The 72,089-nt window shown below is 31.5% G+C and overlaps 2 protein-coding genes across 2 annotated transcripts; one reads left to right on the top strand and one right to left on the bottom strand.

Moving 5' to 3' along the window:
* Positions 1–12,770: 12,770 nt before the first annotated feature.
* On the top strand, positions 12,771–57,455 carry LOC111710205 (uncharacterized). Its single transcript, XM_023484267.1, has 13 exons — positions 12,771–12,910; positions 25,465–25,533; positions 26,887–26,974; positions 28,868–28,963; positions 31,810–31,971; positions 32,235–32,287; positions 32,937–33,139; positions 34,191–34,297; positions 38,982–39,085; positions 39,441–39,516; positions 46,638–46,690; positions 51,687–51,785; positions 56,392–57,455. Exons 2-13 carry the CDS (start codon positions 25,493–25,495, stop codon positions 57,182–57,184), a joined length of 1,875 nt encoding a protein of 624 aa, XP_023340035.1. The 5' UTR covers positions 12,771–12,910; positions 25,465–25,492; the 3' UTR covers positions 57,185–57,455.
* A 2,137-nt stretch (positions 57,456–59,592) lies between these two features.
* On the bottom strand, positions 59,593–70,281 carry LOC111710206 (uncharacterized). Its single transcript, XM_023484268.1, has 11 exons — positions 70,106–70,281; positions 69,196–69,295; positions 66,675–66,762; positions 66,016–66,051; positions 64,906–65,018; positions 63,734–63,865; positions 62,763–62,800; positions 61,810–62,325; positions 61,436–61,554; positions 61,049–61,164; positions 59,593–60,237 (listed from the first exon to the last, which is right to left on the bottom strand). The coding sequence occupies exons 1-11, from the start codon at positions 70,253–70,255 to the stop codon at positions 60,053–60,055; spliced, it is 1,593 nt and encodes a 530-aa protein (XP_023340036.1). The 5' UTR covers positions 70,256–70,281; the 3' UTR covers positions 59,593–60,052.
* Positions 70,282–72,089: the final 1,808 nt, after the last annotated feature.

Raw genomic sequence — 72,089 nt, 5'->3', positions numbered from 1 at the left:
ATGGAGGAGAGGGAGGAGAAGTGGATCAAGAAATAATGGAGGTAGGAGAAGTGGATCAAGGAATAATGGAGGGGAGGGAGGAGAAGTGGATCAAGGAATAATGGAAAGGAGGGGGAAAAAGTGGATCAAGAAATAATGGAGGAGAGGGAGGAGAAGTGGATCAAGGAATAATGGAAAGGAGGGGGAAAAAGTGGATCAAGAAATAATGGAGGAGAGGGAGGAGAAGTGGATCAAGGAATAATGGAGGAGAGGGAGGAGAAGTGGATCAAGGAATAATGGAGGGGAGGGAGGAGAAGTGGATCAATGAATAATGGAGTGGACCGGAGTAAAAGGAAGTGGATCAAGGAAAAATGGAGGGGAAGGAGGAAAAGTGGATCAATGAATAATGGAGGGGAAGGAGAAAAAGCGGATCAAGGAATAATGGAGGGGAAGGAAAAGTGGATCAAGGAATAATGGAGGGGAAGGAAAATTGGATCAAGGAATAATGGAGGGGAAGGAGGAAAAGTGGATCAATGAATAATGGAGGGGAAGGAGAAAAAGCGGATCAAGGAATAATGGAGGGAAAGGAGGAGAAGTGGATCAAGGAATAATGGAGGGAAAGGAGGGGAAGTTGATCAAGGAATAATGGTTGGAAAGGAGGAAAAGTGGATCAAGGTTCAAATATTTCAGAGAGTCATAAATGTTTTGATTATATAATAGGGAACTAGGTATTCAAAGAATATTGCCAAGAGATCAAGGTCATAATGGTATCAATGGTATAGGGTTCAAGGGATCAAGGGTTGTATGGGATAGAGAAACATATTGTCGAAGTATCAAGGAATAAAGTGTTAGGGTCAAGGGATCAATATTGCCGAATGTTTAAGGATATTGTCGAGGAATCAAAGTATCAAATTGGACAAGGTATCAAGGTTATAAGGTCTCGGGATAAATATGGTCGAAGTATCAAGAGATCAAGGGTTTGGGTTAAGAAATCAATATTGCTTAATTATCCAGGTTAAAAAAGCAAGGGATCAATATTGTCAAGGATCAAGGGATCAAAATTGCCAAGAAATGAAAGTGCCAAGGGATTAATGTTGCCGAAGAATCAAGGGTTTAAGATTAATGAAAATTATGACACTTACATAGTAATATTATCGCAACTATTATTGCATAACGGTAAGATTAGAAAATTTTGTCATGTTGCTATTTTTATCCGATTCTATTACAAATATCTAGATCAGTAAATGAGTGATGGATGATAAGAATGTAGAAAATGTGTGATGAAAAAGAAATGAAAAAGGAGTCATTCATCATAGTTATGCAGACAGACTTAACAAATAGATTGTAATAAGGAAAATATATGGTGTACTAAGAATTCTCTATGCTCCTTAACCAGTAGGATTTTGTGGTGAATTGTTTGACAATAAATCACGCAACCTCTAAACTAATTTAACAATTCGATCCTTGTCCCAACTTGTGATTTTTGATCACAGTTTAAATTCCGTAAGTTTAAAGATATTTGAATGTAAAGACCATCTCTCCCTGGTTGGTCCATGGTGAGCTCTAAAGTAAAATTTGCAAATACTTAAATTTATAAATTTGACAAGTTTTCTCATATACTTAAGTGCAGGGTGACCCAAAAAACAGGGATTAGGATTTTTTTAGCCCCGTTAATCTTTTAAAATTACGCAAAATCTGTGCCCTATCAAAAAGTTTTTAATTTTACAAGGGGTCATAGAAGTAAGTTTTTGTCCTTCCATTTTAGTGTAAAAGTATGTCGAATATTTGAAAATCTCTCTGTTAGATCTTTAGCTAACCAATACTGATTAAGAAACAAAAAATGCATTTACATCTATATAAACCACTTTAGATTTTTCTTCTTGAAATCCAAGGTGTACAGTGTACACGTAGTCCTATACCCAGAACTATATAAAGAGAAACATTAAAAAGATTGGTTGCAGAAATCCCGTTCCGTTTGAATAGAATAATAAAAAATATTAATTGTTTAAAGTTGACGGATAAGTTTTCAAAAATTAGACACAGTTATAATTATCATGTACATTTTTTCCAGAAAACGCAGTATTTATATGTTAAAACTAGAAAACTCAATTTAAAATTTCATCATATTTCTGTGAAATAAAACATTAAAAATTGTATTCACGTTTATCTGATAGAGATATGTTTCCCAGCTATCAATGCTTGAAATTAGATGTGTTTGTTTGTATTTAAAACAAATTTATGATGAATATACCTTTGTCTGAGATTCTATAAATGCAGATTATCTATCTGTAATTTTCACAATAGTCTGTGGTATAGGAAGACGATATTTGATATGTATTTGCAGCTGTTCTGACCCCTGTAAACCTGTGGTATAGGAAGACAATATTTGATATGTATTTGCAGGTGTTCTGACCCCTGTAAACCTGTGGTATAGGAAGACGATATTTGATATGTATTTGCAGCTGTTTTGACCCCTGTAAAACTGTGGTATAGGAAGACGATATTTGATCAATATTTTGTCTATTACATTGTCTTGACAGTCGTATCTTCATTTTCTGACTTTACTTTACTTATCTAACTGGAGATAGTTTGTAACTTGTCGTTTAGTGATATATGTTTGGGTTTACAACATGAATAAACTGTGTGGGGGGGGGGGGGGAGGCTTAATTTCAGGTTGTATTTAATAAACCTGCATAAAAAATTGTTGTATTGAAATATGCATAAAAAATTTCCTTTTTTGTTCTTGCCTCATTTAATACAAGTTGTGACATTTATGGAATTTTTAAAAAAAGCAAGGACGATTTATAATATTACATACTGTAATTGGTTTATTTTTTATAATAATAGTTAAATTGAATTGATTGTGATATTTAAGATGCAACGGAAAGCTTTACAAGATTGAATTATTTTTAAAAAATTTGAAATAAAGGTTTCTTCAATCTTTGTGTTTTCTGGGATGAAAAAAGCTTAAAGATAATCAAATTAACATAAAACGCTCTGTTATAATTATTTAGGGTTGAGGTGGCTCCGTTAAGCCTTTTTCTAAATAAAGCTTATCAACAGAACCATGAACCCAACATATTAATCTTCAGATGAACAGAACCATGAACCCAACATATTAATCTTCAGAGACTGAAACTGGAGTGTTACTCTGAAGTGCTTAATCTCGAAATTCAATTTAGACACTTTGAAATTGGAAGATAAATGCCTGATCACCAAATTAAAGTTTATCCCTACGTAGGAATTAATTGTCATAAAACTCAGATTCAGTAGCGAACATTTTTAACAAAAACGATCGTTTCGTTGTTTTGTCTTTCGTGTTTTAAAAGTTCAAAACAAGTGGTTCGTTAGTTGTGACCCATCGTTTTTTCCAACGATAAACGATCGTTGAACGGTCCCTTTAACAACCCTATTTACAGGCTACAGGATATGATCTCCACGGGATATCGTAGAGTAATTAAATTAATCTGAAAGTTTGTGAAAAATGTAGATCAATGCTGATCCCGAGAATCAGGACACAAAAGTTCTGACTCCAGGATTAATTATATAATGGAAGACAAACAACAAATAACATTAATCTTTGATCGCAATATTTTCTGCTTAGTCTTACATGGCAATCTTGTAATCTTGTAATATTGTAATCTTATAATCTTGTAATCTTGTTATCTTGTTATCTTGTTATCTTGTAATCTTGTAATCTTGTAATCTTGTACCTTCTTAATGTTACATTTAAGAACTAAAAGAAACTCAATTAATAAAATCTCCATTCTAGGAGACTTAAACGGAGAAGTGAGACTAGTGCAAGAAGCTTTCCTGGCGATAAACTTTGTGATTACATTATCTGCAAAATATTGAAGTTCTTAAAAATTCCCTCTTTCTTTAAATCTGAATATTTTCAGATGGTTTCTCACCATTAAGTATAAACTATGAGCAAGCGGGGGTCAGCATTAATAGCCTAAGGTGAAAATCTATTTATAAACTGTTTAATGAACAAAATTAAAACATTGGTTATTTTTAAGGGTTACCCTGTCCTCTACTGTCAACTACGGGAGTAGACCAAAGCTACAGGAGTAGCTAACAGGAGCAGGAGTACTTTCTACAAACTTAGCTACAGGAGTAGCTAATAGGAGTATCCTCTACAACAGCTACAGGAGTAGCTATCAGGAGGAGTTAGTATTTCTTACAATACAGCTACAGGAGTAGTTCTACAACCACAGCTACAGGAGTAGTTCTACAACCACAGCTACAGGAGTAGTTCTACAACCACAGCTACAGGAGTAGTTCTACAACCACAGCTACAGGAGTAGCTACCAGGAGGAGTTAAACTAATGGAAAAATCAAGACGACCTGGAAAATGTAAGAAATGTTTTAAACTTCTTGTAACTCTTATAATTGTAAAAACTCCTAAATCTATGCCAGAACAAATTCTGATTTTAATCTACTATAAACATTTTATTCAGGAATTTTATACAGGAGATATTTAAAGGAAAGTAAAAAATATTGTAATGTCAATGATCTAATACTTTCATAATTTAGGTTTTTTGACCTTGCTCTGTAATACAAAAATTTCAGACTAGTGTCATGCATTTTCATGATCATAAAATAATCCGGTCTTAAAGCAAAAATTATCAAGATTTGATCTCAACCTACTATCAGAGGTGAGATTCAAACACTTAATTCTTATTATCTTCCTAATCTTGTAATCTTGTTATCTTGTAATCTTGTAATCTTGTAATCTTGTAATCTTGTAATCTTGTAATCTTGTAATCTTGTAATCTTGTAATCTTGTAATCAATCTTGTAATCTTGTAATCTTGTAATCTTGCAATCTTGTAATTTGTAATTTTGTAACCATGTAATCATGTAATCATGTAATCTTGTAATCTTTTAATCTTGTAATCTTGCAATCTTCTAATCTTGTAATCTTGTAATCTTGTTATCTTGTAATCTTGTAATCTTGTAATCTTGTAATCTTGTAATCTTGTAATCTTGTAATCTTGTAATCTTGTAATCTTGTAATCTTGTAATGTTGTAATCTTGTAATTTTTTAATCTTGTATTTTTCAAAATTCCAGAAATTTTTTAGAAAATCTATATTTTATATCTTTTATTTTCTTTTGTGTTTTTTATGTATGTTTGTTTAGAGCAAACGAATATGCATAGAATAAGTTGCCCGTAGCTGATTCTTAATTTTTCTTCATTTATAACAATATAAGCTCAGTCAGACCCATAGATTTATGAATGTATTGTATACAAATACAATTTACATAATCTTTGTAGAGAATAAATAAACAACAGAGATCCAAGGAATTAATCAATGAGTATTCTAAAAAGGGATTTTAGGAATGATTTTGAGGTCTCCTAGTCCACAAATGTAAAAAATGTACTTTTCTGTTTAATTACTTCAATTTTTTAGGTTAGTGCTTTTGCAGCAAAGTTATATTCAACGACACATTTTCTTAAACATTTTATTTAAAATGTTAATTTTAAGATTATAAGCAATGTTTATTTCAGTAAAATGAGAATAGAAAATAAATTCTTTTAAATATAAAAACAAATTTTTTAAATGAAGAACAAATTTTTAAAGATTTAAAAATAAATTTTAAAAAATTTTAAAACAAATATTTAAAATCTAAGTACTTGTATATTTATTATTGTGTAAGCGCAAAAAAATTTTAAATTTATTTGATGGTTTTTCAAGTTTTGTTTTTTGAGTGTAAATTATTTCGCTCACTTTGTATTTTACACAAAGGCTTTTTTTATCAAATAATTGAATAAAAGCTTAAAGTTTAAAAGTACTTATTCAAGAGATTTTTATTTTATTTATTTTATAATCTTCTCAAATGTGCAAACAGTAAACAATCATTCTTGTATTTTCACAACTTTTTATGCGTATAAATATTTTTCATTTCTTAGTATAAACATTTAAAATAATTTATGGAATTAAAATCCCTCTTCGTCCCACATTCTTTATCAGTCTTGAGGGTTCCATTTTTAAAACTAAACAACTTCATATTCATAAAAAAATCAATCTGCAGGGCAGAAAAATCAAAAACTGAATTCTAGAAATCTTGAAAGAAAAACTCCTAAAAGAGAAAGCGCGAAATACAAAAGCATTTTCATAGCTTTGTGTAACACAGAAATGCATTTTGGATTATCTTAGCAGATTTTAAAAATTCGGGGAAATACGACTCGGGTCTAAGCTGTCGTTGGACCTTATTTACGGCTTGAGCTTTCGGATTAAAGCTGCATCTTATTTTCCACAGAGTTGAATTCAAAAAACCGGTTTAATATTCTATTTGTAGGATTTTCATGGTAGGAATATGGCGCATTCCCAGTTTTTATGAGAACAAGACGCAACATTGAGCCTTATTCTCCACTAAAACAAATCAAGGGCGGTTTTATTTTCATTGGGCTTAACTCCTTAAGTCGAGCCGAATATCTTGCAGCTGTCAATCACGTGACACAAGCTGTCGTTAGAGTTGGGTCGAAGATTGGGTCTTAGAGTTGGGTTTAAGGGGTTACGACTCGAGCCGCAGTTTTTAAATCGCGGGATCCTATGGATCAAGCAGAAATCCTCAGATTTGATAGCGCCCACATTGGATATCAAGATCAAGCGTTCAAAATTATCAATATATACATTCAAAAGTTTCGATCTATGAATTAATTTAGATATCTGTCTTCAATTTATTTTCGATCTTTAGAAAATATCTATTTTTGTATAACTAGAGGTAGGAACTTTTTTCTGGAGTATAATTAACCTTAAACACTTGAGCTCGATATCCAATAAAATATTTAAAATATATTTTGTGAACATATATTTTACTAGGTCAAAGTAAAAAAGATTTAAATTACTATCTCTCAATTGTATGCATCCAACTGTATAATATTTCTGAACTTTAATTAATTTTATTAAACTTATTTAGATTTACCACTGCTGCTCTGCTTTATTAGTTTTAACAGCTGCAGATTTATATGCTGCGTAATTATGCGTAACATAGAAATCCATTCCGATACACACCGATCCGTGCCATGCTGCTTTGTACGCAAATTATTTTACGCACAATGCTATTTGCTGGCGCCAAAAAAAAGATTAATAACCAGGGACATAAAATATTTGTATATCTAACTATTTTGTATGTTTCCATTTACAAGTGATATATGATCATGTATGTACCATCAAGGTACATATTATACAGTACGATCCGTTACAAGAAAAGAAAAGCATATTTAAACATCTTCATATTTTATCAAATAAATTTTAGTTTGCATTTTTTTAGCGACCATGTTGTATTTTTAATAGTTCCTCGTAGGAAATTTTGAAAAGATATTTATTAGTTATACTTGAGGATAAATCAATTATATTTCCGGTTATATTTTTCATGTTTTTAGATTTATCTTCAGCTTCTCTAACAGATTTTTAAAACTATTAATATGATCTTGTTATGGTCCAAAATAGTATTTCCCTACCTCATTGTCTGGGACTGGACAGCATGGACACATTCGGACTTTTTTTCAAGCCGTTCGTTAACGGTAAGTTAAAACCGTAAAAGTTTTTTTTTCAGGTAGCCGTTCGTGTTTTAGCTAAAAACGGAACGTTCGTTTCGTAAACGGTATTTTCCGGTATTTTTAAAGATATCGTTCGTTAACGATCTCATTATTATTAGCGGCGTTAACGATGCGAGCCATTAACAATTGGTTATAAATTATTATATGTAAAATGTAGTATAAAAATTGAGTACATTGAAGACATTATCTGCTTCCTGTTTCTGTTCCTGTTTCTTTCCTGTTTCTGTTCCTGTTCCTGTTCGTGTTCCGGTTCCTGTTCCTGTTCCTGATCCTGTTACTGTTCCTGTTCCTGTTCCTGTTCCTGTTCCTGTTCCTGTTCCTGTTCTTGTTCCTATCCTGTTTCTGTTCCTGTTCCTGTTCCTGTTCCTGTTCCTGTTCCTGTTCCTTTTAAAATGAATACAAGTACAAACTTACTATATTTGTTTAATATTGGATCTGGGGATACAGAACATTTTATGATATATCTGATTAAATTCAGAAAGGTATGAATTACATTATGTATCATCCGGAAATCATGAGTAACACATTTCAGAATAAAATTGATGCGGAAACCTATTTGGGAAGAAATGTTTTTACAACGAAAAATTTGTATGTGAGCATTGTGAGTTTACCCCATAAAATTGAGAGATGAGAGGGGGGGAGGGATATTAGGGCTCAGGGACGTTTCAGGGAAAATTATAAGTTTTAGGGTTATTCATTGTTAAGCATCTATACCTAACACTAAAATGCTGCAATACTAAAAAATTTCCTAACTTAATTTTTAATTAAGTAATTAATAATACCATGGATGATCCCTGAAAATATTTATGTTTCCTAATATTGATTTTTCTACAATTAAATGTCTAAAGGTTGGCAGACACATATTTAAACATAATATATGGTTCTATACACGCGCTATCTCCCTATTTCTCTTTCACTCTTTTCTGTGAAAATGACAATTTTTCATGTGCAACGAAATTTTATCACATGAAAAATTTGATCTTACTGTTTTGCATATCGTTTGTCTAACAAATGATAAAATAATAATAAATTGAATTAGCTACTAATATAATGAATTATTCAGTCCTAAATTCTCTGACGGAAACTTAAGCCAGTATTAGAAGGGAAACCAGATTTGAAAATCAGATTTATTAGGGGTTTGGATAAGCTTTGATTTTATAGATCTATTACAAGCTGGTAATGTTTAAAATCACGTGTTCGAAACTTGGTTTGTTTTCCCAGCCCGTCAAAAGTTTCCTTGTCAAAGATCCAGATTTTCCTGTCTAAATGCTTCTCCTGTGTGTGCACAGTATGTGGTCAGCCCACGAATTTATCTAATTAATTCACGACGCTCTAGAATCTTAACAATTTCAAGATTGGGGGGATAAACTGTCACCAAAATACAAACAAATCCAATTTAAAACAAACGGGAGGAGGGGGGGGGGTATGGACGGTGTAGATTCGGCTGTTATTTTTGTACTTCAAGCTTTTAACAATTCAATTCCATTTCTTCTTTAAAACAATCATCCTCCTTAATTTAATCAATTTTTTTCCAATAATAAGAAAATGAAAATATTGTTTGAAAAATAATATGATAAATATAAACTAGTATATAAACATGAATATACGTTTAATTTGTTTATTTTATCTGATGATTAAACTATAAGAAGAGATATCTATCCAACGCCTTCAGTTAAATCTTGTGTAATCCGTCAATACCCCAGACAGCTGGGTTTCCTTACATGCTTTCAAGTTATTATCATGGATTTTCATTTACCTAGCGATTCAACGATTAGGTAGACACTAGACAAGTAGGTAGACATATAGGTAGAATTGTATAGGTGGACAAGTAGGTAGACATATAGGTAGACTTGTATAGGTAGTCTTGTATTGGTAGACAAGTAGGTAGACATCTAGGTAGACAAGTAGGTAGACAAGTATGTAGACTAGTAGGTTGACAAGTAGGTAGACAAGTAGGTAGACAAGTAAGTAGAAAAGTCAGTAGACAAGTAGGTAGACAAGTATGTAGAAAAGTAGGTAGACATGTAGGTAGACATGAAGGTGGACAAGTAAGTAGACAAGTAAGTAGACAAGTAAGTAGACAAATAGGTAGACAAGTAGGTAGACAAGTAGGTAGACAAGTAGGTAGACAAGTAAGTAGACAAGTAGGTAGACAAGAAGGTTGACAAGTAAGTAGACAAGTAGGTAGACAAAGAGGTAGACAAGTAAGTAGACAAGTAAGTAGATACGTAAGTAGACAAGTATAGGTATAGAAGTAGGTAGACAAGTAGGTAGAAAAGTAGGTAGACAAGTAGGTAGACAAGTAGGTAGACAATTAGGTAGACAAGTAGGTAGACAAGTAGGTAGACAAGTAGGTAGACAAATAGGTAGAAAAGTAGGTAGACAAGTAGGTAAACAGAAAAAACCAACTACACCTCTAATAATGATGAATATACTTGGTGACGCAAGATAAATATAAATTACAATGTACTCTGGGTTTTTACTCTCACAATTCTCCTGAAGAATGAAAACTTGAAAGGGAAAGAGCACGTTTCCACGTCCCAACACAACCCATGTGCATTCACGACATCATGGAGAAACTTGCTCAAGAATATAATCTTGAACCGTCTCAAACCTTCTTCTCTTTTACCATATCAAGAAAAGATAACAACTCCCTTTTCCTCCTTTTTCTGAAAAAAAAACTCCTGCCAAAATATTCCCCAGGCTCCTGGGACAGGTGCCTCTTTTCATACCTCCATCATTAGGAGACACGGAGTCACTTTTTCCTTGAACTGCAGTTCGTTTTCTGTAACACCCCCGACAATCTTTCATCACTTTACAGATTCTTTTTTTCTGTCTGTTCCCCCCCCCCCCCCATCCCCAGTGCTCCCCTTATTATTCCCACCTTACCCCCCCCCTTTCCCCGTTTCCTGGTAAGCACCTAAAATTATATGTTATTTTTCTCATGAATAAAGATTTTTAAAGCATGCATAATGAAAATTGTATCCATCCATGAAACACGATGGAAATACATGTTAATGAAAAAAATTACTCATCTTTTTAACATACCAATGCTTTACAGCTCTCTTACTCGTCTTTTTTCTAATGCCCATTTAGGGTTGTTGCCTGCGTTATATAATAGCCTTTTTTAATAGTTTAAACTTTCATATTTCTGTTAATAGTTCTTCATATCAACTTCATATCAACTACGAATAAAATTTGTTGTTGTAAATGAGTAAATATTGGAAGTGTAGGTTTTTTTTTCTGTTTTTTTTCGCCATTGGAATTTTTAAACTTTAAATATGTTTGAATAATCTGTAGGCTGTTATATATACCACCAGTATCATGTTTGAGTATATACCACATATATGACTCTTTTTATGACTAATGGCACCCCTGTATCACTAAACTCCTATAAATGACTATTGGTCGCCCTTAGCAACTGGTCTTTCTTGTATGACTAAAGACCCCCCTCCCCATCAGTTTTTATTGTTGTACGTACACATAATCATGAAATATCAAATGCCTAACTGCACATACCTTTCGATCTGCTGTAAGGAAACTATTCTTGTTTTATCGCAATAATCTTTATATGTTTAATTATTCCATAGGGTGTCCTAAATTAAGCTCTTTTACGGGCAAACAGGGTGCCCAAAACTGGATCAGACAAACTGGGTGTCCAAAACTAGAAAAGCATATTCTTTCTACATTCAACAAATATTTGCTTCTATTTTCTTAGCTTCCACCTAACCAAAAGATATACATTTTTCTTTCAAAACTGTTTTAATACGGATTTACAAAATAGATCAATGTTATGCAGGAGTTAACTTGATGTATGTATGCAACATGAATTTATATACATTGTTTTTAGAACTAAGATAAAACGAAAAACACAGAAAACGAAACATTTAATTTTTATCAGAACTAGATGCATGGCGAGCATGGCAATATCTTAGCATTAAAGAATATTAAACGTCGTCTTTAAATATTGGAATTTTTTCCCTGCAGAATATTTAATAATTTCCCCCCTAACACTAGCAGAGAGCTAAGTGTTAGTTTAACAAATATAACAAAAAACCTCCTTCCTGTCATTATTAACATAAATCTGGGGGGTACTTTACCAAAGAAAACTATAGCCAAGCAAGGAAAGAAAGCGCGATGAAATATATTTAAAACATTACAGAGGCCAGAGGGAATAATTTTTAAAAAGTAATTTGGCTCCATTTTGTGTTCTCTTTATAACATTATCATTTTTTATAATGGTTTCGGATAATAATATACAAGTGCGATATTGAGATCAAGCTCCATAAATAGATATCTTGATAGGGAGCTTAAACGCTCGATCTCAATATCTAATGTGGGCACTTGTAAAATAGAGGGATTCCTCAATTAAAGTAATCCCTGCAAGGTATGACTCCCATCTGAGAGGAATTTAATTAATCCGAGGGTCTGCAATCTGCATTAGATCTGGATATTTTATGCTTAATCCCAAGATTCAACCTCAGGACATTTTGATAGATTTTTAACAAATACAAAGAGTTGAGTTTTGCAATTTTAAATGTTGAATACCTTAGAAATTTCAAATTCTGAATTCTTTTAAATAAGATAATTTTTATATCAAACATCAGGTTGCAAAGGTATAGGGATTAGAAAATTGAAAATTTTAGTTTGTGGCAAACATTCGTTCCTTTCCAATTCGCTGGGGACTTTCACAACATGTTAATTAACGATGAAAGTCAAAAATAATTTTTTCGTTTTCAAAATATAGGGAAAAGCTTAACAAATCACGTTATTGCCTCGACTGAATTGTATATTTGGTTGTTATATTGCTTGTGGTTTATTATAGCTTTATTTTTGAATTTAAATTAATTTAACTTAATTTCTACTCTATATGCTCCTGTTTACGTTGAATATCTATCTGACAGAATTAATGTTCTGTTTTATATAATAAACTGAAATTTTCTATTTCCTGTTTACATGACATTGAAGATCTATGTTTAGACAGTTTGCGTAATCATATACATTGAAGATTTTTAACAAAACGTGTTGAGCCCGTACTGGGATTGAGATTTAATTCTGTGGTAGACATCTGAAAAAATGTTGTGTACCGACGCGACTAAGTGCTCCTGGCCTACTCCGCCTAAAATGATTGTGCCGGCCCGCCTGGTATGAATTATTTAGTACTGGCACAGAAGTCCAAATATTATGCGTGAAAGCACTATTCTGCGTTAGTAACAAAAAGTGAACAAGGGAGGAAAGAGCTTAAAAGCTAAAAAGTTTTAGCTAATATATATCTGTTCCTAAAGATATTCGTGTGTTTTGCAATAATGAGTGCTTGAAAAAGTTTCTGCAAATCTACTTGGTGTTTGGTCCTGCTAAAAATTGGTAAGCTTTAATCGTCAAAATATTTTACGTAGGTTTACCATTTAAGATTGTAATTGTCGCTTATTATATAAAATAAAAACCTAAATTTGATGTTTAACAGAAAAATGTTATCCTAAAAATGTTTCTTTTCCAATTAATAATTAAAACTGAAATCGTGATAACAAAAATTTCATGATGTTCCTTTGACATCAAATATTCTATTTTAAATTTTAAATTTTAAACTTTTGTCGAATCAATCATTGATTTGGACAGCTTTGTCTGGAAGGTCAAGTATTGTCTGGAAAAGAATTCCTGTTTTTAAAATCTTGTTTTCTTTAAATTTATGGAGTAAATATTTGTTAAAACTGTAAAAACTCTTATTCTTATAGAACATATATATATTATACATGGTAAAACTAATTCGAAATTAGTTTAACAATACAATTTAATTTCTAAAATATAATTTTGAATCACGATTTATTTTTAAGATGTAAGCAAAGAAGAAAAACGCCCACGTAACGTTTTCCTTGTAAATTATTTTTTTATCAATTCAAAATTGATTAATCGGATTTGAAAGAAATGAAATGTAAGAATTGATGCCAAATTAAAATCAGTTTAAGAAAAACTCTAAATTATTTAATCTTAGAGTTCTGCGAAATCTTTAAAAAAAAAGATTTTGAAAGATTAGTGCACATTTTTGTTCGTATGAATGTAATGTACGTCGAAGAAAACAAATGATACACTTATAAGCTGCAATACCGTGTATTCTTATCAAATCTTTTTATTACATATAAAAATTTATTTGGCATTTCGGAGTAACGCTTGGATGGGAAATGACAAAATCATAGAATTTTTTATCTGAAAGATCTTGAGCTCTTCTTCATGCAAGAAATATAGAACATCGTTTTTAATCGTTTTTAATCGTTTTTAATCGTTTTTAATCGTTTTTAATCGTCTTTAATCGTTTTTTTAAACATCAAGACGCTTTTCAGCATTTTTATCTCATACAAAAATATTTGTAAAGTTTGCTTTTATTTAGTTTTCAAATTTTTTGCTCTGACCAATCTTTTTGTTTTTCCCTTCTGTAATCTTATAGAAAGATAACTAAACTGTAATATTTACAAGATCCTTATTATCTTTGCCACATCAATTAGTAGAATTTACAAGATTTTATCATCTTTGCCACATCAATTAGTAGAATTTACAAGATTTTATCATCTTTGCCACATCAATTAATGTAGATTAAGTTTATTACTTCATCCTTCGGTTTTATTTGATACAAAACTCTTAAGGATACTTTAATTGTTCTAAATCTTTTATTTTTGAAACCTAATGGTTTGATTCTTTGATAAATTTTAACTATTGATATAACAGAATCATAGTTTGAAATAACAAAATTAATTTTCATAAGAATCTTAAAAGTTATTTTTACAAATTCGTATATTTCCATTACAGTGATATATGTACTTTTGTTGAACTTTAAATTTGCCACTTAGCAATATAATTAACAATATAATTAACAATACATCCCCATTAACTTTAGAAATTTCCTATATTTGATATATTTTCAAATATTTACAACTCTAAGTTTGAAAGAGAAGTAATGAGAAGCTTAAAGAGACTGTCGACGTTATTTCTCAATTTTAAGAGTTCATTCACATAGGAACCCTTCTTGTTTTTTTGTTGTTCTTTAAAAACTGATAATATGTGGGTTCTCTTCAAATGTGACTTGCGGATTTAAGTGACATAAAGAAGGAATGAAATCGACAGAATTCAACACGTTTTAAGAAAAACGACAATAACTTGCAGAGAGATGAAGTTGAAAACGGTACCGTTGTGAACCACTTGGAATTAAGTTTACAGTACCTTTAACATTTTCGTATTTAACATATTCCTATCTTTAATCGTTTTTAATCGTTTTTAATCGTTTTTAATCGTCTTTAATCGTTTTTTTAAACATCAAGACGCTTTTCAGCATTTTTATCTCATACAAAAATATTTGTAAAGTTTGCTTTTATTTAGTTTTCAAATTTTTTGCTCTGACCAATCTTTTTGTTTTTCCCTTCTGTAATCTTATAGAAAGATAACTAAACTGTAAACACTTGTCTGAAACTCTATTTTTCTATTCACTATATCTTTTTAACCTGATGGTGTGAACGTATTCATACATAGAATGGATCAGAAAGTTAGAATACTAGGCAAGTTCCAGTTCGTCAGCAGAATGTAAGCAAAGAAAACTGAAAGAACATTCAAATGAAGAAAAAAACGAGAAACATCTCGGATCTTTGTCGATATCGAGCCTCATAAAATCTCAAACACGCGAAATAGAGGCAGTATAAGGGGGGGGGCAAAGGTTTTCCTTGGCAAGCAAGAAAATGGCCTAATTTGTTTCTTTTTCCGGTTGAAACCGTCTAGTGTTGCTGATCGAATCAACCATAAAAGAGTCAAGTTGTAAAAGTTTATTGCACTCTTAAATTAAATTAAAACCGCGTAAACTTTCAGCGAAAATAATATTTAGTTTCTCATTTCAACATATTTTTCAAAAAACTAATTTCCTTAATTTACATGAATTAATTAGGACTCTATAACATAACATGACACTTATCACGCTCTTTATTTAACATGAACTGAGCTGAAAACTCTTGTATTGGATACCCTTAATTCTGATATCTAAATCTCTGTATCCACTGTCGATATGGATATCCATCCTGTCTACGATTTACGCACCATAAAAGTTCTCTGATCACACATCTCCAACTCTTATTTCCTATATCTTTGACTATTAAATATAACAGAATTCAATATCTCAGGTCTATAACATCAGGTTATTAATTGATATGAGGATTAGAAATTATAGTTTGAGGTAAGTAATCATTTTCCTTGGCGTTGATGTGAGATGCAGGAAAGAAATCCCCGGATGTTCCAAACCAAATATTCTTGTGGTTTTAACTTCAATGAAGTCTCATCCTTTGTGGGTAACCCTGTATGGAGCTATAGTATTGAATAGGTTGGTTTTAGGCTGAAATCTGAAAACATAAAAGAGTGTTCTGAAAGCTGTATTGCTGGGTAGCTGGGTGTGGGTGATGTAAGCTCATAAACCAGCTTTTGGAGTACAGTCCATTTAACATTTTCGTATTTAACATATTCCTATCTTCATAAGGGGGGAGTACAGCCCCTTTAATATTTTCGTATTTAACATATTCCTATCTTAATAAGGGGGGAGTACAACCCTTTAATATTTTCGTATTTTACATATTCCTATCTTAATAAGGGGGGAGTACAGCCCCTTTAACATTTTCGTATTTTACATATTCCTATCTTAATAAGGGGGGGAGTACACAGTCCCTGAAACATTTTAGCATTTTACATATCATATCTTAATAAGGGGGGGGGGTACAATCCCTTTAATATTTTCGTATTTTACATATTCCTATCTTCATAAGGGGGGAGTACAGCCCCTTTAATATTTTCGTATTTAACATATTTCTATCTTAGTAAGGAGGGAGTACAACCCTTTAATATTTTCGTATTTTACATATTCCTATCTTAATAAGGGGGGGAGTATAGTCCCTTTAACATTTTCGTATTTTACATATTCCTATCTTAATAAGGGGGGGAGTACAGTCCCTTTAATATTTTCGTATTTTACCTATTCCTATCTTAATAAGGGGAGTACAGCCCCTTTAACATTTTCGTATTTTACATATTCATATCTAAATAAGGGGGGGAGTACAGTCCCTTTAATATTTTCGTATTTTACATATTCCTATCTTAAAAAGCGGGGTAGAGAGTAACGTTGAAATAGATAAATATATACTTTCAACGATAGACATAAGATAATTAAATACATAAGGGGGGATAGACACACTTTAGGGGTTTAAAAGGGGCTGTCAAAGATGTCAAGAGCAACTCTCCATTTATAGAGGGCATGCTCGATCTCTACAGTACCATAAATAAACCTTTATCGGATCCATTATGTGGAAATTGGAATCTTTAAAAGATATTTGTAATAATTGTGTTATTACATAAGTTTTTTATTGATAGTTGGTGTATTCTTTTAGATAAATAGATTAATGATATTTATGATTAATGAAGATTTGAACATAGCATACATAGATAGATAGATAGATAGATAGATAGATAGATAGATAGATAGATAGATAGATAGATAGATAGATAGATAGATAGATAGATAGATAGATAGATAGATAGATAGATAGATAGATAGATAGATAGATAGATAGATAGATAGATAGATAGATAGATAGTAGATAGATAGATAGATATATAGATAGATAGATATTAGATTATGATCCTGAATTAATAGGAGTACGTCTAGACATATATAATCTATATAAATACATCAAATGAGTTAAAAAATCATTTATATGTATACTAAAGTAGGGTTAAAGTAAGCTTCTAAATATTAGACATTTCATGTTCAAAATAAATTATACTTCAAAATCTAAGATTTTTTTTCCAAAACCAAAATACATAAAAAAACATATTTTTTTGAGTTAAAGATTTTTCAACAAATTGTTGTATACTCTGATTTTGATTTAATTGCTTCACAAAGCAAATCAACCAAAAATCAGGAAGTGGGAGTGAAAAGGGTGGGGTGTAAAAAATAACAACCCCCCCCGCTCTTTCATTAAGTTTCGCGCTGTTTCTAAGTCTCTAAAAATCCCTATTACTCAAAATGTTAAGAATAAAAAGTAAATATTTCTACTATACTTTAATCTTGAAGCTTATCTAATAAACATTTTAAATTCAATATATGCGTCGAGGCGTTTAAAGATTCCAGAGGTCAATATTTTTGTATATTTTTAAAATCTGTTTATAAGATGTTTATTCCATGATGCGCTTTCAGAAAGAGCTGCTTTTTCAATTTTGCAAAATTAGAGTTCTTAATTTAAAATAAAATTCTGTTTTATTGATAACTAACTAAAAGTGTCCAGTTAACTAGTTAATAATGCGCTTAAAATTTGTTTTAATTTATTATTTTGAAATATTAGAATTTTTAAATAAAAAATCCTGCTTTGTAATTTAATATGTAACATTCGATTACATAAAGCAATACAATCTCGATGGTTTCTTTTATGTATAATATGAGAATATAATTTTGAGACATCCTAAAAGAAAGGATGGCTAGATGATAGTAAATTAAAGCATGTATCTTATATAACACAGTGTAGAACATTAAAACAATATAGAACAATATAGAACGATGTTGAACGTTAGAACATCCTTTTTATATCATCATTAATAGCAAACTATATCACGAACATAGAACCGTAAATGGTGAAAACATCCAAATCTAAAATTTATGTTCATTCATTACAATCTGATTTTTCACAATTGGAGACGAAATAGGTTTACAGGGTTACCCACAAAGGATGAGACAATGTAGACATTTTACAAGATTTTATCATCTTTGCTACACCTGTATCAGTCGAATTTACAAGATCCTTATTATCTTTGCCACATCAATTAGTAGAATTTACAAGATTTTATCATCTTTGCTACACCTGCATCAGTCGAATTTACAAGATCCTTATTATCTTTGCCACATCAATTAGTAGAATTTAAAAGATTATTATCATCTTTGCCACATTAAACATAAGAATATATTTATAAGATTACGTTATCTTTGCCACGTGTATCAGTAGAATTTACAAAATTATTATTATCTTTTCCACATTAAACATAAGAATATATTTTGAGAATTACATTATCTTTGCCACGTGTATCAGTAGAATTTACAAAATTATTATTATCTTTTCCACATTAAACATAAGAATATATTTAGAGAATTACAGTATCTTTGCCACATCAATTAGTAGAACTTACAAGATTATATTATCTTTGTCACATTTTCATAAAATATATTTAGATGATTACATTATCTTTGCAACATGAGTTAGTAGAATTTACAAGATTACATTATCTTTGCCACATTTTCATAAAATATATTTAGAGAATTACATTATCTTTTCCACATTAAACATAAGAATATATTTAGAGAATTACAGTATCTTTGCCACATCAATTGGTAGCATTTACAAGATTGTGTTAGTTTTGCAGCATTAGTTATTACAATAAACAATATGTTGTTATCTTGGCTACAATATTTATAAACAATATGTTGTTATCTTGGCTACAATATTTATAAACAATATGTTGTTATCTTGGCTACAATATTTATAAAAATCTAAAAGAGCATTCATTCTTTGCAGCGTCGCCAATTATTAATGTCTACAAGATAGTTTAGCGTTTTTTATTAAAAGAAATTGAGTTTTAGCCACAAATTCAAATGTTCTAATCTTTGCAACCCGATGGTGTAAACCTGTGATATTTCAAACTACAACTATTTGATCAAACAGAATTCATAGTTTGAAATATCTAAGATCTAAGACATCGGGTCACAAAGATATAGGGGTTAGAAAAACAGAGTTTGTTGCAAAAACTCAATTCCTTTTAAAGATTATCTAATCTTTGTAAAATGAATCATGAAAGTTTATGGTATGCATGTACCGATATCAAGGTCGTCGTTAAGTTAACTCTGTACACAGAGTGTACAGCCTGTTTACAGAAAGTACAATGCACAATTCCGTATCATTATTAACCCTATTTTGGCGAAGATATCTGGATGAACTATGTCTGCCAACCGAACCTTCAATTTCTGATAAAAATGATCATATTCTTCTTCATGCTATATTTTTCTTTTTCCCACCTTGTTACTTACCCACCCACACATCCTTATACGCCCTATATTGTTCCACCCCACCTCTTTGAACACCCCCCTCTATCCAATCTAAAGCAAAAAGACCCATGTTCCCTTTTTTAAATTGTATCATCTGAATGTTCTTAAACGATAAACTTTAAATCTTTGTCAGACTATGAAAGAATTAGATTCATTGTTCACAATTTTTAACTGTGGTTTCTCTACAGAAGTTACTTGCGCATTTCTACTGAAGGAGAACTTATATGAAATATCAATGTTGTAAACGCTTTAAACCTAGAAAAACGACATCTTCTACATTTCTATAAGCAAATAAAGATTTTATGGGCACCGCCGTTACTCGGGCATTGCCATCTTTGCATGGAGGATAACTTCAAAATACACTTACAGTCCTTTAATTTTAAAACAATACATTGAAGATCATATCATTTCTATTAATCCTTGAGGGTTGAAATTATATACTTTGTCTAATTAATTAGTTTTTTTGTGTATCTACCCTTTATGTTTATACTTCCGTATTTGAAAGTGAACAATCTAAGTAAATACAAGGAAACATAACTAAAATCTTTATTCTAAAAATTGGTTAGTTTTTCATTTGTTTTCTAAAAGTGTATACTGCTCCGCTTACATATTTTTACATATTTGTGATGTTATATTCGATTCTGTATGTATTTAATTTTTTTTAGACACCTTATATACAATTTTGCTAACCTTTTTTTCATAAATTTGGTACAAAAGCAAAAGAACACTTTAAAAAAAATTACCTTAATCAAACAAGATACATCATGTGATTGGAAATCTAAAAAGAATAATGAATGAATAAACTGATTAAAGGGTTTAGGAAAAGGAAAAAGGGGGTCAGGAAAAGGAAAAGGGGGGTCAGGAAAAGGAAAATTTTGATCCGTGTACACTTAGCAAAATAGACGAATAGATAGATAGATAGATTGATTGATATATATCTAAATGGATAGATAGGGTGGTTACATATTAAATCCTTTTGTAAAGAACTCAATTATCTGCATTCAAATTAATTTTGCACACATTAAACAAGATGGAAGGATAAGGAGCTGGATAGGTTGGATGGTTAGATAGATAGAGAGATAGAAGGTTAGATTAGTAGATAGATATATAAATAGAAGGTTGGACTGATAGATATAGTGATAGATAGATAAATAAATTGTTTGACATATAGATAGATATAGAGAGAAGGTTGACTGATTTTATGGATATATAGATATAGACAGTTGGATACAGAAGGTTGACTGATTTTATGGATTTATAGATATAGACAGTTGGATACAGATGGTTTGATGGTTTTATGGATATATAGATATAGACAGTTGGATACAGAAGGTTTGATGGTTTTATGGATATATAGATATAGACAGTTGGATACAGAAGTTTTGATGGTTTTATGGATATATAGATATATACAGTTGGATACAGAAGGTTTGATGGTTTTATGGATGTATAGATATACACAGTTGGATATAGAAGGTTTGATGGTTTTATGGATATATAGATATAGACAGTTGGATACAGAAGGTTTGATGGTTTTATGGATATATAGATATAGACAGGTGGATAAAGGAGGTTGAATGGTTTTATGGATGGATGGTTAGTTAAATAGAAAGAAGCATAGATGACCGACCGACCGAAGATAGACATACATGGTTGGATGGTTTAATGGTTTGATTGATAGACGATTGAATGGTTGGATATATAGAAGGATGGATGTTTAAATGGATGAATGGTTTGATGGTTAGATTGATAGACGATTAGAAGGATGGATGTTTATGTGGATGAATGGTTTGATGGATGTTTAAATGAATGGATGGTTTTATGGTTAGATGGATAGATGGTTTGTTGATATTATGGATAAATATCAGGTTATCTGGTTAGAAAGATTAGTAGGCATGGTGAATGCATTTTTGAGAAACAGAAAAAACATGTTACAATAAATATCGACTGAACTATTGTCCATGATTAAACTATCAAAACAAACTGGAGAAAGTTTGCTAAAATATTTGTTAAACCATGATTACACGATGGTATTCTGCTCTGGGCAATGTAAAATGTAAAATGTTAGTTTCCAACTCCTGCAAATTGTCGGGTGTTCATAGGGTGTTAACATGGTGTTCACAGGGTGTTAACATGGTGTTCACAGGGTGTTAACATGGTGTTCATAGGGTGTTAACATGGTGTGGGTGTTAACATGGTGTTCACAGGGTGTTAACATGGTGTTCACAGGGTGTTAACATGGTGTTCACAGGGTGTTAACATGGTGTTCACAGGGTGTTAACATGGTGTTCACAGGGTGTTAACATGGTGTTCACAGGGTGTTAACATGGTGTTCACAGGGTGTTAACATGATGTTCACAGGGTGTTAACATGGTGTCCGCAGTGTGTTAACATGGTGTTCACAGGGTGTTAACATGGTGTCCACAGGGTGTTAACAGAATAAATATACAAACTACAGGGTGTTTAAATTGTAATTCAATATTATCCTGCAGGGTGGAGTATTATAGGCCGGCCAATGCATAATTAGCTCAAAAGATAAGAAAAATCTGCCAATAACCACATTTTCTACACATATTTATAATCATTGGTTTTAAGCAAACAAAAATCTTAATTTCCCCCTTTAAATTTTTTTCAAACTATTTGCATGCTAATTTTTCAAACAGGTTTTGTTTTGCAGTAAAATGTGATAGTTAAGTTGGATAATAGATCATTAATTATAGAGTTTTAGAAGAATGCATAGTTTACACTTTACAGTGTTTATTTTTATCCACAATGTTTTGATTTGCGGCAGAAGATTGGTTGTAAACAGACAGTAATCCAGATAGTTATGAAAACTATTTTCAACACCGTGCAGTGTCGACTTTTAAGGATTGACTTTTAGAAATTGACCTTTAAGGGTCGGCTTTAAAATATTTTGTTTTACCTTCCTTATACCCAAGACTTGTACTTTCAAAAGTGCTCTGTGCAACGCATTATATTTCTAGCTTTGGTGGAAAAGAAACAAAAGAAACAATTCCAATTTTAGTTCATTGTAAATACGTGTTGCATTTCTTCAATATTTTACTGATATTTAGACAACTCTGAAAGTTGATCATCAAGTTTTTAGACAGCTTCTTTTTTAAATAGTCGCAACTCCTTGGCCCTTTGCCTTACAAACCCACTTATACTTGTTTGTAGACCAAAAATTCATTTATAAAATGAAACGCACTAGCTTAAATTTCAAAAGGAGTAATTGACAAATACTGGTATATTTTTGCTCGAGAGCGTGCACAGCTTGTTTTGCAGTGATTAAATCCTTTCTTTTCATCTCAAGCTGGATTTCTTTAAAAATTTACATTCTTAAAGGAATTGAGTCTTTGCCACAAACTCTGAATTTATAATCCCTATATCTTTAGAACCAAATGTCGTACATCTTTGATATTTCAAACTTATATCATTTGATCTAACAGAATTCATAGTTTGAAATATCTAAGGTCTACGACATTGGTATCCACAGATATACGGTTTAGAAAAGCAGAGTTTGTGACAAAGACTCAATTCCTTTCAAAGTTTATACAATGTTGATATCGAGTTAAAGGGAGTGGACGGCTATGTAAGGTAATTGAACTGAGTATGCAGTGTTGTCGAAAACTTCTTTAGGATTCATTTGAGACATATTTCACTTTTTAAAGATCTGTAAATCCTGAGTTTGAGCGCAAATTCGACATTCAAAACTCCTGATTTGGGGGAGGATACGCTTTTAGAATTAGTTTTTTTTAAATTATTAAATAACGACAACGAAAAATAAAGTAAAAATTATACAGTAATCTATTTAGATGGCTAGGAACATATTTCACAAAAGAAATTTGTCAATAAATCAATGCTAAAATCGATTATTTCGTTTTCATTATTATATTGAATTTCTAATTTTCTTTGAATTTATTCGCAGATTTCTTCAAATTCTTTAAATGTCGTCTTTTCAATAATAATTATAGAAAATCTGCGAGCATCTTTGTGAATACGAGAAACTAGAATAATGAGATAATAGAAACTAATAATTGAACAAGATTACTACTTTTCGATGATAAGATTAATTTTTATTTTCTCAAAATGTTCCTAAACATGACGTCTGTAGTTTATTGTAGAATATTTTTACATTTTATGTCGTAGTTAATTAATAATTTTAAAAAACTAATTCTGAAAGCGTATCCACCCCCAAATCAGGAGTTTTGAACGTCGAATTTGAGCTCAAACTCAGGATTTACAGACTTTTAAAAAGTGAAATATGTCTCAAATGAATCCTAAAGAAGTTTTCCACAACACTGCATACTCAGTTCAACTACCTTACATAGCCGGTCACTCCCTTTAAGTCGATATGACTTAGCGCTTTCCCAACTAAACATTTTTAGCCCCATGTCAAATGATGGTTGCAAAATGTTTAAAAATATAATATAAAATGTTTTCAATAAATATTGCAAAATTTAAATATTTTATGACAGAATATTCAACGCTTGGTTAGTTCTTTGCAAATTATTTAGCGCTTTAAACAAGTCATTTCGCAATTTTTTTGCGGTCAAACCAGATATTTAAATAAACAAAATAGGGTATTAACGTCAAAATTCTTGTTTGTCAGATAGTCTATCAGCGGTTCAAATTCAACACAATTTAGTTGAATCGTGTTTACAAAAAAATACATTTTTGTAATAGTAAAGCTAAAATAAATCTGATGTAGCTGTAACAACAAGAGGTTTGAACTTTTGAATAAGAAAACAATAATCTACAATATCCCTGAACTCGATATCCTCAGCGAAAACTAATCAAATTTGACACTTTTAACTGCGTTATTGTTAAAAAATAACACTTTCATTGGTCGAGAGCAGATTTTTTGAGGCATCTATAAAAAAGACAATTTATAATAAAATCTAAAGTTGAACCCTAATATTATAACAGAATAGGGTTTATCTTTTACTACCATTTTATCTAAATATATTTTTTATGAGTTTTTCGTGTTTCTGGATGATCAGATTTTTCGGATATTTGAAACTTTATCTGTAAGATTTTAACAGAATTAACTTTATCTGTAAGATTTTAACGGAATTAGCTCTATCCATAAGATTCTAACGGAATTAACTTTATCCGTAAGATTCTAACGGAATTAACTCTATCCGTAAGATTCTAACGGAATTAACTCTATCCATAAGATTCTAACGGAATTAATTTTATCCGTAAGATTCTAACGGTATTAACTCTATCCGTAAGATTCTAACTGAATTAACTTTATCCGTAAGATTCTAACGGAATTAACTCTATCCGTAAGATTCTAACGGAATTAACTCTATCCGTAATATTCTAACAGAATTAACTTTATCCGTAAGATTCTAACGGAATTAATTTATCCGTAAGATTCTAACGGAATTAACTCTATCCAAAAGATTCTAACGGAATTAATTTTATCCGTAAGATTCTAACGAATTAACTTTATCCGTAAGATTCTAACGGAATTAACTCTATCCGTAAGATTCTAACGGAATTAACTCTATCCGTAAGATTCTAACGGAATTAACTCTATAACTTATTTCTGATCAATTTAATGAAGACTTCCAATATTTGTATGGGGAATCTAAATTTCCCTTTTTCACCCATTGGGTAATTAGATATCCTTGCTCTGAGCAGCATCAAACCTGTTTGAAAATTGAGCTATTTTCATCTTACTGTAGTCTAACAGTATATTTGATCCGTATATTGATATTATTAAACAATTTATATATTTTAGAAATATTGTATTTTCATATTTTAGATCTTAATATATATATTTATATTTTCATTTTTTTAGGCTCTAGCCGCGGGAATTAGCCTTGGACATGGCTTTAAATACAAACTTTCATTTTGTTTGCTTATCCAGGTATAGAATAAGAATAAGAATAAGAAAAAGAATAAGAATAAGAATAAGAATAAGAATAAGAATAAAAATAAGAATGCGAATAAGAATAAGAATAAGAATAAGAATAAGAATAAGAATAAGAATAAGAATAAGAATAAGAATAAGAATAAGAATAAGAATAAGAATAAGAATAAAAATAAGAATAAGAATAAGAATAAGAACAAGAATAAGAATAAGAATAAGAATAAGAATAAGAATAAGAATAAGAATAAGAATAAGAATAAGAATAAGAATAAGAATAAAAATAAGAATAAGAATAAGAATAAAAATAAGGATAAGAATAAGGTTAACAACAAGAACAAGCATAAAAACCAAAATAGCAGCAAAAGCTAGAATAACAAGAAGAGTTTAAAAAATTGAAAATATAAAAAATAAGAATAACAACAAGAACTAGAAAAACAACAAAAACAAGAATAACGGCAAGAAAAAGAATACAAATAAGAATATAAATAAATAAAATTAAAAGATGGTATTGATATAAAAAAAATATTCCTTATTATGGTTTTTTCAAATTATGATCATAAGAAAATAATTTGTTGTTCAAATATAACGATGATAATTCTGATCTTCAAATTATCCCAATATATATTACTGAGAACTAATATTCATTTAAAGTAATCAGTATTTAATAGAAAATGTTATTTTTATCAAAATTATATGAAAAACATGTTTTAGAGAACAATGCAAGGTTATAATGCAAGGAAAATTAATTGCAGTTGCGTATACTCTTCGTACATATTGAAACCAGTTCTCTCTGGACGGAATTTGTAAACAAGGAATAGATGCATCAGTGTTCGTTTAGTATCCGAGGAGGTTAAAAGCATTAAATTTTTATAATTTTGATAATTCACATAATAGTTTCCTATGACCAGAATATTTCATTGATTATTTATGTGAAAGATGGATTCCATGTCAGGCTTCCACATCCGTCTTGTGTTTATATTACCGCCCAGTGACAGTACACTGCAGTACAAAAGATGCGTACACCTCTGAAATAACATTACTTGCATTAAATCCTTGGAACGATTTTTGTGATACAAAATGTTCTAGTTAGTTTTTTTTTATAAATGAGCATTTTTTAAGAAATAAAACCGGTTGGGTTAAAGAGAAGTCAGCTTATTGATTAGGTTTTCTAATATTTATCAGTTAAACATTAATAATTAAGACTAATATTATATATTAATTTTAGACGAGTTTTATTTACAAGATTAGCATTAATAAGTTAGGGAAATGGTGGAGGGGGGGGGGGGGTTAATTTTTATTCATATCATACATTTATGCTTAGGTTTAAAACTAAACCATTTTTTTATTTAGAAGTCCGTGGTTGTTGTTTTTACTGCTAGAGATATCAAACCCTTTAAATATCATTCAAACTCTACCCAACCCAACAGATATTATTAAGGTTTGTATATCCTACCCAACTCAACAGATATTATTAAGGTTTGTATATCCTACCCAACTCAACAGATATTATTAAGGTTTGTATATCCTACCCAACCCAACAGATATTATTAAGGTTTGTATATCCTACCCAACTCAACAGATATTATTAAGGTTTGTATATCCTACCCAACCCAACAGATATTATTAAGGTTTGTATATCCTACCCAACTCAACAGATATTATTAAGGTTTGTATATCCTATCCAACTCAACAGATATTATTAAGGTTTGTATATCCTACCCCACCCAACAGTTATTATTATATTAACTTACTTTAAAATAGGTGAACACTCCCTTTAAAAAAATTTCAATGTGGTTCCATTCATATTATCAAAATTAAATGTCCGACAAAAATGTGTTTGAAAGGTTTGATTTGAATAAAATGATATCCTACCCCAACCCTCCCAAGGTTTAATGTTTTTATTCAACTTCAAAGATGCAAAAAGTGTCGAGTTTAGAAGTAATTTGATATTATTAACGTCAACTTGTCTTGTTAAGACTGTACTGAGAATAATTAAATGTAGGAGGAGGAGGGGGACGGGGGTAAGGCCCAGCTCCAGTATTTAATCTTTTAAAGGGACTGTATTTGAAATTTTAAGTAACCTTAATCGGATAAAAAGAGAGGTATGGTCGATTCACATTGGTACCCTCTGAACTTTTATCTTATCTATAATGTTAATAATATCATTTTCTAGCTTGACAAGTGATTAATTATCACAATTTTCTAGCTTGACAAGTGTTTAATTATCACAATTTTCTAGCTTAACAAGTGTTTAATTATTACAATTTTCTAGCTTGACAAGTTTTTAATTATCACAATTTTCTAGCTTGACAAGTGTTTAATTAGCACAATTTTCTAGCTTGACAAGTGTTTAATTAGCACAATTTTCTAGCTTGACGAGTGTTTAATCATCACAATTTTCTAGCTTAACAAGTGTTTAATTATCACAATTTTCTAGCTTGACAAGTGTTTAATTAGCACAATTTTCTAGCTTAACAAGTGTTTAATTATTACAATTTTCTAGCTTAACAAGTGTTTAATTATCACAATTTTCTAGCTTGACAAGTGTTTAATTATAACAATTGTCTCTATTGTTTCTCTATTGTTTCCACAATTGGAAACAATCAGTTTTCAAAGAGAAGATTATGAATATCCAATGCAATTTTTAATCAGACAAAGGTCTATGAGAGAAACTTAAAAGTACGTCCTCAATATTTCTGTTTCTAAAAATATTTCTCAAGTTCCTGTCCCTCATATTTGTGGTTGGATACCATTTAAATTCTCATTAATCTCAATATAAACCATCTAACTATTTAACCAAAATAATACCTTTTGTGTCTTATATAAGTTGCATTAATATTTTTAATTTTATTAGACTATACTTACTTTTGTCTCTTAGCATATGAGAAGCTGTTTATTTACTTAAAGGGACTGTCCTTGGAATTTTAGGTGACCCTTCATTTCAAGAAGATAATGTTCGATTCACAAGAGTACCATATAAAACCCGTTATCTAATTACAATGTGAAAGATATCCTCGTTTCTCTAGCTTGGAAAATGTCATACTTATTTTTTGTTCTTGAAGATATTTTAAAATTTTAAAAACTTAGATTAGTTTGTTTAGTTTCATTCAAGAAAAGTTTATACAAGTGTCCATGAATTAAGAATAAAAAGTATTGTTTCTCAAAAATTTCATATTCCAATTTTCTATAATATTTCATTAGAAGAAAAGTACACTCAGTAAAATCCATATTTTGAATATCTAGGAGGGGGAAAATACACTCAGTAAAATCCATATTTTGAATATCTAGGAGGGGAAAATACACTGAGTAAATCCATATTTTGAATATCTAGGAGGGGGAAAATACAACTCTACACTGTGAGACGGATTCCCCCTGGTTCTTCTGTTTATGGAATTCCCCAGGAGATGATCGTCACTGTGCTATACAGGTAAATATAAATAGATGGATATGTAAAGTTTGGGGGGTGGGGTCATTGGAACAAAAATTTTTACTAAAAATTTATTTATTTTTCAAAAATCACAGATAAAAAATTCTTTACTGTACGCTGCTCATATAAAATGTATGCCTTTTTGCACAGCGTACAAAAACTTAAAAAATCCTGACTGCAAATCTCTGCAATATGTCATGTGCAATCATAAATCATAAGTGGTGAACTGAAGAGGGTGGGGGGCTGTCAGCAAGAGAATAGGGAGGGGGGAGGATGGGGGGTCTTCAAGTTCAATTCAGTCAAAACTCACTGTTGCACAATACAATTGAATCTTGTTACTACAAGCAAAAGTTTTAGCTGCGTCATGGAACAAATATTCATTTTTTGCTTAATCTTTGATTCTGAAGCACTAGCCTGGGAAGGTTGCAAACCTGTCAACCACTTTAATCTTCGCTCAAAATACTAACTCACTTCTTGTGCGCTCAAATGGCTCAAATACCTTGTGAAAGCAAAAAATTTGGGGGTTTTTCATCATGTAACTTCAAACCAAATTACTCCTTAAAAACCGAAGCTAAAAACAAACGCGTTGCAATCTTGAAATGTATATGTCTAAGGCTACAAAAATGAGAGTTGGTGAGGTAAAACTAAAAGTCAAGGCGTACACTTCAAAGTTGAGGTTGTCTAAAAAATTGCCGAGTTGTCTAGATTTCAGTGATGTTTTTAGTATCTCAAAAACTGTTAGGACAGTCTGTTTAAATTGTCCGCATGGTCTAATGTTGTAATAATTGAACTGTCCTTGCCAACCCTATCTATACAGCTATTAAACCTAACATAGCCCGCTATATCTTTGAAAGGGTAGTTTGATACTTCTCATTAATTCTGATATGTATCCCTATCTTTCATCTTATATACATACAAATACATCAAGAATAATAGAGTAATGCTCTTAGTGCCTATATATATGCTATATATATGCTATTCATAATAATATACTTAAAAACAAAACTGAAACCCTCTTTGATAATCCAGACGGCTCAGGGATACATTTTTGGAATTTAGCATTTAAACATTAATATAAGCTTAGCAATTGCTCGATTATTATATCTTTGCAAACAAATGTTGCAGACTTTTGTTAGTTCAAATATTCTTAGTTTGAAATATCACAGTTTTACACTATCAGGTTGCAAAGATATAGAAACTTGAAAATTTGTGGCAAAACTCAGTTCATTTATTTATAGATTTTTTGTAATACCCGGTATCACATGAATAACACTAGTCTTGAAGTAGATTAAGATACAGGAAGCTTGCTCATTAGTTTTCTTTCAAGCAAAGCTCTGCATATTCAAGATTATCATTATATACATAAATATATATATATATGTAGGGATGGGCAGAGTCATTTTACAAATACTTTTAATGTTTTAGACTTTTCAAAAGGTTTAAAACTTTATTTTGTAGAAGTTTGCTTTTATCAAACATGCAAATTTGTTACCCTAGAGGAAAATATAAGGCAAAAACGATCGTTTTAAAACGGTGGTTATTGGGGTTTTGAAACGATAGTTTTTGGTTCGCTTTTGCCTTAAATTACCTAGGATAACAAATTTGCATGTTTGATGAAAGCAAACGTCTACATATTACAATTTTAAATCGTTGGACCCTTCTCCTATTGTCGTATAATCTGCTAAAAGTTTTAAAATATTACAAGTTTCTGTAAAACAAATCTAGCTATTGCCCATCGCTATATATATATATGAATCTTCTATCATTTGCATTTCCTCTATTAGATATATATTCTATACAACTTACATTTCTTGACCAATAAAGTAAAGAATACACTGATAGAAATAATTTTTTACCTGAGAACAAACAAATCTTAAAAAACTTTGAAATAAAATATTTTCAAGGTGAGTATATTCATGGCAAGGGAGATAGGGTTTGTGTACACATTAAACTGTGACGAATTATGACCACACCGAACTAAGTTTATAAAAACAATAACAAAAATTGCAAACAAGTCCCAAGTATGTTTTCTCGTCTCTCAGCTTTAGAATAAACAACTTGCGAAATTAGGTTTTCATGTAATGGAAGATAATCAGCGTTGATATTTATTAGTGATAAATTTTATTTTTAATGATTAATTTTCTCGTTCACACTTTATTATTGTTTTCTGTTTTTCTTAACATAAAACAAAGCATGGATGAACCCAAAAGGGCCAGCTAAAAAATATAGTCTAATCGAGATTGGAAATCGATGTATTTTTTTACCTTTCTATTCCTGCAACTAAGTACAAGGGTTAGGACAATTCGTGAATATGTTATATGTTATCGGAAGCTATAATATTGCAGCTCTTAATTTTGTAAAAAGTTTTTAAGAGTTTTATTTTATCTTTATTGAAAGTCATTTCCAGGCCCTAATCCCGGATCTTCAATCAAATTTAATTATTTTTTTGTTGTTGCAAAATTTCAATGCATTATATGCATCCCTAACTTGAGCACTGCAAGATTTTGAAGATTTTTTCTGAACAAATCAAAATGATAGATAATTCTTTTCACTGAAGTTCTGTACGTTTAGTTCGTATTAAAAGTTTTATTTGACCAAGGCATAGGCTATTGTGCCAGGGAGTATATTTCCTAAGAAGTTGGATTTAAGATTGCCAATAAAGTAAACCTTGCATTATTATACTCGCGGCTTCATTCTAACTTCAGTACTTAAGATGCAGTGAGAACCAGAAAACTGTGGAATAGGAAGACAACATTAAAGCAATGATTAAGTGTCTTTGATATTGTTACACAAAAGATGTTTTACTAGTAAATCATTAAGTCAGTTATAAATCCTTTTTCTTCTAGGAATCAGCTCCTGTAAGTGTCTGCTCTGGAAACCCCGGTCTAGAACTTTCTGGAACAAAAACCGGTTGTAGTCTACATATATCCGGTACAGGCCGGCACCATCACGGCGACTGGCTCTGCCTGCTTAATGATATCCAAGACTTCCAAACAGTGAGAAAGCAGGTAAATTTGTTTATGTACTGTACAAAATATACTATGTGAGAATGCAAGAAGTTACAAAAATGCAAATCAAGCAAACCCACATATTTTAGAGTTCTTTTTAGTTAATTTTAAGATCTGAATTTTTAGATATTAAATAGATATTTAGTTCAAAAGCTGGATGAATGACAGTAGAAGAGAATGCTTTTTTTTACACCATGATACTGAATATTTTGAAAGTATAGAAATATTAATCAAATTTTAAGCTATTTTTCTTTTCTTTTTAGATTTACCTCTCTGTTGGAAGGAAGGCTGATGTTAGTTGGGGTAGAGACTATAGGTCAGTTCTTTCAAATTTTCCAAACAACTTTTTTCTCTTCCAATTAAGTGCTTTGATTTACTCTTCTCCAAACTGTTTCTTTATTACTCTCCTTCTCCTCCAAATTGCTTGATTACTTTTTCCCCATTTGTTTAATCTGCTCCCATATAATTAGTTACTCTCCTTTATTATGTTTTTAACTCTTTTCCAAACTATTTTTTACTCTCCCCCAAGCTGTTTGTTAACTCTACTCCAAACTCTTTGTTTACTTTGATTTAATTGTTTCTTTACTCTCCTTAAAACTCTCCCTGTTTACTCTCCTCATAACATGGATTGCTAACTGTGTTTGTTGACTCTCCTTAAAACTCTCCCTGTTTACTCTACTCAAAACATGGATTGTTAACTCTGTTTGTTTACTCTCCTTAAAACTCTCCCTGTTTACTCTACTCAAAACATGGATTGTTAACTCTGTTTGTTTACTCTTCTAAAACTCTGTTTGTTTTATCTCCTCCAAACTCTTAATTACTCCATCTTCTTTGTTTCCTATTTAAACTATTGCTCGGCTTTTTTAGTATAGTAAAATAAAAAACATAGGAAACATATCTTAAATGCATTGATGTTAATAATTAATGACCTTACTTAAATACATGAATACATCTTCATTTTCTAGAGACGAAATCCTTGTTCTAACTGAGGGTCAAGAGACCAACCTGACCTGCGTAGCCGAGGGGGCAATCCCCGCCCCCTCCTTTAGTTGGCAGGGGGCGGTCAACCTAACCTCAGTGCCGGGGGGCAGGGGCGCATCTTTAGGAGAAGATGACCAGCACACTGTCTGGCAGACAGTACAGTACACAGCTAGGTTAAATGATACAGGTAGAAAGCCAGGAACATTTCCTTCTTTCTTGAATATTTATTTCGTAATGAGTTGCCGGATGGATTGGATTGAAAATCCTTAAAAACAAGAGAAATCTATTCCCCAAAAATCCCCAAATGTAAGATTTTTAAAATCCTCAGAAAATACCCTGAAAGAGAAATAAAAGCTCTAATAATTTCTCTTAAAATTTCTCAAATTATTTGTATAGTTTCATAATTTTTGGTGTCTTTTTCACTTTCCCAGCTCAAAACAGAAGTATTTCTAGATCCCCAAATCCCCAAACGGTTTAAAATCTCAAAATCTGACCCTTTTTGGGGAGAAATGGCAACTCAACGTGATGTACACGCTTTTGTTTATTCACATTCTTATTGAACATTTAAAAAAGAAGTGATGTTTGCACAAATATTGGAAAGATATATCTATCAACACAGATGTCAAGTGTTATCTGTCCATCTCTGTCTAAGAAAATAAAAAAGATAACATTTTAGTCCATATTCTAGTCTCAGCCAGATCCCCTATCTTTCAGTCTATCTAGTTCTTAGATTTATTCCTAATCTTTTACTCTCACTAATTGTCATTAGGAAAACACAGGAATTCTGCCAGATCTGCCTAGATAGATAGATAGATAGATAGATAGATAGATAAATATATAGATAGATAGATAAATAGATAGATAGATAGATAGATAGATAGATAGATAGATATATAGATAGATATATAGATAGATAAATAGATAAATAGATAAATAGATAAATAGATAAATAGATAAAAAGTTAAAAAGATAAACAGATAAACAGATAAATAGATAAATAGATAAACAGATCAACAGATAAATAAATAAATAAATAAATAGATAAATAGATAAATATATAGATAGATAGATAGATAAATAGATAGATAGATAGATAGAAAGATAGAAAGATAGAAAAAAATATAGATAGATAGATAGATAGATAGATAGATAGATAATTAGATAAATAGATAAATAGATAAATAGATAAATAGATAAATTATAGATAAATCAATAAATAAATAATTTTCTATTTTTAGGTTTGAATATCACCTGTGTAGTGGACCAGGTGGTCATGAGTAGTGGTCAGATCATGTACACGACATACAGTACACTTACACTAGACATCAAACCCATTATACCATTGGTGAGTACAGTACAGTTTTCCATGTACGCTATACATTGTACATTGTACACGACATACAGTGCACTTACACTAGACATCAAACCTATTATACCATTGGTGAATACAGTTCAGTTTTACATGTACACTGTAAAGTACACTTAGATACCAGACATACAATGTAAAGAACAATTTTATCGATACAGTACAATTATAAATTCACAAAGTACGTAGACAACACTTTTCGTGCAACTTGAGTTTTATAAGGTAATTAAAATCCATTTATTCTTGTTTGAACCAATATTTTAGCACTGTCATAAATTAGGTAAGATATAAATGGTTTTTAATATAAAACAAATTATTAGAAGATAGACACTAGACATATAGGGTTGATAGTTTATGATAGATGATTAGATAGATAAATGGGTGGACAGATAGAGAAATAGATGAATTGATAAATAAATAGATGGATAGATAGGTAAATATATGAATAGATAGATAAATGGGTGGATAGTAGAGATAAATAGATTAATTGTCAGACAAATATATGGAAAGATAGGTAGATAGATTAATAATAGACGGATATATAGATTAATAAATGATTGGACAAATAAATAGATGGATGGATAGATAGATAGATAAAAAATTGATAGATAAAATATGGATAAATAGATAAAAAGACGGACAGATAGAATAGATAGAATAGATAGATAGATAGATAAATAAATTAATAGATGGATAGATAAATAGCATGTGAGTTAGTTCTATTTCGTGTCTGAAATCAAGTTTAACTAGATATATAATTTTTGCCAACTTTCACCTTGTTTGCAATCCCGGATCCCTCCCTCCTCAACCATATTTATATAGTTTTTCCTTTATTTCTAATTCCCGCCAATTTCCCCATATTTACAGAGATACTAGTCCCTCATTTCATTTCTTAGAACTACAGGTATTTTCACGTTTATTTTTTCTTTATATTTCATCCTTCTTCTATCCGTCTATCTTACGTTTATCTTCCATCCTTTGTCTTTCATCCTCCTTCCATCCACCTTTCATCCTCCTTCCATTCTCCTTCCAGATTTCCTTTTTACAGTTCTTGTATTCTGTTTCCCCTTCGCTCCTTCTAAATCTTTATTCCGTGACTTAGGTCTTCTGACAAATGTAATTTATACAATTACCATTGTTACATGTATAGTGTATAGTGTATAGTGTATAGTGTATAGTGTATAGTGTATAGTGTATAGTGTATAGTGTATAGTGTATAGTGTATAGTGTATAGTGTATACTATTTTATACAATACAAAATAATACAGGTTGAACCTGACAACATTGTTTTTTGTAATTGTGATATAGAAATTGTTTTTTTTTAGGAAATAGCAACTAACGAAAAATACTTTCAATTTTCAATTTTCAAATTTTCAATTTTTAAATTGAATAAAAAAACACATTAAATTATACAATTATAAACTTTTTCTTTACTTTTTTATATATAAATATGTGTATTGTGTAATTTAACACCAGTGTCTCAAAATGATGAATATTCACCCTGTGTATTATGAAGCAGGAACATGAAGAATATAATTGACCCCAAGCAGGCAATATTTCCTGCAAATTTATACCTATAGGACACATTGTAGATTTTTTAGTGTTGGGTAAAAATTAACTAAAAGTGTCAAGTTTTGATTTATAAATCGGTAAAAATCAGTCCATAATTAAATTAATTAAAACTAAAGAAATAATTGAATGAATCATTGAATGAATGATACAATGAATTAATGATTCAATATCAATAAATCAATTAATCATTTTACCAATGAATCAATGAGTCAATGAAGCAATGAATTAATGATTCAACGAATCAATGAATCAATAAATCATTCAATTATTTTAAACTATATAATTATTGACTTTAATCATTACTCAATTTGTCAGCGATTTATTTGTTCAAATCCATTAATAAATAAATTAGAATTGCTTAAATGCTTTGATGGAGCAAAATATGAATTTCAGCTGAATGTTATTTTGATTAGTGTTCATTGATCATAAACTTGCAATGAATGCATAATTAACTTCCTGCATTAAAGTACAAAAACATGATAAACCTTGCGTTTCTCATGAAAAGAAGAAGGGGGGGGGGCGGCATCTTTCATTTAATCTCCGAAATTCTAATAGGGGTTTAAATTTATTTTAACAGAAATGGTTCAGACTATAGTTTTCACTTCATGCATTATTCGACATACATAATATCAATTTAAGATTTTGCAAAGTTGGCTGTCTGCTTTAGTGGATTTCCAACAAATTAAATTGAACCAAACCAAACAAAATATTTCATTATATTTATATTTATATTTATATTCATGTTTATAATATCGCAGAAACCATGCATAAATGTGTTTACTCCACCCCGGACTAACCAGAGTGAACAGCATTCGATTTCTTATAATTGAAATCTAACGTATTTTGGTCTATAATTCAACAATCTTTTAACTTTCGGATTTGCCGACAAAAAAGTATTTAAGAAAAAGGATAAAAGATTATGCATAATGGGTCAAATTGTGATCGAAAGTCACAGCTTTATGGAATATTGACATAACCGTTAAATCCACGTGACTCAGGATACACTGCAGGTTTTAACTCTTACTCTTAAATTAAAATTTAAAATTAAAAATTGTGCGGTTTATTTTCACCTGAAATTTTGAACAATACATTTGTCATCGAAAGTTATGTGAGACATGAAGATTGAAGATTGATCTATTACAGATTAAACAGTTTAGCTTTTAAGTTTTCACATTCCATACATTCAAGTTCATGACCTTCAGGACAAACTTAGATATTCGTCTGTTATGTATCCATTCATCCATCCTATACACACCATTCCATCCTATACACACCATTTCATCCTATTCATCCGATTCCATCCTATTCATCCCATTGTATTCTAGACATCCGGTTCTATCCTAGACATCCCATTACGTCCTTTTTACCCCATTACGTCCTATTTATCACATTATCTCCTATTTTCATCCCATTCCATCCTATTTATCCCATTCTATCATAGCCATCCTATTCCGTCCTATTTATCCCAATCCATTCTATTCATCACATTCCATCCTATTCATCACATTCCATCCTATTCATCACATTCTATCCTATTAATCCCATTACATCCTAGGCATCCCATTCCATCCTATTCATATGAAGAATACATGAACACTTACTAAAAAGAATACATTAACACATATTACAAGGAATACATTAACACATATTACAAGGAATACAAGAACACATATTAGAGGGAATACATGAACACATATTACAAGGAATACATGAACACATATTACAAGGAAAACAAGAACACATATTACAAGGAATGCATGAACACATATTACAAGGAATACAAGAACACATATTACAGGGAATATAAGAACACATATTACAGGGAATACATGAACACATATTACAGGGAATACATGGACACATATTACAAGGAATACATGAACACATATTACAGGGAATACAAGAACACATATTACAAGGAACACAAGAACACATATTACAAGGAATACATGAACACATATTACAGGGAATACATGAACACATATTACAAGGAATACAAGAACACATATTACAAGGAACACAAGAACACATATTACAAGGAATACAAGAACACATATTACAGGGAATAAATGAAGAATCCCATCCTTCCATCCTATTTATCTCATTCCAACCTATTTATCCCATTCCATCCTATTCATCTCATTCAATCCTATTTATTCCATTCCATAGTTTGTCATATTCATGATTCATCCTATTCTATCCTATCTATTCTATTCAATCTTTTTCATCCCATTTATAACTTTCATAATTTCATCCCATTATATTAGTTTCATCCCAACATATTCATTCACATTCCATTCAATTTATTTGTTTCTTATCCATTTATTAATTCATTAATTCATCCATTAATTTTTTAATTAATTCATTCATTCACCATTCATTAATTCATTTAATCCTGTAATCCCACCAAATACTGAACAAGAATTAATTTGAGAAAATGAAGATTGATATCTGAACACATGGATACTTTACAAGGAATGAGTAGGCATTTGTGTGTAAAGAAAGGTAGGCGGGGGACGGGTATAGAAGGAAAACCTGAAAGTTAGGCGGGGGGACGGGTATAGAAGGAAAACCTGGAAGGTAGGCAGGGGACGGGTATATAAGGAAAACCTGAAAGGTAGGCGGGGGGACGGGTATATAGAAGGAAAACCTGAAAGGTAGGCGGGGGACGGGTATAGAAGGAAAACCTGGAAGGTAGGCGGGGGACGGGTATAGAAGGAAAACCTGGAAGGTAGGTGGGGGGCGGGTATAGAAGGAAAACCTGAAAGGTAGGCGGGGGACGGGTATAGAAGGAAAACCTGAAAGGTAGGCGGGGGACGGGTATAGAAGGAAAACCTGAAAGGTAGGCGGGGGACGGGTATAGAAGGAAAACCTGGAAAGGAGTCCGGGTATTATGTAGTTTTATGTTTATTGCTAGATTCTTTACACTGAAGAAGTAAATATTTAAGTTATTGAACCTACAACTTTCATGTTTTTCAACAAATGCATTTTGATGTGTTTACGAAAAAAACAATATGCAAGTATAAGGTATGTGAAAAATGTGAAAAATGTGTAAAAAATCTGCAATGAACTTTATAATTCTAATATTTAGGGTCGAACAGTATCAGAAAGGATGAGTATTCTGGCAGGTATACTGGCCTCTGTTCTACTCCTACTTATACTTCTGGCAATAATAATAATACTTATCATTGCAAGGTAATCAGTTCAATTAATCAATCATTCACACTGCATCTGTTATCAGCGATTTATTCAGTTCAATTAATCAATCATTTAAATCAATCATTCAATTAGATTAATCAATCAGTTAAATCAATCATTTGAATCAATCAATCAATCAAATAAATCATTCAATTAGTTAAATCGATCAGTCAGGATTTTCTAATTCGTAAATATTATAAATAAAAAGTTACAAATTACAACATTTCTTATGACATTTCATGAAAAACAGAAAGAATGAAGACGACAATCGTTTTACAGTTTTCTATTTTATTTGTCAGCAAAATGTTCTCCAAAGATAAAAGTTTTGAATGAAAGTATTGTTAATGTGTAGGAGTAGCAGAAAGTATAAAGTAGTTGAGGAAGATGAATACTCGGATCCAATCTGGAAACCTAAACATTTAAACCAGGTAGATTAATATTTAATACTAGGCTTTTAGGACGCTTCGCACCTATCTTATATTTCAATTGTGAACATTTCCTCTGAATTTGTATTTATTGTGAAACAAAAACAAAAAAAGTTTGCGAATTTCATGAAAAAAATATCATGAATTTTCAAATTTTTTAAAAATTAATGAAAATTGAATTTTTATGAGGCAAATTTTTGAAAATTTGATCATCTGTAAACCTTCCCTGTGGTCGTGTGAGGTTCCACAAAAAATTGAGTCCGATCGGTTCAGCCGTTTTGACGTTTATTGGATACAAACAAACAAACAAACACCTAGACACCCAGACTTGCAAAGTATAAATATATATATAGATTAAAGGGACCCCCCTTCCCCTTTTAAGTCTATGGTGGGTCACTGCCCCTTTGCTCCACCCCTGTCTCCCCTGTATAAACTAGCCTTATTAAAAAACCAAGAATGTATCTAACATGTCCTATACAATCTTAAACCCACAAATCTTCTCCCAAACTGTAAAGTGTCTTTTTTTGTCTAAATCGACAAATGGTAAAAAGTGCACTTGGTTACTAATATTTTTGAAGCTGCTCTTTAAGAAAATGGTTTCTATAAAATACCTCATAACATGAAAAATTGCTGATCTAAGTTTAAGATTATAAAAAGAAAACAACAAGATAAAGGGAGACAACGCAAAATACAAACTAAAAGTCAAAATAAGGATAAAGGGTAAGATAAGGATAATTTAAAGGCTTTGTTTAAGATAAACTGGAAGATAAGATAAACTGTTAACTGGGTTTAAATCTAAATAGAGAGGGCGGAGTAAAGTGATCTGGACTTTGGTAATAATAGCGGTTAATTTTTCAGAACATGAACTCGATATCAACAGTAATAAGTTTTAATTTTATGTGATTTAGTACTAAATCTTTAAAAAAAAACATAGGTTATTGTCGTATTAGAACTAACTTAATCCGTTGTAAAACAAAACATATGGATTCTTGTTTTAGAATGGATTAACTAATAACTATGAGAAAGTTGCGATCTCAATATTATTTAAAATATGTGAGAAGTTCAGCCTTGTTTTGGTTGAAGGGAACTGGAGGGTGGGCGTGAAATTAATAATAAATTGTTATCTTTAAACCTACACACACCCTTGTAACTTCAAGATAATCCTTTACTTTTCTACTTTTCTACTTTCTCTTTCAGAATTTTCTGTTCTGCGTCCTTTACTTTTCTTTTCATTTTGCAATAATAGGAAATAAAATTTGTCACAAAATTGTATTTTTTAATACTTACATCTCCGCAACCTTTGATATTTGAAACTTTAATCTAGCGAAATTATTAGTTTGAAATATTAAAGGTAAACAACATAGGGTTGCATAGATTCAAAGGTTGGAGAAAAAGGGTTTTGATGCAAGTATTAGTTCCTTTGACTCAGAGAAACCCCAACACACTGAAATGTACCTGACTCTTGAAATCTTTAACTGATCAATAATAATGTAAAAGATATTTTTCTAGGTTCAAAAGTGTGCAATTCTGATAATTCTTACATTTGTCCTTTCAGCTAGAGCTAAAGCACATTGTACAGTATGCAAACATCTCTATCCTTTCCNTTATCTGACTATCTATCTATCTATTTATATATCATCTACCTATTATCTGACTATCTATCTATCTATTTATATATCATCTACCTATTATCTGACTATCTATCTATCTATTTATATATCATCTACCTATTATCTGACTATCTATCTATCTATTTATATATCATCTACCTATTATCTGACTATCTATCTATCTATTTATATATCATCTACCTATTATCTGACTATCTATCTATCTATTTATATATCATCTACCTATTATCTGACTATCTATCTATCTATTTATATATCATCTACCTATTATCTGACTATCTATCTATCTATTTATATATCATCTACCTATTATCTGACTATCTATCTATCTATTTATATATCATCTACCTATTATCTGACTATCTATCTATCTATTTATATATCATCTACCTATTATCTGACTATCTATCTATCTATTTATATATCATCTACCTATTATCTGACTATCTATCTATCTATTTATATATCATCTACCTATTATCTGACTATCTATCTATCTATTTATATATCATCTACCTATTATCTGACTATCTATCTATCTATTTATATATCATCTACCTATTATCTGACTATCTATCTATCTATTTATATATCATCTACCTATTATCTGACTATCTATCTATCTATTTATATATCATCTACCTATTATCTGACTATCTATCTATCTATTTATATATCATCTACCTATTATCTGACTATCTATCTATCTATTTATATATCATCTACCTATTATCTGACTATCTATCTATCTATTTATATATCATCTACCTATTATCTGACTATCTATCTATCTATTTATATATCATCTACCTATTATCTGACTATCTATCTATCTATTTATATATCATCTACCTATTATCTGACTATCTATCTATCTATTTATATATCATCTACCTATTATCTGACTATCTATCTATCTATTTATATATCATCTACCTATTATCTGACTATCTATCTATCTATCTATCTATCTATCTATTCATATATCATCTATCTATCTATCTATCTATTTATATATCATATGTCTATCTATCTATCTATCTATCTATTCATATATCATCTATCTATCTATCTATCTATTCATATATCATCTATATATCTATCTATCTATTCATATATCATCTATCTATCTATCTATCTATTCATATATCATCCATCTATCTATCTATAGATATATTCAAGGTACTCATGCAAGGAAAGTTAATTTCAGTTGGGTATACTCTGCGTACATATTGAAACCAGTTCTCTCGGGGCGGAATTTGTAAACAAGAATGGTTGCATCAGTGTTCGTTTAATATCCGAGGAGGTTAAAAGCATTAAATTTTGATAATTTTGATAATTCACATAATAGTTTCCTATAATGACCAGAATATTTCATTGATTTTTTATGTGAAAGATGGATCCAATGTCAGGCTTCGACATCCGTCTTGTTTCTACATTACCGCCCAGAGACAGTACACTGCAGAACAAAGGATGCGTACACCTCTAAAATAACTTTCCTTGCATTATAACCTTGAATCTATTTATATATCTATTTCCATGTTTATTTGATTATCTGTATATCTGGTGTGTTATTTTTCTGTCCATCTGTCCATTAGTGTATTATCTGTATGTTCATCTGTCCATTAGTGTTTTATCTGTATGTTTATCTGTCCATTAATGTTTTATCTGTACGTTTATCTGTCCATTATTGTTTTATCTGTATGTTCATCTGTCCATGGATGTTTTACCTGTATGTTCATCTGTCCATTAGTGTTTTATCTGTATGTTTATCTGTCCATTAATGTTTTATCTGTATGTCCATCTGTCCATTAGTGTTTTATCTGTATGTTCATCTGTCCATTAGTGTTTTATCTGTATGTTCATCTGTCCATTTAGTGTTTTATCCGTATGTTTATCTGTCCATTAGTGTTTTATCTGTATGTTTATCTGTTTATAGATGTTTTATCTTTCTTGTCTATTTGTCCATTGAATCTTTCTGTCTGTTTGTCCATTGCTTATCTATCTCTCTGTCCATTGACTATCTATCTATTTGTCAATTTACTATCTATCTATCTGTCAATTGACTATCTATCTATCTGTCAATTGACTATCTATCTATCTGTCTATTGACTATCTATCTGTTTGTCTATCTCTGATAGTATTTGATTGTGTATGTTAATAGTAAAGAATAACTGAATAGGTCACTGTATATATTCATCTATAATTAGCACCAACACTCATAATTTACACAAATGTCATTTCCATAAGAAGCGGTGGGGGGTAGGGAGGGGGGTATTCTTTTCTTTGATTGATAGACTAGAGAGTACACATGAGTTAGAGTTCTAATGCATCATGGACATAGATTAACATACAGAGATAGACACAAAACCCAGAATAAGAAAGAAGTTCATTTCATGTCTGGGTTATTTTGAACTCGTTTAACACCTCCAGTTTAAATAGAATAAGTGGGAAAGGTATATATCAGAAATCAATAAGAATGAGATGAGGAATTTGGTAAATAAAAATCTGTGAACTAAACATTCTGATTTTACCTCGTAAATTGGATTTTCTTAGAAATAGTAAAAATGGAGACAAGTATTGGTTGTAATAAATGTTAAAGATTGTGAAATCATATTTAACGTAAAAACATTTAGGTAAATTTGTATTGCATAGGAATATTATGTAAGTACAATTGTTTCATCTTTCTATCTATCTATGTATATTCTACCTATCTATCTATCTATCTATCTATCTATCTATCTATCTATCTATCTATCTTTCTATCTATATATCTATCTATCTATCTATCTATCTATTTATATGTCTATATATCTATATATCTATTTATCTATCCATTATGAATGATGATTACAATTTTTCACGGTAAAGGCCTGACAATGACAAGCCTGGTGTATCTCTGTAAATCTCATATCTTTTAATTCTTGAATATAATCTTCGTATTCATTAAGTAAATGCAGGAATCCAGAGTTAATCCGCTTCATACGTACATACGCTTGTATCGGATATATTTAATCCCGATTGCTAAAGCTCTGTTAAATCTCTTCTTAATCCTCTTTTTTTTGGGTATTCTGCTGGATTCCGTGATAAGGTTAAGACTTTTTTGTTTGTGGATGCGTTTTAAATAAAGAAAAATGAAAATGGACAATTCATCAAGTTTAAATATTGTTAAATTTTAGACCAAAAAGCAATTAAATTAGAATTAAAGAACCCAAACTCATCCAGAGGGATGATTCAATTAGAATTTTCAAAATCCTTTTTGATTTGATTTAACATCTGTAATGAAGTATCTATCTAATATTTTTCTTCAACCTTTTTTATCTATCTAACCAGTATCTATATGTCTATCTTATTCTGAATCTATTTTTATACCTATCTGTATGTCTATCTGTCTACCTATCTGTCTACCTATCTGTCTGTCTATCTGATATATTTATGTATTGTACGGCTATGTATGTTTCTATTATTACATTTCTATACAATTTCACAGGGTACTCAACAATACTTTTTTTAAAAAAGAATAAAACTTTAAATTTTGATTATTTGAATTTGTACGAAAAGAGGCATGAGGCATCATAAGGTTTAAGCAGAAATGAATGAAGAGTTAAATCTCTAAACAAAAAAAAAGTAAGCATAAGTCTGGCCCAGGGGGCGCAAAGCTTAGTGAATTTATAAACCATATATTATACCATATACGTTGTACACTTTCATATCTTTTAACAACTGAATCTAATGCTTCTTTCTATAAATTGATATCATATCAATTCAATTTAATCAATTCAATCGAATAAATTGGAGTGCAAGAAACGAACAAATATCCTTTGAACCTTGCAATTTAATTCAATGAGGCTTAATAGCCACAAACATACAAAACAAATTTGAAATATAAAATCCCCCATCACAACCCCCCCCCCCACTACATAAAGTACGTTATGAATTTGTACATTCTATAGATACACATGATGTTAATATAATTTGAAATCTAAACCATATAGTGTATTTTCAAGAACATACCTCAATACATCGAGACCAATGAAACTGTGGAATAGGAAGACGACATTAATGTGCATTTATTATTTTATTAATATTGCAGTTAACCGTAGCTTATGTGATATGAGTTCACAATTACTGTATTAGACTATTTAAATCATATCATGGAGTCTAACAGTCTTCTTCCTATTCCACGGTTTATATGTCTTAATGTAGATAGGGAGGGGGGTATTCTTTTCTTTGATTGATAGACTAGAGANCCCCCCCATCCACTCCCGACCCTTTATTCCCTTATTCCCCCACTTGAGATAAGGGTGGTGCCAAAATTCTTATCAACGTTATCCTTTCCAGTACCATACAGAGTACAGACTCCAATGTATGTTCCTGAAATATCTATAATACAGCTAATATATCTTTACGTCGATATAACTAGCTGTAGGCCATCTGGTTGTCTAGATGTATAGTGCACTAGCTGTATACTTCTCTAGCTGTCTAGTTGTCTACATTTCTCGTGGTATAGTTGTCTAGTTATCTTGTTATATATTTGTCGGGTTGTATAGATGTATAGTGCACTAGCTGTCTACTTCTCTAGCTATCTAGTTGTCTACATTTCTCGTGGTATAGTTGTCTAGTTGTCTTGTTATATAGTTGTCGGGTTGTATAGATGTTAGTGCACTAGCTGTCTACTTCTCTAGATTTCTAGTTGTCTACAGCTGTCTTGTGGTTTAGGTTTCTAGTTTTTTAGATGTCAAGTTGTTTGGCTGTCTAGATGTCAAGTTGTCTTTTTGACTAGCTGTCTAGATGTTTTTTTTTGTATTCTAGCTGTTTAGTTGTCTAGTTGTCAAGTTGTTCTGTTATCTTGAGGTCTAACTGTTTTGTTGTCTAGTTGTCTTGTTGTCTAGTTATCAGTTCTCTAGTTCTTTTGTTCTTTAGCCATGTAGTTGTCTAGTCTATTTGTCTAGTTGTCTAGTTGTCTAGTTGTCTTGCTGTCTAGTCGTTTAGTAGTCTGATTGTCTAATAGTCTTGTTGTGAAGATGTCATGTTGTCTAGTTGCCTAATTGTCTAGTTGCCTAGTTGTCTAGTTGTCTAGTTGCCTAGTTGTCTAGTTGTCTGTTTGTCTAGTTGCCTAGTTGTCTAGTCGTCTACTTGTCAAGTTGTCTAGCTTTCTAGTTGTCTAGTTGTCTAATTGTCTAGTTGTCTAATTGTCTAGTTGTCTTGTTGTCTAGATGTCTAGTTGTCTAGTTGTTTAGTTGTCTAGTTGTCTATTTGTCTAGATGTTTAGTTATCTTATTGTTGCAACATTTAGAAATTAAGCAAAAATGTTAAATTAATTTTACATCTTTTTCAAATCAGAGCGTAGTATTCAATTTTTTTATAATTGAAAATGTATGCTCAATTTAGATATTCTGTATATTGCGAAATGGAAATATTAACTTGTATGTATTTTCTTTTTGGTTTTATATAAAATAAATAATTAGAATATTCTACATACTTTCATTGCAGGATATGTTAGTGGCAGGGCAACAGAGAAAACCTCCGTTGCTAAAATACTCCAGGTAAATTATAAACAAATAAAAATAAATCTTCTTTTTAATGGCAATTTATAAACCTGGCTAATTACTCAACAATATATCTTCTAATCTTGGGGTTATATACTTTACTTAGACCATTCCCCCGACTCAATGGCGAAAGCAGCTTTATTATATTTTCTAATTTATTAAATTATCTGTTTCTTTTGACAACGCAAGCTATCTGAAAATGTGACAAAACTAAATGTATAATGGGACTGTATATATATATAGACAAAACTTTGAACCCCCTCCCCCCATTTAGAATGGCATGCCAAATTCATTGCGGTTCTCTTTAAACATCTATCTAATTAGCAATCAGGAAAATTTTGTCTTCTTTTTTTTTCATTTCGCGTGAAATTCTGTCGTTTCATTGTATTTGCATCTCTATAGCAAAACTGCAAAAGTCACGTTAAAGAGAAACCACAATTGAAAATAATTAAGTTTAATTCATTCATTCATTCATTCATTTATTAATTAATTCATTCATTCCTTCCACCTAATTCATCCTTTCATTCATCCTTTCATTCATCCATTCATTCATTCATCCTTGTATTTTTCATCCTTGATCAGACAAAGGTTTAGAGGGCACCGTTGTGAATCGTAAAGTCCAGTCTGTGAATGTATGTAAAGTCCAGTTTGTAAATGTATGTAAAGTCACTAAACATTACGTCAACAATTTGTTTGCCCCGCCCTACACCTTGTTTTATCTTTTATCCCTTCATATATCCTTAAATGCAAAAAAATATCTAGGGGGGTGGGGTGACCAGGGGACATCCCCCTTCCTATATTTGTTAAGCATGTATTGAACCTAGTGGCAGGAGTCTGACAACCTAATCTAAAAATATCATATAATCATATATACGATACACATTCCGCAATATTTATCCTAAAAACTGGTTCCTGTCATCACAAAACATCAGCAAATTTCATTCGATAAATATTTTGTAATTCTTGTAAATATTTGCAGTAAACTTACAGTTACACTGTATTGTAAAGATTTGCAGTACGCTTACACTCAATTACACTTTCTAAGAATAATACTGAACAAATTTTTATTTAAATATTCTTCATAAATAGTAAAATAAAAGTGTCAGTTAATTTGGTAGTAGGTATAGGGTTAATCATAAAATTATAGCGAATCATTTCTTCAATCAGATGTTTCTTTGATAAAGTCCTGGGAAAGAAAATAATTTGAAAAAAGCCAATGAAATAAAATCACCAGAAAGTCCTAAAACCAGTCAATATCCTTGAAAAAAGTCCTAAAACCAGTCAATATCCTTGAAAAAAGTTATTATTATTTGTTATCAAAGACTTTTCAAAAAAACTCTCTATAAATCCAATTCTAAAGTTTAGGGCACCCCTCTAAACATTTAATAAACCCAATTTTCAATTTATATTATTTTAAACCTATAAAACTGGCCTCCAGTCATCACAATATAAAAAACAAGTGTTGAAGGTCTGATGCCTGAGCTAGGGGCACATTTCATCAATAATTACAATAAAACCAGTTTACTTTATATACACATATACACGTAGAGATAAGGAGATCATTTTATATACTTAAAGGGACAATACTCCTATTTCACTTTATATACACATATACACAGAGAGATAAGGAGATCATTTTATATCCTTAAAGGGACAATAATCCTATTTTATATCCTTAAAGGGACAATACTTCTATTTTATATCCTTAAAGGGACAATACTCCTATTTTATATCCTTAAAGGGACAATACTCCTATTTTATATCCTTAAAGGGACAATACTCCTATTTCAAACGACCGTTTGTTTTGTATTAAAATACCACAAATTTAAACAAGTTCGACATTCTTTATTAGTCAAAGGTTTCAAGGCTGATGTTGTGAATCCGACATTCGAGGACCCTCCACAAAGGGAGGGTCACTTGAAATCACGCCTACAATCCCTTTAAACCTTTGATATTTCAAACTGTCTCTATTTGATTTAGCAGATCAGTTCATGGTTTAAAATGTCAAAAATCTACACCATCTGGTTGCAAAGATATACGGATTAGAAAATCAGAGAATGACCAATTTCTTTCTGAATGAGATTTAGTATTCACCTCTTTAATTAGATCGACCCTCAAGGAATAGTAATTGTCTCTAAAAAAGTGAATATTTGCAAATTATCTTTTTACATAGCTTGAGTTTTGTTTATAAATTTTGAAATGAGGTTTGGATAATCATTAACTTTGAATTTCAAATCCTCTTAGATCAATCTATGGTTTATCTATGGTTTACCACTTGTCTAAAATCATAACCAAAAAATAAATATTCCTTAGAATCATATTTCATATTTATCAACTAAACCCTAAACCTAACTGAGCTAGTTTAAAACCAGTCTTTGAAATATGAAACATTAAAAACTATATACATGCAATCCTTTTAAATTCCTAGTTATTACCTTCTTCTCTTTTCACTTCATGTTTATCTTGGATAATAATCAACTCTTTAGTATAATATATAGTCGGTCAATTCGGAGGCACAGCTACTTACAGGGTTACCCACAAAGGATGAGATTGTAAAGACGACTTTAACCCCTTTAAATATGACGATCCTAAGATTAGTTTAAGTCTGCTGTCTTTAATATAGTCTTTTAATGGCTTATTCAATGATTTGGCAAAGAGAGACACAAAGTTTACGATTGTAAGGAATCATTAATATTAGGAAATCGACAGTACACTCCTGTATGCCGAGTCTATTAGCTCCTGATCCAATCAGGGTTCAGTCATGTGTTTGGTGTCTATTCTGAACCAATAGAAATAGTATGTCGGTAACATCTATCTCATTATCCAATTAGAGATATGAATCCTTCAATCGGCGCTACCAGTAAATGGAAATATTTACTTCTACTGAAACTATAGTCAGTATAAATTTCGTACAGTCGCAATTCTCATCCTTAGTGGTTAACCCTGTATTTAGGGATACGGTGCAGGAGTATCTTAGCATATTTTATAGGCTCTGCATCTTTTAAAGAAACTGAATACAGACATATCAATGGTCATTGGCATATACCGGGTTGTATGCAACGTTATCGAAAAGAATTGTTTTAAAGAAACTAAATACTTACAGACATATCAATGGTCATTGACAGATACCAGGTTGTATGCAAAGTTATCGAAAAGAATTGTTTTAAACAAACAGAAATGTCTCACTCTGACAACGTAATTATGTACTTTTTTATTTTATAAATTTAAATGTGTAACTTGATCTGATTCAAATTGACATTATACATTGATTTAACTATCAATAACTATCTAGTTTTCCATCTAGTTATCTATCTTTCTATTTATCTATCTTTATCTATCTAATTATTATCTACCAATCTATCTTTCTATCCTTCAACCATATTAAACAGATCTACTAATATGTCTTTATATCTATCTATCTATCTATCTATCTATTAATAAATTTAGTTGTCTTTCTATCGGTCTATCTATCAGCTTCTAACCCTATCATGCGGATCTTTCTATCTGTCTTTTTATTTTGATAGAAAGAATCTATATCTACCCTTCCATTCTTATCTATTTTTCTATTTCTATTTCTCTAACTCTCTATCTATTTGTCTCTATTTAACGATCTATTAATGCATGTTTNCTCCCTTCTCCCCCCTAAATCTTTCTAACTAGGTGAAAAGACCTAATTAGAAGCTATGTGTCTACCATATTAGAGATAAGTTAGAGCCATAATTTCAGTCTAGTTTTTAAAAGAATAATTGAGCATAAACTTTCTTAGGAATATTAAGATATTTTAATGAAAGCTTAAAAATGTTGATGCTCCTCATCACCCCTAATCATCAATGTATCTTTTGTATATAACTAGCTGAAGGGCCCGAATTTGCCCGTGAAAAAAAATTTGAAGAAAAAAAATCGGTCCAGCTGTTCAGCCAACTAAAGGGAACATATATATGAATATCTTGTTTTATTATTAAAATGATATATATATATATATTATATATACATCTATCTATTTATCTATATCTATCTGTCTATTATTGAATTTCATGGTGTGTATTGTCTATTGTAGTATTTTGCATGTAATTGTTTACTTCAACTATACTTACTAACCATCTAACCATCTTACTAATTAGCTAACCATCCTACTAACCATCTAACCATCTTACTAACTATCTAACAATCTTACTAACTATCTCATCATCTTACAAACCATCTAACCATCTTACTAACCATCTTACCATCTTACTAACCATCTTACTAACCATCTAACCAGCATACTAACCATCTAACCAGCGTACTAACCATCTAACCACCTTACTAACCATCTAACCATCTTACTAACTATCTAACTATCTTACTAACTATCTAGCCATCTTACTAACTATCTAACCATCTTACTAACCATCTAACCATCTTACTAACTATCTAACCATCTTACTAACTATCTAACCACCCTACTAACTATCAAACCATCTTACCAACTATCTAACTATCTTACTAACTATCTAACGATATTACTAACTATCAAACCAGCTTCCTAACTATCTAACCATCTTCTAACTATTTAATCTGAGAATACTTTATTGTCCCTCCTGCTTTTGAGCCGATGAGACAAAAGTGGTTTTAAGATCAGGGATTTCTTTATTGTCCCGGCTGACAATTTTTGATTTCCAACGATATTGATGTGATGTTTATGAATCTACCTAAATATTCAAGGGTTGAGTTATGACATTAGAGATTAAGTTTGATTTTTAAACGTATCTCGTAATCTTAGCATCAATCTTAAAATATCCCGCCTTAACCCTTAGATAGGTAACATAAACATTTATACTAAATAGTTAGTAAAAGTAGTTAAAGAAATATTGTTATCTATGAAAATCTTAATTAAATAAATGTATAAATACTAGAAATTAGATCGCTTGGGGCCTCTCATTTATGTCCCCAAAGTAACCTGTCGAACAAAACCATATTGTCAATTTTGCCTTTTAAACCCTGTTCTTTTTAGTATGATAGATCACACTGATCCTCTACTATCCAGACCCAATAAGAGGATAGAAGAGGGGTATGCCAGAACAGATAATCAGATTAATAGACACATATCCAGGTATTTAAAATACTATTCAGTCATAACTGGTGATTAAAAATAACTTGGATCGGTTTCTTACAACTTTTAATTGGGTTTGGGCACGCACCTCTGCCCTTTTAGTTAAAGTAAATTCAACCTATATGAAGCATGAAGTCTGACCGCGTCAACCTTGTTGCACCGGCTAGTCCTGTCCATAGAGCTAGGTACAGTATAAACTGGGACCGGAAAGGTTGACCCGGCTCGGAAATTCAAATGCACTACGGCTGCCCGTGTGGGGCTTTTGAAAGGCCCCACTCAAATACTGTAAACTGTATTCTGCAAAAGTTTGCTCTTATTAACTAACACAAAATTTGTATTCTAAAAGAGAAAATATAAGGGGAAAAAAAACATCGTAATTACTGATTAGTTTGGGTTTCCCATATAGGCTCAAAATTTGTATTCTAAAAGAGAAAATATAAGGGGGAAAAAAATCGTAATTACTGATTAGTTTGGGTTTCCATATAGGCTCAAAATTTGACTTTGTGTAAGGAAAACAAATGTTAAGGATTAAAAATTTAAAAATTGTAAAAACTTCTCAAATTTTTCGAAACCTTTTCAACCTTTAAATATTTAAAAACCAACCTAGTTATTGCCTTTCACTAGTCACAACCAATGAACAGTGGACGTGGACTGAAAGTCCCGAAAGTTTTGATAATTCTTAGAATTTTGTAAATTGTATCTCTAAAATCGTGATATATGTTTATCAGTTATAACCTTAGAACAAAATTTAGTTACAGTTATACATATTGGGAATTAGCAATCTGTTACGGTATAATTCAAAATGTTAAGTTCACACTCAAATATTGTAAGTTTGATTTCAAAACCAGGGACTTCAACGAAGAGACTTCAAAAGGCGAATCATGAAAAAATTGCCCCTATTATACACTTCGATTAATCGTCTCTTCGATTAATATAAATTGTATCCAGATTATATCTAGATATACAGGTATCTATATATTTATATGATTAATTACATAATTGAATTATTAGATGAATAGATTCTAGGATAAACTGATTATTTAATGGATAAATAAATTATGGAATTATCAGTGCCTGATAAATCATTTCATACCACTCTGTCTTTCTGTTCGTCTATCTGTCTATCTATCTACCTGTCTATCTGTCTATCTATCTACCTGTCTATCTGTCTATCTATCTACCTGTTTATCTGTCTATCTATCTACCTGTTTATCTGTCTATCTATCTACCTGTCTATCTGTCTATCTATCTATCTATCACTTGTCTGTCTGTATATCTGTCCATCTGTTTATCTGTTTATTTTTTTATTAATTTTTCTATCTGCTTTTTATCTATCTATCTATCAATCCACCTGCATATCTATCTATCTTCTTACCATCAGATGTTTTAATCTGCCAATCTATTCAGAATTCAAACCTGCTTTTTCCTTCATCTCGTTAACCGTCTATATCTTTGTTTGTCAATTTGTCTATCTTTGTCTAACCGTGTCTCTTTCTATCTATTTGTCTTTTTATCAGACTTTTTGTTTTCTTAAATCTGTCTTTCTTTATATCTCTGTCTATTTGGCTATCTGTCTATCTGTCTATCTATCTGTCTGTCTTTCTATTTGTCTTTGTATCTGTATATGCCTATCTAGCCATCTGGTTTTATGTCTGTCTGTCAATATCTGTCTATATGTTTCTTTGTCAATCTGTATATCTATCTATCTATCTCTCTCTCTCTCTATCTATCTATCTATCTATCTATATTTCTAGCTGTCTATCTATCTATATTTCTATCTGTCTATCTATCTATCTGTCTATCTGTCTATCTGTCTATCAGTCTATCTGTCTATCTTTCTATCTATCTATCTGTCTTTCTGTCTAACTGTTTATCTGTCTATCATACTATCTGTCTATCTGTCTATCTGTCTATCTGTCTATCTATCTATCTATCTATCTATCTATCTATCTATCTATTGATGAAAGCATTAAAAATGGTCAAGAATTGGCCTGTGTCTATGTTTTTGATGTCTAGAATACCAAGAATTCACACTAATTATTGAGAACAATTAGTTACTTCAAGAATTTCATCATAAACCTGTTCTTAAAATTAATTTTCATTGAAAACCTTTATCAAACGACAATTCAAGCCTTAGTTTGAAATTTGACTTTACATTTCAGCTTATACAAGCATGCCTTAAAGGAACGATGAATATTTTTGGAGCAATCAAGACATGTTACACCTTTAAATATTTAACCCTATATGGATATCTAAAACTTATTCTTAGATATATATGCTTGTAAATATAGACCTTGGTCTAATCAAGACCTAAAAAGGGGTTTTCCTTATATCCATGATTGTTCTTTTATTTAGAAGCTAGGGTTCCTCTTATCCAGGATATATCAGGAACTAAGGTTCCTCTTATCCAGGATATATCAGGAACTAGGGTTCCTCTTATCCAGGATATATCATAGGAACTAGGGTTCCTCTTATCCAGGATATACTAGGAACTAGGGTTCCTCTTATCCAGGATATATCAGGAACTAAGGTTCCTCTTACCCAGGATATATAAGGAACTAGGGTTCCTCTTATCCAGGATATATTAGGAACTAGGGTTCCTCTTATCCAGGATATACTAGGAACTAGGGTTCCTCTTATCCAGGATATATAAGGAACTAAGGTTCCTCTTATCCAGGATATATCAGGAACTAGGGTTCCTCTTATCCAGGATATATCAGGAACTAAGGTTCTTCTTATCCAGGATATATCAGGAACTAAGGTTCCTCTTATCCAGGATATATAAGGAACTAAGGTTCCTCTTATCCAAGATATATCAGGAACTAAGGTTCCTCTTATCCCAGGAAATGTTAGGAACTAAGGTTCCACTTATCCAGGATATATCAGGAACTAAGGTTCCTCTTATCCCAGAATATGTCAGGAACTAAGGTTCCTATTATCTAGGATATATTAGGAACTAAGGTTCCTCTTATCCCAGGATATGTCAGGAACTAAGGTTCCTCTTATCCAGGATATATCAGGAACTAAGGTTCCTCTTATCCCAGGATATGTCAGGAACTAAGGTTCCTCTTATCCATGATATATTAGGAACTAAGGTTCCTGTTATCCAGGATATATCAGGAACTAAGGTTCCTCTTATCCAGGATATATCAGGAACTAAGGGTTCCTCTTATCCAGGATATCAGGAAATAAGGTTCCTCTTATCCAGGATATATCAGGAACTAAGGTTCCTCTTACCCAGGATATATAAGGAACTAGGGTTCCTCTTATCCAGGATATATTAGGAACTAGGGTTCCTCTTATCCAGGATATACTAGGAACTAGGGTTCCTCTTATCCAGGATATATAAGGAACTAAGGTTCCTCTTATCCAGGATATATCAGGAACTAAGGTTCCTCTTATCCAGGATATATCAGGAACTAAGGTTCCTCTTATCCAGGATATGTCAGGAACTAGGGTTCCTCTTATCCAGGATATGTAAGGAACTAAGGTTCTTCTTATCCAGGATATATAAGGAACTAAGGTTCCTCTTATCCAGGATATATCAGGAACTAAGGTTCCTCTTATCTAGGATATATCAGAAACTAAGGTTCCTCTTATCCAGGATATATCAGGAACTAAGGTTCCTCTTATCCAGGATATATAAGGAACTAAGGTTCCTCTTATCCAGGATATATCAGGAACTAAGGTTCCTCTTATCCCAGGATATATCAGGAACTAAGGTTCCTCTTATCCCAGGATATGACAGGAACTAAGGTTCCTCTTATAAAGGATATATTAGGAACTAAGGTTCCTCTTATCCCGGGAAATGTCAGGAACTAAGGTTCCTCTTATCCCAGGATATGTCAGGAACTAAGGTTCCTCTTATCCCAGGATATGTCAGGAACTAAGGTTCCTCTTATCCAGGATATATCAGAAACTAAGGTTCCTCTTATCCAGGATATATCAGGAACTAAGGTTCTTCTTATCCAGGATATATCAGGAACTAAGGTTCCTCTTATCCAGGATATATTCGGATGTGAAGGTGAAGAAAACGTAAAGAATGGTAATATGTCGGATTTACAGGAAGTGTCGCCTGAACCTCATCTTTCTAATCACAGGGACATCATGTCAAGGAAAGATGTAATTTTAATAATTATCGGAAGTTTACACAAAGCAATAATGCATTTACGTGGCTTAAGCAAGACTCAACGAATCCTGTGAATCCCAGACTAAACTATATATTTGAGAAAATGTAGAAAAGCATCTCTTTTTTTTACCTTATTGTGGTTTGGTCCGCCATCTTAAATTTAAGCTGTTATCATTATACTTATTATTTTTCATCATCATTATTTTTATGATTATTATTATTATCATGATTATTATTATAATAAGTAAGTAAGGGGGAGAGAATGGACGGAAAAGAGCCTGGAACTAATGAATCAAAGATTTGAAAATAAATCTAAAATATCTGTCCCCAATATTCTGTAATAAATGGATAAACGGTCGGAAATAAGACCTAATTAATGCCTGGAGGTTATAATCAGGATAAATATTTTTCCTGCTCTAACCATTTCAATCCGCCGCGAGGTAGAGATATCTTTTTTAAATTAGATTTTTGTTTCAGATTTCCTGAGGTTGATGATGCAAGGTCAGCTCAGCCTCTAGAATACAGATTGCCAGGTAGAGATCTCCATGTAGAGGCACGTCATCTTCTTGCTCCAGCTGCGCATGACAAACAGAACGGTCACTTGATCAATCGGAACGGTCAGCTGTCCGTGCCACGTTTAGATCACTGTTCTGAATCCGAGATTAGATATCTGGACTCATTAAACGCAGAGTTCAGGAGAACTAGGTTTGATCTGAGTGCGCGCGCTGACAAGGAATCTCCGTGCACGGACACCCTCAGCTCCGGGTATGCTACCACCAGGGTGAGCGTGGTGACCCCGACATGTGATGTGTCGACGTATAGCAAGGAGTCCCCGACCTACCTGGACACCACGCTCGACAGCGGTTATGTTACAAAAGATAGACACCTAGACGAGACGATCGACAGTGATCTCACAGGGAAAAGTGATCAGGGGGGTAGTGAATGTGATCAACCGAGTACAGACAACTATGATCAGTATGATAACACGGATCAATTTAACTCCCCTCTAAGCACAGACTTTGACTCTCCGAATGAGACGAACTTGTTGTCAATAGTGAACGATCACTGTTCTCCGGTGGACTCCGCTCCTGCCGGATGCAATGAACTACTCCGTACTCCGTATGGGAGAAACTCTGAGATTCCTACGCGTGGTGCCGGGAGTACCGGGAGTACCAGACCTGGGAGTGGGTTCACAATATTTGATTGCGAGCAGGGATGTTTTATCAGTGTAGAGGAGTATAATAAACTTTACGGACCCAGTGATAATTGATACAAAAAATAAGGAAATAACAATTTTTATATTTTTACACAAATTAGTAACTAATTATCAAATGTTTCAGTAAAATAAGGCATTTAACACAAGTTGCAACGTATTTTCTGACGCCATCAGATTTAGTTGTTACATGCAACATTTTGTTGAATGCAATCCGTTCAAAAATACAAAATATTTTTCATTTCAACATGTTTTCAATGTAAAATAAAAAACTACGTAACTGTTGATGTAACGCTGTGATGATGTGAGTTAATAAAAAATAATTTTACCACCATGTCGATCGTACAATAACAAAAACATGAATGTCTGCAGGAAAAAGAACCAAAAATGAGATGAGTGAGACCCAATAAAAATAAGAAGTTTCGATGAGAATCAGAGAACTGTGGAATAGGAATAGCAATCCTTCAGTTTATTTGATCTATTTTACAGCATAATTTAAGTCCGAAAGTCGCCTTTATATTCCAGAGTTTTTTAGTTCACATAAATTTAGGTAAAACTCCTCTTTATCACAATTGTTTCATAAATTCTGCCTTTTTTGACTGAAATATAAAAACTATAAATAGGGGACTCACACAAAGGACGCACATTATGGATGAACGATAAGGACGCATATTATGGATGCACAATAAGGACGCATATTATGGTAGGATGCACAATTAGGACGCATATTCAGGATGTACAATAAGGACGCATATTATGGAAGCATAATAAGGACGCATATTCTGAATGTACAATAAGGACCCATATTCAGGATGTACAATAAGGACGCATATTCAGGATCTACAATAAGGACGCATATTCAGGATGTACAATAAGGACGTATAGAATGGATGCATAATAAGGACGCATATTCTGAATGTACAATAAGGACGCATATTCAGGATCTACAATAAAGACGTCTAGTATGAATGCACAATAAGGACGCATATTCAGGATGTGCAATAAGGATGCATATTATGGATGCATAATAAGGACGCATATTGAGAATGCACAATATGGACGCACATTATGGATTAGTTAGCGAGGTAAAATCAAAAGCCAAGGCGTTACGACACTAAAAAGTCGATCCAGTCTTAAAAAATTAATTCAACTTTTCATAGCAGTCTAGATCTATGTGGGTCGAACGTATTAAAACTATTAGAAGAGAGTTAATCAAATACAGGGTATCCCACGAAACATGACAGTTAGTGAATAGTTTTTAATGTCTTCTTCCATATACTGTATTGATATCAAATACTTTTCGCAGTTTAATTATTTTTGAAAATCTTTTACTCAAATACATTATACTTTGAAATAAATTTTTCTATAATATGACTGCTATGTGATATGTTTTATTATTCTCTTTGATATCCATTAACTTAACAAAATATGGATGAAGACATTTTATAAGATTCACCAACTGTCATGTTTCGTGGGACACCCCGTACTTAAAAAAACCACACAAAATACAATGGTCAAAAACGTTAGCAAACAATCCCAAAGAGGAATGTTAACCTAATACACAGGTACTCTGGTCAATATAAATAATGGACTAAACTTTATTTAGAGATATCATTTTACAGAGTAAAGAAACAAAATAATTCTTTTATTTATTTATGTTTAGAAAAACTGTAAAACTTACATTCAGCATAAAACAGCACATTTACATTGGCTTAGATTATACAATGTCAATCTTTCTTATTTTATGAAATTTATTATGTTCTTCAAAGGCCGATTTTTTGGCCGCTAGATGTCTCTCGGAGACCATAGATATTTCAACTTGTTGTTCTGTTAAATCAAATGAGCTAAATTTTAAATATCAAATATTTACCCCCCCCCCCTATCCGGTCAGAAAACCTCTAGTTGTGCCAAAAGTAAAAATTCAGCTGCACGGAAGACAATAAGCAGACAGAGGGGAAAAAGAGCAGAAAGAGAGAGAGAGAGTAACCCATGAATGGAGTTGATGATAACCAGATGGTTTATCAGAAAAATTCTGAATTATTCATCAACATTTATTGATATAACAAAATCAATCAAACCGTAAAATAAGCCAATATACAGATACAGTTCTAATACTGCATTCAGTAATTTTGAAATCAGTCAGTTAGGAATTTAATTAGTTTAGTTTGTCTATATTTATCCAACGACCGTCAAAACGGCTGAACCAATCGGGCCTCATTTTTTTGGCAACTCATTTGAAAAGGTTTATTGCTGGTGGAAATAACAAAAATTGTGCATTCAAAAATTTTTAAAGTTTAAAAATCTATGTCACGAACAAATCTGCGCAAAATTTGAGTTTTACGATAACAGAGAAAAAATGGCGACTGAAAAACAAGAGTTAAACAATAAACTATGTTTCTATTAATTAAATCATGAATTTAAGTTTTAAAAAAACCTCATATGTCTCATAGATACAGAAACCTCAGTCACAAAATAATAATTTATTTAATAATAATAACGTTAAAAATTATCATAATGGTGTTTTGATGTTTCTCATATAAGCCTATAGATACATGGCCGAATCCTACAATATGCCTTTTTTTTAGAAATAAATATTATGTGTCAGTTAAAATATTCTATTTAACAAGAAATTAAACATACATATAAAACACCAAACCACAACAATTTAAAGTAAAGATATAAATGTAGTAATCAAAAAAGCATGGCCGTGTTCAGGAATTTATCCAGGGGGGGAGGGGCTTAAATTATTTTTTCTTTCCAAGGGGGGAGGCCTAGCACCCGTTGCCTGAAAATCCCCTGAACTCAATAGATTTCACTGGTCCAGGGGGGTGGCATAGCCCCCATAGCCCCCCCCCCCCTCTGAATTCGCCTTTGTAAAAAATGGCCTGTGAGTCTGCAAATTTGCAATTACTATAGGTCCAAAAATTATAGATAATTTAATCGACAAGGATTTGCATCATTAGTCTCCAACTGTTGAATAATCCAGTTCATACATATATTAACAGGTTGATGTAGGTCAGGTTTACCACCACCATCACCGTCTTTACAACCACATCCACATGGTATAGGAAGCTTCGTTGGATCGTGCATTACAGAACTCGTTATTCCGACTGCAGTTCATGACAGACCAAATCTTTTAATTTACATCATGAAAGAGTTGTCAATGTGTTGTCGTTAATAAAGCTGAATGTCATAATAATAAAAAAGAAAGAGTTGTTAACGTGTTGTCGTTAATAAAGCTGAATGTCATAATAATAAAAAAGAAAGAGTTGTTAACGTGTTGTCGTTAGTAAAGCTGAATGTCATAATAATAAAAAAGAAAGAGTTGTTAACGTGTTGTCGTTAATAAAGCTGAATGTCATAATAATAAAAAAGAAAGAGTTGTTAACGTGTTGTCGTTAATAAAGCTGAATGTCATAATAATAAAAAAGATAACATTATCTGGCCAGCTCATATTTTCCGAATATCTCCTCCTTAGCGTTTTGATTGTTTGGAATTTGGAAAAAAATGTGAAAAATATGAGCTTTGAGAAGATTTTGATGCACTAAGCATCCAAATTAAACATCAAGACATCAAACAATACAAACGCTGAAGAAATATTCCAAAAATATTAAATATAAAACATATATGCTGAAATACAAAGAAAATTACAAATGTAAAACTGATGATAGTCCTTAAAAACAACATTATTTGGGAACAAAAGATTTTTTTGAAAATGATTTATGCTACAGGAAAATGTATTATGCTACGGGTAAAATGTATTATGCTACAGGAAAATGTATTATGCTACAGGAAAATGTATTATGCTAAAGGAAAATGTATTATGCTACAGGAAAATGTATTATGCTACAGGAAAATGTATTATGCTAAAGGAAAATGGCAAAAGAAATGCAGGACTGGTGATAAAGTGATCGGTCATTCCTTGAACAAACTTGCTGCCCATCTTTATGGCAGAAGGACTTCCGGAGTTTCCAGGACATCCGCTTCCAGTAATCGGCTTTAGGCACAGCATAGAAGAGTTTTCAAAGGATACATTTCTAAATTAATCACTGTGTTTAAACTTTATGTTTTTGCAAGCAAAGTTGGAATCCCAAGCTAGTTAAAAGTAGTAATATCTCTTTTTTGTTTGTTTGTCCGATCATAACTTAGAAACCCCGTAACCGATTTGCCTCAAATTTTAATTAGGGAACTCTGTAGAACCAGGGGAATATGTTTAGCTAGGTTTAAAAGTTCTTAGTTGAAGAAAACTTTGTTTCAAGGCAAAGCTGGGTTCCCAAGCTAGTAGCTTAGAAGTTTGTCAACATTTACCTTATAAGCCCAAAAGTGTTTTTAATTTGGCTGTTTTTGCATTCGTCCTTTGATAACAAGTGTGATTTAGCTTCTTTCAGCTTGTTGGTTGAATAAACTGATAGCATGTTGTGGACTTGCTTTATAAAAATACAAACATTATTAAGGAAATAATCATTTTTAGTATTAAATCAAGTATATTAAAGGAACTCTACAATTTTGAAACCCGATGTCGACGTAGATGTTTTAAACACTTTAAAAAATCCGTTGTAAATATCACAGGTTTACACTATCATGTTGTAAAGACATAGAGATAAGAACATTTAAGTTTGTGGCAAGAGCTCAGTTTCCTTGTGATATATATATATATATATATTTGAATTGCAAATACCCACCTCTATATAGTGAACCAACCAGCTCCAATTTTTGCTGCACTGCGAGCATTTATCTTTTAACACTTTTATCTCTGTATTATTCGGAGCTAAGAGCAATTCCTTAAATATTTTCTCAATATCTTCAAGTATGTACAATTTAATTCTTTCTTTTTCTATAGAATCTGGAATTTTCTTTTCTAATGCAGGTTTTAGAAGATTTGTCATTTCTATAGTCAGAGCATTCTTACTATCATTGCTTATGGAAGGGTTCAAGAAATTCAATTCTTGATCATAAACCTTATCAAAGTTTTGATAAATCTCTTTAAATCTGAAAAACAGTTTTTTCAGAAAATCAGTTTCTTTTTTTTTGAAATTGACCCAGTCGATTGTTGTGTTGTCTTGAAGGGATGCAAATAATTCTATTAGATCCATCTGAGGGTCTGTAATTATTTTGTAATCAGTCAGTAATTTATTAAGGTCTTCATCTTTCCCCCAACCCAGTAGTAGAGCCTCTTCTTCTTCAATTAATGTGTCTTTCTACATTCAACCAATAATTTATCAGAAATTCATAACGCTTCACTGTCATAATGTTGCCAGCTCAGTTTGTTTTGAGATCAGTTTTTACACATTTAAGGTTTTTTTGGGATTTTAAATAGGCTCTACAAGAATCTAAACTGTATTAGAAACAACAGATTTACTTTAAGTTTGATTTTATTACATTATTAAGCTTTGTACGTCCCCTTTTCCGTAATTTTAGCGTATAGCTGTTGCTCTGAAAGTGGCAATTATTCAATTTTTTACAGATATTTCTATTTAAATTGGCGTGATTTTTTTTCGAGCAAAGTTCAAATTTTACCATCCATAAACCTTTCTTAGGGTAAAGTGAGTTGTCAAGAAAAGTTGGGCCCGATGTACGTAAAGTGTGTGACCACTGAGAGCTGGATAGAATTTTGTTTTTTTTATAAGTCGTATTCCTGAGGCAGGCATATTGTTCCAACGTTTTCATTAAATTCTGAAATAACAAAAATGGGAATAATTCATTAAATCGATGAAAATTCAGAACAAAAATTAAATTGCAATAATCAAGACTACAGCGTTGGGGTAAGAGATGTTAACGTTTTAATTTTTCAGAAAAACGATCGTTTCGTTATGAAAACGACGACGAAAAATCGAAAACGAAAAGATTTTTTTAAAACGATCGTTTTTTTAAAAGTTCGTTTTTTTAAATGGTCGTTTTTAAAACGATCGTTTTTCAAAACGCTCGTGTTTCAAAACGATCGTTTTTCAAAACGATCGTTTTTATAAAATTCGTCGTTTTGTTAATGATCGTTAACGACGATCCTTCGTTAACGATCGTCAACGACGACCCTTCGTCAACGATCGTTAACGACAACCCTTCGTTAACGATCGTTAACGATGACCCCTTCGTTAACGATCGTTAACGAAGAGAGGAAACCGACCTGAAGGGCATCAGTACTTATCATTTAGTAGTTTTTAAGAAAATATCAAGGAGTTTTAACTCCCCAACAAGTGTTAAACTTCATGTAAGACGACATTTAATAAAGTTGCATGTAATTTTTTTTCCAAAAACGACCGTTTTGATAAAGTTTGTCGTTTCGTTACGTTCCGGAACGACAACCCTTCGTTAACAATCGTTAACGACTACCCTTCGTTAACGATCGTTAACGACGACCCTTCGTTAACGATCGTCCACATAATTGTCAATAAATTTTTTTTTTAAACCTACGTATAAAAACGGTCGTAAATCGTTTTAATAAAAACTATCGTTTTCAAAAACGGTCGCTATTTGTTTTCTGAAAGTTCAAAACGAGTGGGTCGTTTTTAAAAACGATCGTTTTTTTCCGAAAACGAAACGATCGTTTTTGAAAACGAAACAAAAAACGATTAACAATCCTAGATGGATCATCAAAAATAATGGACTTACCAATATTTTCTGTTATTAGTACAGCAATGTCATAATCGACATTCCAATCTTTAAATCCGTTGATATACTTAGGGTGAATAATCTGTTTCTTTATCTTCAATCTTTGGCCTTCCATAATTTCAGAAATCAAATCTAAAAATTTATGATGAGTGTTTTAAACTGTAAATTGACTTTGTTGGCAAAAAAGGTTTTCACTCTCGCAGAAAAAAAAGAAATTAAGCCCTTTAAGAACGGTGATTTCATAGATTAATTAAAATAACAGATAGGACACTAGTTGTCATCTTTTCAAGATTTATAAGCATTTAATTCACAATCACCCTGAGGCAGAAGCCCAAAGGAGTTACGAGTAGTCGGTGTAGACCAGACTCTCTTTCTGTCTTGTAATTCTAAGACCTTTTTTAACTTATGATTGAAATAATATTTTCATTTAAATTTTATTCTATAAGCACTTAGCGGGTATTAGCTGTGAGATGAAGAAAAACGGTCCGTCCTAGTATTCGATTTTTNCCCCTATTAATTTTGTACATGACCAATATTCAATATTTATCATCAAAATTATTATTTATTTTGTATTCTTTAAGGGTTAGGTTAGGTTAAGACAATTTCTGGGGCGAGCGCTGTGGCTAGAACAGGATAGGGGGCCGAGCGCTGCGGCTAGGACAGACTAGGTGCTGGGAGCTGCGACCATATGACCAATTTTATCAATGTGATTCAAATGAGATCCATGTACAAAATTGATGGGGGGGGGGGGGACGGGTGAGGGCCAAAAATCTAATACTAGGAATTACCGATGAAAACTTTTTAAAATATTAATCAGCTATAAATATGGCATGTGTGATTCACCAGGGTACCCATTAAACCTTTGTCTGAGATAAAGGATGAATAAAACAACAATTTGATTTTTTCTTCAATTTTGGCATTCTTACTCGAAAAAAAGGTTAAAAGGACATCGATGTGATTCGAAAATGCCACTTTAAATCTTTAAACAGAGTGAGAGTTACTTTAAACAAATATGGTCATGATTGCTCTTTTGTATGGGGTTATGAATAAAAATATGAACAGATTTTGAAAAGAGAGTCCTTGACTGATAATGTCATTTTTTCATTTCTTCTAATCATGTATATGTTTATATAAAAATTTAGTAAGAGAAGAATCAAGATATAGTTATTTACCATTGATCCCAACAACAGCAGTAAAATTATTTGGAGGATTTGTATTAATTCCTATACAGTGAGCAGCAGTCAGTAAAGCTCTTGAAGATATTATTGAAGCTGTACAAAAATGCCTGAAAAAAATAAACAAAAGTGTCATTGTTTTAATCCCCGCAAAACCATCTCTGTGCCTCTTGCTACGTCTTGGAGCCTCTGCAATTCTGTCTCCACGCCCCGCATTTTGATCTCCACTTGCTGTATTTTTGTTCACCTTTTATGGCTTATCCAACCAAAAATCTAAATATATCTATTCATAGAATAGAATCCACAATAGTTTAAAGAATCGCTTAATCCCCAAATTTCAAATATAATTTGTTCAATTAATTATAACTTGTTTTTGGTGAAAAGTTTACACAGAGTATATGATAAAAGCACAAATCAAGTGTTTTAAAACTATTTTGGTTTTGTGATTTGGTCGCATATTCGTACATAATACATTTATAAATAATATTAAATTTTTCTATCTTTTCATATATCTGCAACAGTAGTTCACAAGTTGAGGAATTTTTGAAATGTAGAAAACAAAACTTGAAAATTTAATCTCAATAACAATAGACTTTTTATCGCAAATTGTTTTTGTATAAAAAAACTAATTCATCGTGTTTGGATTATTTGAAAGTTTATGTGGTATGTAAAAGCAAAATATTTGTTATTGGAGAAGAAAATGCGGGGCGTGGAAACAAAATGTTGGAGGCTTGGAGACGTAGGGAGAGACTTGGAAACGTTTTCGCGGGGCTTGGAGATAATTCTGCACATTAGAAGGCTCCGGAGGTCGTTGCAAGTTCTTCTTTTAATTATGTTTAATTGACCTTAAAACGTGTATTAGTTGAATTAAAATCTTATTATTAAACATTAAAGCGTAAAAATTGTTGTTTGTTAGGTGAATAATATGTACTTTAAATGATTTATCTGAGCCCAACATGTTTTAGAGCAGAAATGGGTGAAGTACGGTACGCTCGCGTTTGAAGTACGGCACCATTACAACAAAATGGGGGTCGACTTAATTTCAGTTAATTTGAATATTCTCCACTATGTGGTAACTAGTTTAAATTCTAATGTTATTTTACCAACCTGCCATTGGATTGTAAAGAGGCCACCCAGGGATATCTAAAATAATAATAATATAATTTTAATCTATTCCTAACTATATATATATGAATATATTTAAAGGGATAATATATCTGGCTATTAGGAAGTTCAGTGTATATTTATTTACAGTACACATATTCTGAAGGTAGTACATTACTTCATTTTCTTTAAAACTGGAAAAAAAGTCACTTCTTGAGGCAGATGGGTCATTTCCCAATTGGTCGGAGACTCTTTCTAGAGCTGTGTGGAGAGATAAGCATCTCAAAGAATTGGAGGTCATTTATTGGAATGAAAAAAAGTATTTTTTTTACTTTTTTCTTGACATTTCTTGACATGGCATCTTTTTTTTAAACGTCTCAGTTTACTTAAGGGCACAAAAATGTTGCTAAAAAATCCCTGTCCAACAGTGTTAACCATGAAGGATGAAACTTTAATGACGACCTTAAATTCTTTAAGAAACAACGATTTGAAGATTAAAAGAGTTTCTGTCTTAAATGCAAGTCATTAGATTGAAACATTAAAGATTTTGCAAGGAATGATAGAATAAATTTTACAATTGCAGAAAGACAATGAGTTTAAAAAATGAATAAACTTTATACAGTCGTCTCTGAATTCCCTATTCTTTTTGGGTACCCCTGTACCTGTGAGATGATGTAAACTCTCCTCCTTGGATTCTGTTTGTTACCAGGGGGGGAGGGTTCTCCCTTCCACACTCATTATCACAGCTTTCTTAACAAAATCTTAAATATCCCTTAAATAATAATTCTGAAGGGTTAGACCGGCTATGTAAGGTAGTTAAACTAAGTATGCAGTGTTGTGGACAAATTCTTCAGTATTCATTTGAGACATATGAAAATTTTCCACGATGTATAATTTGAGTGCATAGTCAAAGTTCAAAATCATGAATTTGGGTAGATACGTTTTTAGAATCGGTTTTTTAAAATTATTAAATCACGACGACGAAAAATAAGGTAAAAATTATACAGTAAACTAATTAGATGGTTAGGAACATATTTCACAAAAGAAATTTGTCAATAAATCAATGCTAGAATCTATTATATCATTTTCATCATTATATTGAATTTCTTATTTTCTATGAATTTATTCGCAGATTTCAATAATAATTCCAGAAAATCTGCAGAAAATCTTTGTGAATAATGAGAAGCTAGAATAATGAGAAAATAGAAACTAATAATTGAACAAGATTACTTATTTTCGATGATAAGATTTTTATTTTCTCAATCTGTTCCTCAACAACTACTTAGTTTACTGTAGAATTTTGTTTACATTTTATGTCGTTATATAATAATTTTTTTAAAAATAATTCTGAAAACGTATTCACCCAAAAATACGATTTTGAACGTCGACTTTGCGCTCAAACTCAGGATTTACAGATCTTTAAAAAGTTTTATATGTCTCAAATGAATCCTAAAGAATTTGTCCACAATACTGCATACTCAGTTCAACTACCTTACATAGCCGGTCTGTCCCTTTAACATTTATGTAGCTCTTCTTAAATGATGTTCATGTATGCTGACTGTTCATAATTAAAACCATCAGTTTGGTCTTAGAAGTGTAATGGTCATTCTTTCACAGTAAGGTCTTCATAAGACGGCATTTTATATAAATGATTCTCTGACACTGGTTTAATCATGGAAGTTATGCTAAATTGTTGCCAATTTTAGAATAATAAAATGATACAAATGAATGGTCTATTTTGACGGAGTATAGTTCTGATGGTACATCGCAATATTACTATGTTGAGTAGTAGTATTGTTGCCATGGATTGTAGCTCTGGAAGGATTATTTGGATTGAACTGAATGGGAATGGCTCTACTCTGTGCAGAGCTAATAGTCAGAATGAATCCTATCTTACTTACACTACGATGCCTGGTTAAATTTAAATCAGTGCACTCTTTATAGGGTCACTTGAAATCACGTTTACAGTCCCTTTAAACTACTGATGTTTACAGTCCTTTTAAACTACTGATGTTTACAGTCCCTTTAAACTACTGATGTTCATAGTCCCTTTAAACTAGTGACGTTAATAGTCCCTTTAAACTACTGATGTTTACAGTCCCTTTAAACTAGTGATGTTTACAGTTCCTTTAAACTACTAATGTTTATAGTCCCTTTAAACTACTGATGTTTATAGTCCCTTTAAACTAGTGACGTTAATAGTCCCTTTAAACTAGTGATGTTTACAGTTCCTTTAAACTACTAATGTTTATAGTCCCTTTAAACTACTGATGTTTATAGTCCCTTTAAACTACCGATGTTTATAGTCCCTTTAAACTACTGATGTTTACAGTCCCTTTAAACTACTGATGTTTATAGTCCCTTTAAACTAATGATGTTTACAGTCCCTTTAAACTAGTGATGTTTACAGTCCCTTTAAACTACTGATGTTTAAAGTTCCTTTAAGCTAGTGATGTTTATAGTCCCTTTAAACTACTGATGTTTACAGTCCCTTTAAACTACTGATGTTTATAGTCCCTTTAAACTACTGATGTTTACAGTCCCTTTAAACTACTGATGTTTATAGTCCATTTAAACTTCTGACGTTTACAGTCCCTTTAAACTACTGATGTTTACAGTTCCTTTAAACTACTGATGTTTACAGTTCCTTTAAACTACTGATGTTTACAGTTCCTTTAAACTACTGATGTTTACAGTTCCTTTAAACTACTGATGTTTACAGTCCCTTTAAACTTAAACATAAAGTCATCAAGCAGTACATAAAGTCATCAAGCAGTACATAAAGTCATCAAGCAGTACATAAAGTCATCAAGCAGTACATAAAGTCATCAAGCAGTACATAAAGTCATCAAGTAGTACATTTAGTCATCAAGCAGTACATAAAGTCATCAAGCAGTAAATAAAGTCATCAAGCAGTACATAAAGTCATCAAGCAGTACATAAAGTATCAAGCAGTACATAAAGTCATCAAACAGTGCATAAACCGCTAGACCATTACATGATTAAGAAAGGATCAACCAGGTAAAAGAAATATAAAAAGAGATTTTTTAAGAAGTTGTAAATCGATGCGTGGAGACTTTGATTTAAAAGTTACCAAGGAATTGCGATAAAAATCCATAAAAAAAATTTTAATTCATAACTTAGGGATTTTTTATTTTACACTAAAAAGGTTTTAGTTTTTACTTGGCAGAATCTGACATTGAACTTTCGTTAATTTTCTTGGTTTTGGATTTTTAGCCAAACAATGCAGGCCTCCCTTATCATCTTGCATCATCTGGGAATCCTGAAAAAAGTTGAAAATACTGAAAAAAATGTTGCTTAAAATAGTTGTTTTTCTAGTTTTTTTTTTAGAAAAGGAATTTGTTTTTAAGTATAATGGAAAAACTAGACGGAATTTATTTATATCCAATAGCAATCCTAATTTTGAGTTATTGCAATTTATTGATAGCATTCTTTTAATTATAAAGGTTTCTTTGTTCATCTATTTTTTTCTTCTTCTTCTGTGGGACTTCTTTTATTTTATTGATAGAATTCTTAAACATTCCTTTTGATACCTTTTTTAACCCAAATATACCTGGCTTACTGAAATAAAGTTTAGTTGAAGGGACTGCAGAGGTAATTTTAAGTAACCCCACATTTATAGAATGGTATTTTATTTTGGGACTTTTGTTGCATTGGGCGTTTTGCAACATTGGGCGTTTTGTTGCATTGGGCGTTTTGTTGCATTGGGCGTTTTGTTGCATTGGGCGTTTTGTTGCATAGGGCGTTTTGTTGCATTGGGCGTTTTGTTGCATTGGGCGTTTTGTTGCATTGGGCGTTTTGTTGCATAGGGCGTTTTGTTACATAGGGCGTTTTGTTGCATTGGGCGTTTTGTTGCATAGGGCGTTTTGTTATTGGGCGTTTTGTACCCGCTCTGTTCGATTCAGAAAGATAACCTTTAAATCTTAATTCAAGCAAGAATGAGGTAGATATATTTGATCTGAAATTGATGTAAATTGGGACACAAAGTTACAGTGTACACTGCACCGAACAGGACATACCACTCTAATACTGGAGGTTCATTGGAAATTACGTATGCAGTCCCTTTAAAAACCTGTTTACAACCCAGGGATATTGGAGGGGATCCTGGGATAACACTGAACTGTTTCCCCCCCTGAGCTATAACTCTGTGGCTAGGACAGGTCCCAGCTGATCCATATATTCTCTGAAGGAAAGAACACAATAGTATCAGAAGGAGTCTCATTACTCCTTTGTTCACTTTCAGACTGAAATTAAATTCAAGGAATAGGAAAATGATCAATGAGTATGAGTAGGGATTGTTAAATTTAGTTTCTGAAAATGCCAAAATGTGTAAAAGGAATCAAACTTTAGCCACAAACTCTAATTTTATAATCTTACTAGCTTTCAATTGTCAATGTTGGAAATATTAAAGGTTTCCACCTTTAGGCTGCAAACATATAGAGATGATAGATTTTGGTCGCTTGCTCATGAAATACGAATCTCTGACTGTAAACAAACTCGAAGTAATAAGCAATATACTTGGTTCGTTTTTCTAGAATTTTTAAAGATTTTGAACTTGAAATTTGTCCCAAAAATATTTTAATTTTTGTTAAATTTTGAAAATCCACAAAAAAAAATAATATTAAAATAAAAGCTGGACTGGTTTATCAAAATACAAAAGTATGCAAAATTTTATCTTGCAAGAAGGTAAAGGGAAATTATTTTTTGCATATATCTTCTTTTAGGGTTAGACTTTTGCATGTAAGAAATCAAAATGTTTTGAAAGAAAACTTTTCAAAGTTGATTTTCTCATTTTTTTTACCTTTACAAAGTCCAAAAAGTTTATTGATTAAGAAAAAAACTATTTTCATCACTACATTCACTACACACCCTAATGTCCAAAAGTTCTGCTATTAAAGCTTTATTTACATTTTTCTGTTTTACATTGGCTTCCTCTATGTGCATATGAATGGATACTTGAAAAAAAGGTTTGTGAGAGAAGTGCATTATAAAACAATGCAATTCTGCAGAACAGAAGAAAATAAAATACTGGTGAGAGAATGCACCATTAGTTTAACTAATTAGATATCTATCACAATATCTATAGTTTTAAACAAACAATAGTTTCAGGTCTATTATTTATTGAATGCAGTTTTGAAATTTAAAATGAGACTTATTCTTTCGGCTTAAAAAACAAAAAATGAAGAATCCTTTTGGAATAGAGTGTCCCAGAAAACATGAGAATTAAGAAAGGACTTATGATAATTTTTCCTTTTTTCCTTGGAGTATAAAAAGTTATTAATTTTTGAAGATATTTCTCAATGAAATTTATTTTTGTTTCTCTGAAAAGGGACGGAGATATCTATAGACAAACTTAATAATTTTTAAATTGTAAAAATTACAGACCACATTTGGATTAATTATTTTTAAGTTGTAAAAATTACAGACCACATTTGGATGTTCCAAGAACAAGCTTCACACAAAATAAAGTTTTAAATGTGTTACAGTAACTTTTAAAAAAAATGAAGACGATTCGAAATTCGTCTCTTAATTCTCATTTTAATTGGAATACCCTGTAGACAGAAACTCCGCGAGCAGAATAAAAAATGTACCTTTTCTTAGAATACCGTACACTGCTGTTATTATAAGGATGAATAATTGAATATATTAAACATATAAAATGATCTGTATAAGGTGTATTGTATGTATTGTGAATGATATAAAGTTATTGTATATTGTGTAATCAATCAATATTTCTTTCAAATTCAACTGTTTTAGTGCTATGTTTATGTGATAGAATAATTTATCCTCAAAAACCAGGGGTGGAGGGTTTTTTTCCTGAACGATCTTTTAAATATTCATAACATCAAACGAAAATTAATTTTACCCTTTTAAATGAAACTAGAAATGCATAGCTAGATTTTAATTTGATAAAATAATAATGATCTTGAACAAATAACTTAATTTTGATGTTTTATGGCCTTGTGGGATGAAACATCCTGCATTTAAGATGTATTAAAATGTTGCATAGCAAAATAGCCCAAGTGGTCATTTCTTTTGACCTAAAATTATCAAAA

This window comes from Eurytemora carolleeae, unplaced genomic scaffold (assembly GCF_000591075.1).
Source record: "Eurytemora carolleeae unplaced genomic scaffold, Eaff_2.0 scaffold1020, whole genome shotgun sequence".
Lineage (NCBI taxonomy): Eukaryota > Metazoa > Arthropoda > Copepoda > Calanoida > Temoridae > Eurytemora > Eurytemora carolleeae.
The sequence above is the reverse complement of the archived record's forward strand: the minus strand, read 5'-3'. Positions and strand labels throughout refer to the sequence as shown.

Bases quoted from the DNA above. Each gene is read 5' to 3' on its own strand.
- LOC111710205 (XM_023484267.1), top strand. From the start codon at position 25,493: ATGGCTTTAAATACAAACTTTCATTTTGTTTGCTTATCCAG. The intron at 31,972-32,234 runs GTAAATTTGTTT...TTTTCTTTTTAG, and splicing joins TCCAAACAGTGAGAAAGCAG to ATTTACCTCTCTGTTGGAAG. The intron at 51,786-56,391 runs GTATTTAAAATA...TTTTTGTTTCAG, and splicing joins ATTAATAGACACATATCCAG to ATTTCCTGAGGTTGATGATG.
- LOC111710206 (XM_023484268.1), bottom strand. From the start codon at position 70,255: ATGAGACTCCTTCTGATACTATTGTGTTCTTTCCTTCAGAGAATATAT. The intron at 63,866-64,905 runs GTAAATAACTAT...ATAAATTTTTAG, and splicing joins TGCTGTTGTTGGGATCAATG to ATTTGATTTCTGAAATTATG. The intron at 60,238-61,048 runs GAATGACCGATC...CATGAACTGCAG, and splicing joins GGGCAGCAAGTTTGTTCAAG to TCGGAATAACGAGTTCTGTA.